Genomic DNA, 72089 nt, shown 5'->3' with positions numbered 1-72089 from the left:
CTAAGAAGGACCCATTCTCCCTCTGTGAGCAAAAGGCAGATCAAGCCACATTTATGAGTCTTGTGACAAAGGAAAGACTTTCTTCAAATAATGAATACAGTATCTCACAACAATCTTCTGCTTTGGTCTGATCAGCTACCCTTATCATGGCTCGCTGCAAAACCTTTGTGCTGTTGTTCACATATGGAGATGTTTTAAGCAACTAGAAGGAAGCCAGAAGAGCTCTTCTACCACTTTATTTTGGAGTTCATTGAAATGGCCCTTGTCATACAATGTAACAGACCACCAACTGCTAGGAAATTCAACCAGAATACAGCATTACAGTGAAAAATTAGCCACCTAAGGAGCAAATTCAGTTCTGTTTGACTGAACAATGTGTTAAGAATATCTCTGAGCATATGGCTCCCCTATGGTCCCCATTTAAAAACAGTCCAAACTGATTGATGAGGGAAATTAAAATGTATAGCTAAGCATTTCCTACAGCTGTTGAAACAGATTATTTATTTATTTTTCCTTTATAGGAATATGGGACTCAAATTTCTATAAGGCCCCCATCTATACCAGCACGTTTCTCAATGTGATCAGCAATAGGGGCGTAAGGCCTGGGTAATGCTTATCCCACAAATGCTCCTTTTAACCACATAGTAGCTTCACTTATGTCTACCACCATCAGATAGCAGAGCCTATCTCTGGAAATGAAACCGTGATGTATTTCAAATTAGCAACGTGTTACTATTTTTGTTACTATTGTATATATCCCTAAGCCATTGAAAAGAATTCCTGGTCTTAGGTTTGGATGCAGAATTGGATCGGATCAAAGTCACCAGCTCAATAAGGGGATGTGCTCATCTTTTTGGATTCGAACAGGTCAGATGCACTATACCGGGGAATACTCACACCAAATTTTTGCTGTTGGTGTCTCCATATTTATATAGTTACCTGGGACCAGGTGATTCCCAGAGACTTCCACCCCACAGACACTGCTGGGGCCAAGATGTGCTGATTCCATGGCCACTACAGATCACCATCATTGTAGCAGAGCTGGTAAAAGCCTTGTAATGTGTTATGGAAAGTTCTTAGAGCAAAGAGGACAATGGGCAGACAAAGAAATAAGCTTTTAGATCACCTCCCCATGAACTTTGTAGGTATTTGTACCTCTTAATGTCCTGCCTCATCATGTTCTCATTAGAAAAGCAGAAAACAGAAGAGACGTGTAGAGGTAGAGACTCTTTGTCTCTGTGTCAGTTCATCTTCAGGATGACAAAAGATCGTTGCATGGAGTTATAATTAAGGAAAGTGGTTTTGTTCAGCTCCAGGTACTGGGATCAAAATTAAGTCTTGAAATAACGCTGATAAAGTCTCCAAAATGTTTTCTTTTTTTTTTTTTTTTTTTCCTGAGGCTGAACTAATATTTAAGAAAATAACAAAGGACTTCTGGCAAAATCAGCTGATAATATGATGTATATAAATAAATCTTTTACTAAAAGCTCAGGGATAAGCTATTCATTTGACTCCTGACCTGTGATCCAAGTGGAATTGGGTAATCCCTTTGGTCTTAGATTCATCCGGGAAGAAAAGGCATCACATGAGCCCAGGTCTAAGGATCTGCCCTGTCTGGAAGGTGAGATAACTGCCATTTCTGAGCCGAACTCAATTTCAGTATTTCGATATGCAATCTACTCAGGCTGGACTTGTGCTTCTTAAAACCTATATTCATCATTAGTGCAACAGCAATGCAAGAGTTTCTGTCTGAAGTTCCCGATAATGCCAAGGATCTGAATTGTCCTTTTGTGGCCTTTTCTTACCTGTGAGTCAGTATTGATACGGTATTTGCCTCTCTGATAATTAACAGTAAAATCTATTCATTTTTATAAATACGAGGAAGCCAAGTCAGTCTTTTAGGGAAATTTTCTGAACTGCTCCAGAACAAAAGAATGCAGCTACTTCGCATTTCTGATGGTGTAAAAGATTCTTTGCCTTCCACACATCAAAACCAAAGCTATAGAGAGGGCAATGGAACAGAAAACCCAGAATAACAGTAACCATAATAAGTTAAACCGTCATAATTCAACGAATCTCAGATCACATGGCTGAGGTAGCTGGATATTATCAAATGTGAGGTATCTGAAGAGAAAAAATGAATCAGGAGGAATGTAACAGTCACCGATGAAACCTGTAAGCTCTTAAGCTAGGATCTTCAGAAGTAGTTTGATGCCCTAATATTAAAGGGAATTGGGAGTAAGCTGTTCCATAGCAAAATGTAAGTTCTACAAAGAAGAGGAAAAGAAGCAGAACTTCTAAAGAGTAATACATAATTCAAAGCCTAGAAGAGATGACTTATAATGAGAAACTTCACATTTGCTCTACTCAACAAAGTGAAGATTGAGAGTCTCTTCTTTGCATTAAAAACATTTTTGCGAGTTACAGGGATAATCAAGTTATCTCTAATCTATTCTACGTTTAGAAAGGGGATAAGTGATCTTATTGGTCTCTTTAGCTGCAAGCCTATGAAAAGACATACAAAGCTTTTTTCTTCTGAGCCTGGTGACTATTCATGACTGTGACAAATGCACAGCTACTTATAAAATCTCCATAGAGAGGTGGTAACACAAGCATTTCATAACACTTCCAGTATTGTCTTTCATCTTCTTTCTTTTCTATTGCCATCCAAGCTGCAATTTCTCCATTCAATGCCTCTCTTCCTTGCACCTCATCTCTTTCTTCACCTCTCTCACCTGACTATGTTTCTCCATCCAAAGGGGACCAAAAGGCAAAGCTTCTGTGTGATTCAGAGCCTGGAGGATGCCTAGATCTATCTTAGCTGACAGATGACCCTAGAAAATCTTTTATTCTAGCTCCTTCAGAGCAAAGCTCAAAGAGTATATTTGCCTCCTTTGCAAGGTGCGCTAGCCTGTGCTGACTCCTTTGTGCTCTTTTGGCTTTTGTGGCCTGAGCAACAGAATGATTTTACTAAGGATGCTGGAAAGGACTAAGGACTGCTGTGCAAAAGAGAACAGCGTACCCCACAAAATGTTTTTTTAGAAGTCACTAGAAGTCAGTGTTCTTAAACCAGAAAATATGTTGCATTGCTTCTCAGTCCAAGCTTGACCTAACGTTGTCCCCACTTCTGTGTATTGGTCAGGGTTGGCATCCTGACTTCCTGATTAATATCAGCAAAAAGGTAAATCTTCATACATATTATAGCATGTAGTGTAAACAACACTGTTTTTATCAAGGTGCCTTTTTTTGCTGGCTTGTGCTAATGATAAATCTGCTTACACGTTGTAATTGATTGTAAGTAGAGCTGACTTGAACCATTCATGCTGTCTGAGTGATTAAAATTCTCCAGATGGATCCTCAAAATACAAAGGTCATATAATTAGTCTCCCTTTAAGTGAGAAATTCTTTCTTCAGGGTCTATCTGCAAAATAGACTGTAGTATATAATATACATAGCTCTGCATAGTGCAGTTTGGAGTGTCGTTATGCTGTAACACTTCTCAGGTTAGGAGAATGGTCCAAATTTAAGAGACAGACACGTTGTACTTATTACTGCACAGAGTTGGTGTATTTTCCTGTCATGCTTATGAACATCATATGAGCAGCAAAGACCTTTATTATGAAGTTGTTAACTAACAAGCTTAACTTTTTATGCCATGTTTTCAATCTCAATTTGTCTGCTCCTCTAAAACCCCCCTAGGTTGCCATGAAGAATTTTGTGGGGTTTTTTGATTTGTATTAACTACAGATGCATTTGGAGCAAGAAAATATGCCTTTAAAAAGATGCCAGATTTTTTTTCCCCTAATTGTAAGTAATGGAAATAAATACTTGTTAAATTATTAAAGTAATCTAGAAAAACTTAGAAAAGTCTTTGGCCCTTCTACTCAAAATGTTCTGTTCTTCCAAAAGCTTTCATTCAGATTAAATCACCAGATGTTGAGTCTAAGTGTAGATCTAAATCATGAGTTTTCTCCTGTATTTTCTGCCACATACTGGCTCTGATGCGTCTAGAGATGGTTGAAATTTTTCTCATACATAGCACAGGTAAAAGCTCTCAAAATAAAACTTAAGTGCAACTTCTCTAGTAAAGCAGAAGTGGATTTTTACTCAGACCAGTAGAGAGGTTTTAGTTGATGCTTTCTGAGTTGCAGAAGGGTTGAGACATATTTAATCTACAAAGCTTCAGGCAGAATTTTGTGAGCATACGTGTAGGAATGCAAATACAGACAAAGTGATTACAAATAAAAGCTTCACCTTTTGAGGTCTCACAAAATGCGTGGAGTAAGGGACTCTTCATTTAGTTATGTACCACCTCAGCATCATCCACCACATTTTTCTTTGTTACCATATTACATTTCACTAGTGTTTCCTTCACCTTGCTGCCTGGCGAGTGACTCTTGCACACCAAATCATGGTGTCTTTAAGTTTTCCCCTAAATGTTTTTTAATTACTTTAAAAATTCTAACTCTACTGGGTTTTAATTTTAATTTTAATTCAATTCTAGATATAGTTAGTCTCCTGTGCTTTGGGGTGGATGTCTTTATTTGGACATTGAGGAATGTCAATGGCAGATGTACAGTGTTTGTTATGCTCTAGCTTTGGAGTCCTTCAGGCAATTTTCCCTGTAGATGCCAGGGTTCTCACTGTGGCCAGACTGGATTATTTTACTCCAGGAAGACTCCATTAGGAACTAAATTCCTTTAAATTATTATATCTTTTTACAGATCTCCAGTTTTACAACATGACTGATTCAATCTCACTTAAATGTAATAGTAATCTCGTTTTAAAACTGAAAACTGTCTTGTGGTTTTAAAGGACCATGTAATTTTTAGCAAGGCTGTCCCATTAATAATTTATTTATACAGTTTTTCTCTTTTCTTTCAGTTATATTCATTTCCTTCTATACTTCCATCTTTTTTTTCTCTCTTTCTCTTTGAGTTATCTGGGTGAAGGAGGAAAAGTTGTGAAGCTATTATTAGACTCCACCTAGAGTTTTCTATCCTGGATAGGTTCAGATATCGAGGTCACCTTTCTAAATTTTGGCCAGTGTGAATTATATAAAGAACAGAGTCACTGTATTTAACGAAGTGCACATCTTTGTACATTTTAAAATGCATATAATGATACTGATGTTTTAAAAGCATTCTAACAATACATATATTCATTAAAAATGCAAATCAAAGAGAAAAGAAAAAGGTCAGATTAATCTTGAGAACTCAACTCCAGTATTTTATCATGGAAAAAAGAACCTAATTTCTTAACCTAACTTCTTGTCACGTTGACCTGTGAGATAATTTACATCCAGATAAAGTAAACGGTGTGAGCCTGCTGAAGAGGATGCCATGAGACAATCCATGATGGACAATTATAGAAGAATTTGTCTTCAGAAAGAGTTCCTTGCCACAGTTGACCAATCAACAGGGAAATGGGGACATTTATGGCAAACCTTTGATCCTCACTAGTTATTCTCATGTCTTTTCTTAAAGAATGCAAGGAAAAGGACAGGATGCTCTTCAGCTGCCATTAATAAGCAAGAAGCTCATCTAGGTGCCACCAAGGATCAACTATCTTCTCTCCTTCCAGATGCAAAACTGAAGATGTGCAGACTGCAGTTATCACCACAGCTAATTCCCCAGTACTGCAGGCGGACTCAAAGCAAAGCTTCTGTGCCAGAGCTGCTCCTCAGAGGCTGATGGGTGATCTTTCTGCCGTTTGGGTGGAAGCATTTGGCTTTCCCCCTTTGTACAATGTGGGAACAGCTTTACACGTAGAATACTGCACATGCACCTCTCTGCTTGGCCCTGGGAAGAAAGCTAAATATTGTTTTCAGCCAGTCATCTGCACTAAATAAACCCTCTGCTGCCATTGAAATATGCTCATAAATTTAAATCAATAGTGAGCCTGGAGTCTCCACTCCCTGATAAGAGCACATTTTTCATGTTGCAAGCATATTGTTGAGACTCTGGAGGCTGAATCCTTGTCTGCCGGCCAACATCTGGGGTATCATTTTTTAACACAAACATTCTAGGTCATTATAAACTGCACTAATCTCCCTTGTTGAAATTTACATTTCTAAACCAAAGAGGGATCATGATGCATTTGTCCTGTCACATGTTATGGCATTTAACCAGGAGGTTAATTCATTGATTGACTTACCGCCTCCCTTCAGCCTGCTTTGCTACTAATCTTCCATACAAATGGGGTTATGGAATATCATTTAGATTTACCAGCATAAACAAAGTGTACAGCCACCTAGCTAGGATGTAAAGCTTAGGGATCTCAGGGGATAAGAAGAGAACAGCATAGTAATAAAATTAACCGTAAAATTCACATGCTGAAAATGGTGAAATATAAAAGGAACAATTTGGGGAAAGGAAAGTTTCTGCTTCCAGCAGCCAGGGCTGGGCACAAAGGCAGAGGGGATGGAGAAGAGAGCAATGTCCCTCGAACCTTGTGGTAAGTTCATGAGCTACCCTGGCTGCAGATCACAGCAGCTTCTCCTTCTTGCAGTGTCTGAAATTAGCGTCCAATGGGTAGGGCTGATGGTTGCCCTCTTCCCCTAGAAGTCCATGGTAGTTTGAAGACCCCCAAAGGACACTGCTGTGATCCTCAAGGTGGCTGTCACTGCTGAGCCGTGTCATGGCAACCGCACTGCCATGGCTGTAATGGGCAGAAATCTGGTCCAGTTGACTTAAAGCACCCAAAATACACAAGCTAAAAGAACGAAAGAAATTAGATAATCTCATTGCTTTGAATGCCTACCAGCAAAAGCCCCCGGTTGAAAGGGCTTGTTTCCCGGAAAAAAAAGGCAAAAAATAGAAATGCTGGGTTTGTTTCTAGCTCAGTTTCTCTGCCCACCTCTCATCCTGCACCAGCACAGAGCAATCCTACCCCTGCAGACTCCGGGGGAGCCATGAAAACCCAGCACCTCTCCACATCAATTCTCTAGTGCTGCTGTTACAGTTTCAGAGCAATTTCTACCCTGAAGGTAGATCCTGTCAGTCTGTCTATCAGCCCAGCCACATGGGAATAACTTCTGATTATTGAAAGTATCATGAGCTCTCCAACTTGGAGACCCAGCAGGCTCCGGGAACTCTCTAACATCAGCCAGCACCAAAGAAAATAGTGACTTTTGTCAAAGTGGCACAGGTTTTTGCAACGTGCAGAAAATACTCCTGTATGTCCACCACCAACCTTGAGCTGCTGTGGTTGTCGCTATCAGCCAGCTGTGCCATGCCATGCCTCAATGAACCTTGCCTCTCCCACGCAGTGGGACCGGGACGCTGAACTGAGACCCGCCAATTTCACTGCGTGCACTCAAAGCAATTCTCAGACTTCTCATGTGTTCACTTTTGACCCCCTAAACGTAATGAAGCTGCAAGGATAAAGCCGAGAAGGTTGTCCCACCACTCATCCAACCACAGGAGCTCTATGGAAATGGCAATGATGGAGCAGGAGGCTGTTTGTGCTGCCATCGTTTGTGTTGACTGATGTTTCGACGTGGTTTGGGAGAAAGGCTGTGATCTTGCTGAAACACATGGTATGAAGGTGTGAATACGTGAGGCAATTATCAGCCACCACCTCAATTAATGAATAAGGGTTAGGCAAAGTATTTTCCACCCTCTGTCTCTGTTTTCTTCTCTCTCCCATCCTCTGGCTAAAATGCTTTAACTATGGAAGTCAGGAGACTTTTCCAATGGGTAAATAAGGGGAAAATGAGTAAATCTCAGGTTCAGAAACACAGGAAGAAATCATTGGGTGAGGAGTTGCAGCTGCCTTTTCGGAAAGTGCTGTGTTGGCACAGCAATCTCCTGCTTTCTCTGGCAATGAAAATCGTCTTCTTAGTATGAAGTGACAAAGACCATTATTGAAAAAGGCTTAGTGAGATGCCAACTTCAATCTACTACCTACAAAGCATTCAGGGATTTTTTTACAAAAAAAAAAAAAAGCAATAGGTGTGCTTTGAATACAAATTGATGAAAGCAAATAGGCAAGAAGGTGAGAAACCTCCTCTGATTTTAGTGTCTTTAGTTGGTTTGTTGTTCTTTAGCCTGGGTGACCTGCCGTCTCAATTGTTCTTTTTTTCAGAAACATGAAAATAAAGTTATTTTTGTCTGTCTGTACATTATATTCTAATAAGAATTCTTTACTGGAATGATAAACTGGCAGAACTTGGTCTGAGGCCCAAAACCCACGCAGCCCACAAGTACACAGTTGCCTTTACAGGCATTGTAACAGTCTTTAAAAAAAGACAGAAAACTGAAAATGCTTTAATGGAAATATCCATTATAAATAAAAATCACATCTTAACTGAAAAAAAAAAGATTATTCAAATGTTTCTATTTTTAGCTAATAAGCGAATATCTAAGACATCTTTAAAAACTATAGAATTTTGATAGAATTGTACAAGACTGATGTTCACTGGCTTTGTAAATTACTTTTTAAAAAATCTGTAGACAATTACTATGTAATGAAAGGTTTTCCCCTTAGTTTAAAAAGAGAGTAAGTCAGGGAGTTATCATGGATTGACTATCACAGTCACTTTCCCTAAGAAACGTTTGTTCAGTCTTTGGCTGCTTTTCATTCTTTGTCTGACTTCAGTCTCACAAAACCAAAACACAGAGTTGAGGGACATTGTTTGGGACTTGGACAAGAAAAATAAATGCAAGAGTGTTTTCTGATCTGCTCTAGTTAGAAATGAAATGGATTGTTCTTTGGTTTTTTATTAGTGTCTGGACGATTTTGACATTTTGGGAAAATACCAAGCCAGAAGTATTCAAAATGTTCCCAAGTTACAACAGGGCAATTGAAGCTGGGTTGTCCTACTTACTGTTCCCTTGGAGGAGCTGGACTTTTCTGGCTGATTGGTCTTTTCTTCTTTGCCATCACCAATAAGTGGTAAAGGATGCATCTGAAATGTGTATAGCCGATCCCAAAAAGCATGTGAATGTAAATATTGGGAGGAGAGAGGGCAGAAATATCACAAGTCCCCAGGAAAATATCACCAGTACATTTGTGGCACATATCTAGAGTCTCAGAAAAGGTAGATAAATTTTGTGTGCAAATGTCACCAAATTCAAACACTGTTGGTGTGGGTGCAGCAACACGGAGAATAAATAACACCCCCAGGACAGACTCAAGGGAAGGAACTTCAATGGAAGCTTTTCTTTCTTTTCTTGAAAAACTCAGTTTGTATTTTAGAAGGTAAAACCATTGTGTCTTCATCACACAATATGTCCAAGGAAGGCAGAGACTTCTTAGGTTAGAAAATGTACTTTGTTTACCCTTGTATTCTCAGGATAAGGATTGCCCTAGATCTCAGTTTGTTGCACTTTCTGCTATACAGACCGGTCCCTTGTGACTTCTTGGGGAATATGTTTTCTGAAACAAGAGGCTTTTTCTTTAAACAAACTGTGACACGACTTTCATCCAGCTGACAAAACAAAACAGTGAGCATTTTCAGTAGTATGTAGGAGTGGTTTTGGGGGCTTCTGTTTACACGCAAGAATTACTTGAGGCAATGAATCAGGTCGCTGGCATCCAGTTTTGTCAGGACCCTGCAATCTCTTTTTCTTTGTATAATAATATTTATTCCCAAATCACCCCCAACTACAGCCTCAAAATGTCAGTGCAATTGATAAATTTCCCACAGAAGTTATAACAGTTACTTCCTTTTTTCCTGTACCCTGAGATAGAGGCTTCTGCTTCAGATTGCTTTCCCTAGTTCTCCTCCTACACTCATTTTTCTCCAGTGCAACTTCCATATAGTTATTCTTCCTATCTATCAGCATGAACAAATGCACACTAGGAGACAGAAATATCATTAAACAATTTTTGCAAATCTCATGCCCAGCATTCAAGTATTAGCAAATTAAATTTCTTCTACAACTCAAGACTGGCCTTCCTCTCAGAATGAAGTGGTGTCATTTCTATTTCTGAATGGATATTTTTGAAAATAGAATACAAATACAACATACATAAATAAGAACAGATTTTTCCAAATTGCAACCATGTCTTGGTAATCACCCACAGTACGTTAATAAAAGACGTTTTGTTGCTTGCAGTCACCGTACGCGTTCCAGCAGTTGTTCCAGTAGCAAAAGCACATCCAGATATGTTCTTTAAGTGAAGTAAAGAAAAACAAACAAGATCAGCCCAGCAGAGAGGTTTCAGTGGCACTCATCAATCTGTATGGCTTTGAATCCTGATTGTTGTTGATTCCCCTAGCTGAGTTGAGGAAATGCACTTGTGCCTTTGTGAAGGTTTTTTCAGGAGAGATTGATGCACTACTCGCAGAGCTCAGGTTTTGTGGATCCAGGTGATGACCTACTGCAAAGCCTTCCTCTGCTTGGCCCCTGCACTCATCACCCAGCAGAAGATGCAACCATCTGTGGAGGAACAAGTCCATGGTGTTACTCAGCATCCTTCTCTCCTTGTGCCGGGGACAAGGATGTGGGTCACCAAGGATATGGGAAAGTTTGGTGGCCCACCTCTTTAAGTTATGAGGTCCTCATGCCATGACTGTGCTGTGTGGTACATGACACGGGTAGTGTGTACTGAATTTGGTGGTGTTAGTACCGCAGTCAGTGACATGTGTCCCATTGACTTCATTTGGATAGGGCTTTCATTTGAAAAGAAGAAAAATTAATCCAATTTTTTGACAACTGAAAAAAAATTATGATTAACCTTAAATGCTAATAAAGAAGATGATTAACCTTAAATGCTAATAAAAATTTACATAAACAAATACCATGTTGAATCCAGGCAAGCTAAGCAAAGTCATTGTGTTGCAACCAAGAAAATATATTCGATGTTATAAATGGTAGAGCCTGTGTTGTTGTTGTTGTTGTTATTATTACTATTGTTATCAATGAAGAAAAGAGAGAACAAAAAGAAGAAAAGATCATATTGTATTTCTTAATGTTCTAATGTCCTGAATGCCAGGTTTTTTTCTTCACAGGTTAGAGCATTAATAAGAGGGTAATATTCTAGTTGGCTATGTGTCAAGAATATAATCTTTATCCCACTTTTTAGAACAATTAACACTTATAAAACTGTGATCACATTATGTGCTAATCCACAGTAACTATTGCAGGAATTCCCAGAGACAATATCCTCAAAACCCCACTGTTCTATGTAACTAACTTAAAATGATACCGTCAATACACCACATACTGAAAAATCAGGCCATTGTGGATCTAGTCCTTGTCTTGAACAGTAGGAATCCCCAGGTACTCTATTTTCCGGTATTTGCCATTTTGTGGTGATTTAAATAAACAATTTCTCAGTAATAAGGACTCAGTCCATAGCACTGTCGGGCACTAAACAGAATGAGATCAGACATTGAAAGTATGTTTCATTGGAAAAGAGATCTCAGTTCAGATTTCAGATCTGAATTTTCCTTTCAAAAAAGGTATCAGTCAGTTTTTGCTCAAGTAATACCACAGAAATCAGTGGAGTTGGTAGTATATTCAACAGGAACACAAACTCTGGTTTCTGTGCTTGTTTTCAGGTGTAAAATGCCAGCTCTGCAAAGACAGTATATACAGAGAGGACCATTTTGAAGAGCATCTCGACAAGCAGTCAGGGCAAAAAGACAGGAGATTTCAGAATGATATATTGAAATGTCATTTCTTCCGATTTTTTCTTTAATATTTGTATTCTTCCTTTAATTTTTAAATTAAACTTTGAAAATTTTAACCAAACATCTGAATTTATTCCTTTTATTCTTCATGTAAATCAACATTTAGAAATGTATATGGTGTGCTACATAGAAACATGTAGGGAAATATATGTGGTGAGATGATATGTACCAGTACAAAGCCAAAAATAAGTATCATGTAATTGACTATGGGAAATGGTGTCAGGAGGGGAGGGGAAGTTGCAACAAAAGGCTGGCATAAACAAAGGAGAATGGGAGGAAAGGAGAAGGGTAAGAGCACAATGATCTGTATTATTTTCTTAAGATATGGGAATGTCCTCAAGCTTTGATGTCTAGATGACATAAATATGTGGATGCACATTGATACCAGCTTAGCAATGTCAATATACATAACTAAGTATTCCCCTCTCGGACTCAGCAAGTCACTCACCACTTCCACCATCCTTCAGGAAATTGCCTTAAGGGACTGGGCCTACGAAAGCAGGCCAAGGGGTTTCTAAAAGTTAAGGTTTGAGGTTTAATGGATTTAAGCTCCCTGGCCTGAGCTGAGAAAACACTTTGCAGGCTTTACTTTGACAATCTGGGGTGCTGGGAAGTTATTTTAAGAGTCTGAGGAAAATCTACCCTATCATTTCAGGATGGCATGCTACAGTCACCTTTGGAGCCTGGAGAAAATTACCTTGTTGAGACCCTCAACCACAGCACAGGGAGTTTTTCCTTGGTGACGTCAACTTTTGTTGGCAAATAACCTGTTCATGCTGAGGGTGGTGAAGAGCTTGCATAGGTTGGAGCGAGACAAAATACAAAGAGACCAGCTCCAGGCTCTGGACCTGTCCTGCACTGTGTTGCAGACCCTGAGCAACAGTAAAGTCATTTGATTTGTGTATTTGTTCCACTTACTCTATCAATGGTTTCCAACATAACGTCATGGCAACTGGAATTGTGACAGTGTCTTCTGTACATTCCACTTCACCTGTACAGCTACCACTCAACTACTGTTTTACAAAATTTGTACCTCTTTCCTTCTAAACTATCAGGATCAGCCTCATTCTGCTTCCTTAAACTTGGCAGAAGTAAAGTTAAAAAGTTCTTGGAATAATGAGACAAAATAATATTATATTTTATAAAGACAGTTCCAGTCTGCCATCCACAAAATGATACTGTTATGTAACTGGGCAAGTCCTGGCTTTTTAATAGAAACCGTAATGAATATATTAAATGAAAACATGTGGTGCTAATTTGTTCAAGGCCTGCTCTATTTTCTTGCATTGGCAGTTCCTCCTCCTTTAGCTCACAGCAGAATTGGTATTTCCTTAGAGTTTCAGGCATAAGAACAAAAAATCCTTTTTTATTTATATGATGTTTATCATGGTAAAAGCATATAAAGGCATTGTTTTAAGGTCAAAAGTATAAGCAGAATTTCATGAGAAAATAGGTAAATGCAAATACTTGACTTCTGGGGAACACTACCTGTCAAGTAACCAATTCACTTGCGGCAATAAAGAGGCCAAACCATGGACTTGTGTTCACTGCGTAGGCTTCCAACGTTTGCCTTGACCTTGGAAGGGGGCTGGAGGTCAGCCAGCCACCCAAAAGCAATGCATACCAAGAACTCAAAGAAGTCAGCCCACGAAGAACAACACTGCACACACCATGCCACTGATGAAAGATTTTATTACAAGTCACCTGGTCATGAATATTTTCTTTAGAGGTCCATCAGCTAAACCTATTTAATGTGTAAGAGTCTCAAATTTCTTTTAAAAAGTTCATTTCTAGCCCACATGGCTGGGAAGGCAAACATGAAAATGAAATAGGAAACCCATGGATAATAGGGCAACGCAAACTTCAGAAAAAGCCCAAATGTTTTATTTTAATTAATCTCACATTTCAAGGGACTGGACTCAAGTTTTTCAATACATGGGACTAGCAGCAGTTCACATGCACTATACAATATTTTTTCTTTTAATTAAACTTGAATTAACTGAGAGTATAGGATTTCTTAGGTGACCAAACGTTTTTTAGAGATTTTTATGGGTTTTTTTCAGATACACCATGCTCCAAGAGTGGAGATCCCTAACTTTATCCAGGAGTGCTCAGTAAAATTGACATCAGAAGTCTGAAGCAGTCCCTTTACAGAATGAGATGTCCTACTGATGCTTTGGCTGAAAAACATCTTTTGTGAAAGTTACGATGCTTTCCTGGATTTTCACACACAAACTCAGGGGAACTATACGGTAGGAAAGACTGCTAGGAGCTGAAGATTAATAAGAGACGTTGGCCTTGCACTTGATAATGTCAATAAACCCCAGTGTGCTGGATGGATGAATTGGATCAGCCTAGTATCAGCAGTCCCAAGTCATCTTTCAAACACACTTTTTAATTTGGACCTGTGTGCCGTCCACTTAGAAGCAGCAAAAAAATTCACATTTGCTTCATCTAGTTAAAATTCCAGTTGGATTTTCTTCCAGAAGCAATGGGTTATACTGGTTTTCCTATCGATCAGTTAGCACGGAGATACATTACGATAAATTGCCCTTGAAAATGTAAGCTCAGGTCTCTTATTAATGGTAATGCTACCCAAAAAAAAAGAACAGATGCAGAACTTGACTCTTTCTTAGCTGAAAAGGCACAGCAGTCAGTAGATTAAAACCAGAACTATTAGAGGAGACAGTCGAATTGACAATATCTCAAGATGCGGAACATGCACAGTTGAGGTGGAAGTTCTCTTGTCCTTCCTTCTTGGAAGACCCAGAAGTTGGCACTGTGCTTACAGCTTGGTTGCACACAGGTGACTTGCAGACCCATTGCTGTTGCAGTTTGACCTCTGAAAAATACTCGTTTGGTATAATAACTAGGTATAATTCCTCCCACTAATGACTAGTACCTTGAGGATGAGACACATAATTATAGTGATGAAAATGATGTTTGGAAATATATAGACTCACAGAATGGTTCAAGTTGGAAGGCACCTTAAAGATCACCTAGTTCCAACTCCTAATACCAAATGATATCAACTGGTGTCAAACAGTACTCAGTCACAATCAAGCTAAAAACAAAGTGGGTCTCAAATAACCTGAGGAGACTTCAGAGTTGAACAGAAACAAGACCAAATCTAAACAAGGCATCTAAATGACTGCCCAGATGCGATCCTATGCAGCCTGCTCTAGGCTCCCTTCCAACCCCTGCCATTCTGTGATTCTGTGATTCTCTAATACTGACCTGGAAAAGGTGCTTCCTTATAAAAGGAAAATGAAAAGCTGGCTGTAACGCTTGTAAAGCATGAGACAGTGACTACTTTCTCTGAACAGTGAGATTTCAGGAGGAATGTATCGCTTGGCTTGAAAGTTTCCCCAGTTCTGAAGACATTTTCATAAACAAACGCTCCATTTGTAGTTTTAGCACAATAGTTTGTATAGCAGCCGATTATAGGATTATAGTTAGTATAACACTTTGAAGCCGAAAAAGTCTGAGAAATGTAGTTTAAATTCAGTAGACCAAATGCCAGAAATAAGCAGAGAGGAAGTGATGGAAAACAAACTTTCAGTGGGACTGAAACAAATATTGACTTCAAATACTTTTGACCAGCAAGCTCACAAATTCAGCGAAACAGTTGGAAAACTGTTGGGATGTTCATTCACTTGGACGTTTCTGATACTTTAAGAAGGGGGGTGGGGTTAGTGGCTGAAAACATCACTCAGTATTTAGGGCTGTGGTATGAGGTTTAGTAAAGAGGAGCCATTCTAATCACCTTGCCATTAAAATAATGCTGATCATATTTCCCTTAAATGGAGGAGATACTAGATATGCTGGTATACCATGCATGCTCTATTATCCAGAAGTTTACAAGAGGAGAGCTCCTACACAAAAGTGATTCAATTCAATAATTTTTAATCTACCATGTAAAAAAGGGTGAGGGAAGGCTTTTGTTACCCTCACCTTTCAGCCCTAAGGTGCTGAGACCCTCAGCTGTGGTATATCCACGTCAGCTGAGCTATACTGCAGAATCAGGAAAGGAGGGATGACTTTGTTTGCCACGGCTATATGTGGCACCCAAATGACCAGTGGGCCAAGCCCATGCTGCTGGCATGGGTATGCTGCTGAGGTGCAGAAACTCCAGCAAGAAATGTATTAACATTGACCACTAATATCAGACCAGAGAAAAGGACAGATATTTTTTATTTTCTTGTCTATATTATATTATATTATATTATATTATATTATATTATATTATATATATGTCTATATTATTATATCTATCTTGTCTAACTCAGAATATTCTGGATCTTGAAAAAGCCTTCGGTCACAGATACTTGTAGCTGACCGTTTCCTCTGTTAAGACATCTCATATTCGGCTGGTGACATCACCATAAAATACTTTTTTGACTACTGGAAGTGCTCTGGTCTCCATGCTGGCTTTATAATTTATCCCACACACCAGGATGAGGTATGCATAGACTATGGGAAGGGGAAGGAGACCATGGGGTGTCTGACCCTCCCTAGGGTATCACTTGTGCTCTGCCTGAAGGACCAGCCACAAGTTCTGCAGAGAGAGTGACCCAAGAAAGGGCATAACACATTTGTCCTCTTACTGCTTGTTTCCATTTCCTTATCCTCCAGCCAGTGTTTGGCCAGACAGAGCTGCCTGCTGGCAGCAATGTTCAGGAAAAAGGTTGAAGTGCCCCACACTTTCCATCAGAAAGCTCTTTTTACTCTGTTGGATCTGTTTGCAGCTTAGGTCTACTCCACCCGTGGGAAACACAGTTGTATATCCTTTTTGGGACATCCTGATCCTCCTCAGCACCTACATGTCTTTGAAAATCCTAGTCAAAGACTCAGAGTTAAATAATTGTTTTAGGAATGGGCCTTGGGTTTCTCAGTCACAAATATCTGAGGCTTCCTTCCGACAAGCCAGCCTGAGCCAGTGGTTTTTTCGTCTCTTCTCACTCCATACAACATCCCTACAAGTCTGAAGGGCTTAGACTGCCAAAGAGTACAGACCACCATTGCTGGCACTGAACAATCCCAACCTACTCACAAGGTAATGGGTATCCAATGCAAATGAATCTCATTCTTATAAAGACATTGCATTCCTGTTAACTTAAACGATTCTGGGTTAGCTCCTGTTAATGTACTGAGGTGTAAGTAACCCTCCATCCACTTGTGCTATGTAAAAGTCTTCTGCAAAGAAACCAGAGGCTGGAGCTGGCCACCAGGCGTCTTCAGGGAAAAATTAACACACCAGGCTTTCTACTGCAATGGGTATGGCATACAGCCTGCTGTCAGCCGAGGTATCCCACTGCCCACGTTTGATTTCCAGGCTCCTAACAGAGGTGACCCAGAAGGGTGCTACAACTCAGGCTCAAGAGCTGAACCAAAAAGGATCCACTTGCCGAGCCAGAAACCCCAGAAGGATCTCCACTCTGAGCCTGTAAATGCCGTTCATCATGGCTCGCTGAGCACAGAGGCAAGTAGCACGCATGCATTTGGCAGCCACCCTCCATTTTAGGGAGGACTTTTGTAAGGGAGGTGAGGTCAATTTTTAGCAGATGGTTTTATTTATTTACATCTCAGCAGCCTCTTCTTGGCTTTATTTGTATTTATTGCAGGGGTTCTGTTTGTGGTTCAGGGGTTGCACCGGAGGTGTGGTGGTGCATGATAATCAGCGCTGACCATTCTGCTTGTCGAAAAAAATGACAACTGGCAGCTTTTGCAGTGTTTCCATTTTGTAAGCACTTACTGCTGCGTCTCTCCGTCAGGAAACACGTATCAGCTCCCAGCAGTGCAGGACCACCTGGAGCACATTAGCATCAGAGTGATTTAACCACCTGATCAGAACCCTTTCAAATGACAAGAGGCACGTGGAGGAAGCTGGGCATGGAAACCTCACGCAGCCTTTCCAAGCAAGCACACTTCCAAGCATTTCCCTGATTTTAGCACTCCATAACTTCCAGGTTCACTGCTGTGCGGGGTACAGTATATCAGAGGCTCTGAAAATTGCCAGGAACTGCAATATTGCTGCCAGAAGTGCAATTGTACCTGTTAAATGCTGTGAAAGCTGAGCCAAGGAGGGGAGCAGCCTCTCACCAATAGATGCTAGGCGTGGGTTATCCAAAGCAGTCAAGGATCTCCTTCTTGTAAAATAAAAACATTTTTTTTGCAGAACTTGCGATGATCTTTTGATCGGGAACTTTATACAACCAGCTGCCAAGGATAATATGGATATAGGGTACCCAAACCCTCTACTGAAACAGCACTGTGATTAAAAAGTCTCAGAAGTTAGCAAATGCCAACATCAGCCCATGTGTGTGCGACTGTGTGTCTGTGTGTGTGTCTCTGTGTAGGCAGGCTGTGGGTCACCCTAAGCAGGGGCTGTCTCTACCACTGTCTGTTAGCACAACAAAAAGCACTGTGGGGCCTAACTCCTCCCCTAGCACCCCTGGCTGTGAATCATGGCAATACACCATAGAGAAAGCAATTTGAATCATTACAAGGACATTTGGGAAGGATGGAAAAGGTTGCATAGGAATTAATGCAGCATTTTAAAGACCCTAGAGTCCTAGCGCAACACCAGCCCAAAGATCTCTTATTCTTTCCTTAAAGACTTGAAAGAAATTTTGTAGTTTTGGAATATGACTTTTTGTACAGCTGGACTAGCAAAAAATCAGCACAAATTTTTGCTTTCTTTTATTTTTCGTGTGAAGGAAAAACATGTTATTTTTCACTAGAGGTGGATGATAAGTACAAAGAGATCAAACCTTCTTTTAGGACTACAGTATTATGACTGATAATAATCTTTTCTTTCCTATATGACAGCTCTCAGTTAAAAAGAGCCCTAGAACAACAAACTTTTCTTTCACCAGTTTTCTTTCATGAGAAGCTGGGAGGGACCACTTCCAAGTCCCACCTCACTTAATGCAAGGTAGCCATATAAATTGATGTTTAGTCCAGAAGGGTCCCTTAAAGCCCATCCGAGGTGGCTTATGTCCCCCAGATTACAACACCTAGTCCAGCCACACACTCAGGAGCTCAGTTCAAAAGTATCCCAGGAAGAGAGAAGGAACAATGTGGGAAATTCCCAGTTACTGTCGTTCCCTGCAAGAACAACAGTATTGCCGTTGGATAAACTCCCAAATGTGTATATAAATTTACATATATTTTAAGTAAGTTCCTGGGGGGTTCGTTCTTCTTTTTTTTTTTTTCCCCTGGGTAAGCAATTTGCGATATTCCAGTCTTTTCTCATTTATGCATCTCGAAATGTTGTGTTTATAAAACACCAAGATCCTAAGGCCATATAAAATTTTGATGAGACATGTTCTCCTGGGGTTGAGAAGATTCAACATTTCACCTGAAAGTGCCTCTTCTGTTAAAACTAGGCCACTTCAGCCTATCGACTCACATGGCTGAGACAACAACCCACGCTTTCTGTTTGGATTTGCTGGCTGGTAAGAACAAGTTTCTGCTGTGAGAAATGCCCCCGCAGCAGCAGCCAAGCGCCTTCCCGCTCACCAGATGGCTCCCAGCAGATGTGTTGGACGCACATCTGTTTGCTCAGGACCTGCTGAGCTGTGACCTTCCCTCGGCGCGTGGTGGGACCACCACTGGGGAACCACCTCCTACAGCTGGGACTTTCTGTTCCTGCAGAGCGCCAAGTCCCCGCAGGCCAAAGGAGCGGGCTTTATGCCACCCCACCCTCGCGCATCTTTTCACCAAAAGAAATACCCGGAGGAGGCTCAGGTCAGAGCTTTGGAGAGCTTCCCAGGAGCTTCTGTTGTTCTCTCCGTGGATGACTTTGGCACTGCCTCACCTTCTCCTGCTGTCCCTGTGCAGCCATCCCGCGTATCCCATGATGCACATCTGGGGTTTATCTCCAGGAGGGATGTCCATGCTGATGGGAAGCAATGCAGCAGCACAGTCTCTTACCCAACACGGGACTTGTGCATATATAACACCAAGGCTGACAATCATGGAGGAATACTGCAGCTCCTGCTCCTGGTCCTGGAAACTCACCCTCTGGCTTTTACCGACCTGCACTCAGAAGGGACAGAGGAGGATTTTATTCCTTTCAGTGGATTGCCAGTAGAATTATTTCCTAAGCAATAAGTACGGGCCAAGAAGATCCATCTCCACACAGTGCATCCCTGTGTGCATAAACACATCAGAGGGTAGAAACAGATCCTGCAGATCCCAGCACTTCACTACCGCTTGTGTCTGTAGGGGTGGCATAGAGAGGAACCTTCTTTTTCCCTATTTTACTGTGACTGTATTGCATCTTTTCATTTCATATTGTGAAGTCTGCAATGTTATTTTGTGTAGCTTTTATTTTCAGAGTGGAACTTCAAGCGGTTGCAGTTGAAGCACTGTCTTGTGATTTTGATTGAATTTTTGTTTAATCCTTAGCCAGTAAGAAATCCTTTGAAGTAACAGAACTATGCTTCTCCGGAGGTTGATCTGGACACCGAATAATCAGAGGCAGATAGCAGGCAAATGTACCGGAGCAGAAATGACAGATTTGCTGCTAGGTCCCTGACAGCTCCGGATAGATATGCTGCTCAGGTGTTGGCTTTAGTTTTGCTTCATCTTTGCTCCAAAGAGAGGAGTAACAGCAAGAGGACCTCACTCCATTAGGTCCCCACTAATACTGGCCTCAGACCAAGCAACCAAATCCTTACTGCAGGGGCTGCCAACCGGCCGAGCTGGTGTTTCGTCTGCACAGAGCCCTGCTCCAAAGCATTTCCACAGCTCGCTGCTGTGGAAAACCTCCTGATAGTCTCCTTCTCTGCAGCAGAGCTCCAGGCTGGGACCCCCAGAGCAAGAACCAGCTCACGTTTAGGCTAGGGAGGGGACAGCTGATGTGGAGCCCCTCAGCTCCACTCAGCCCTCACTGTCCCCAGGTCCCGCTTCTCTCTCCGTCAGTAGGGGTGGTGGGTGACAAGCGTTTAACTGGAGCAGCAAGTGCAAATGGAGAGGAGGAAAATCAACTGAAGGTGGGTAAGTGTCAGCTGTGGCAGCTAATGCGGTTATGATACAAGATGGGATCAACTGGTGGCTTGCTCGGTATCTGCCGCCTCCTGGAAGAGCCTTGAAACCCAACCACCCGTTACACAAATGCCATCAAGCCTGTAGATGCAAAAGCCCGACAAAGAGCTGACGCTTTGAGGAAAAGACACCAGCCAAATGGATTTTCCCTTCGCTGGGAAAAAACGCGTGGCAAAGGGACTGTTTGGATTAGAGGAGCAGCCTAAAAGTAATGCCTCTTCTCTCGTTTCCATCCCTCGCCAAAGAGCACGGTGCCCATCACATGTGGAAGGACGCAAAGCGGTTTTGCGCGTCCTTTGGGCTGCCTTGCACACAAGGTGAAAATTTCCCATATGCAAACCAGGTCGCTGCAACGCAGAGGGGAGTGCAGGGCTTCAGCTCCGCGGTGCAGGGGTGGGTTTCTCCTAATTTTCATGCTGGAACAATCTGAAAACAATTCTTTTCCCAAGTATATTCATTAAATTATAAAAACGGGATAGTAGATGCTGGAAATAAGTGTTGCTGCCCCTTACAGTCCTATTCAAATTGACTTTAAGCGTGTGAAATGATTTTTAAACTGCAGTGAACGTAACTACATGTGCACTTTAGGCAGCTAAGTTTCCTATTGTGACTCACTCAGAGGTGCTTTTCTTCTGTGATATTCTCTGGGCTCGCATCTCAATGTATACATTTTCCTTATCCTAAACATGGAATAACTTCGAAAGACTGTAATTCAGGGAAGAAAATATTTGTACCTTAATATTCTTCCTGATATGCTACAAAGTGCAGGAAAAGACTTTGGCATCAAAACACGCTGTGAGGTAGGAAATCCAGGTCCCCATTCAGGCATCCAGCCTGGCTCTCTTGCAGCCATGCTGGCCCTGTCGGGAGTGTTCACATTGGCCTTTGGGCTCGGTGATCTTGGGTTTGTGTTTAAAGAAAATTTGCACTTTGTTTAGGGGATATTCATTATATTGAAGATTTCTTTAAGTGGCACGTTGAAGACAGACGTAGTGCAAGTATTTGCACCAGCCTGATCTGCAAACCTGAGCCCATGTTACTTGTGCTCTCTGCTCACTAAAACCAGGCTAGTGCGAAAATGCTTCGACCAGGAACCAGCTCAGCTTCTTCTGGAGACTTGTGTGAGCTGCAGAGCAAAAAATCTGCAGCATGTGTCTAGAAATCGGTCGCTCTGGGGAAAAGTAGGACAAACAGGTTAGGGGAACAAGGGCTGAATGGGTGGTAAATCAAAATGTGGTATTTCTTCATGGGAAGACTGACAATACGTTATGAAATCCTCTAGTAAATTAAGAGTTTTTTCTTTTTAAGTACATGGTAGATATTATAACACCATGTCAATTGGGAGGCCTCTCAAAAGACTGCATAATGTGATGCTGAAAACTCCTGTCTCTCTGTGAATATTGCAAAGATGTCACAAAGGAAACTTGAAGTGCTGCACTGGCAACTGATGCTGTTAATCACAGCACTAATGATGCTATCTAAAAGTCTGGAACTAGGTGTTTGCTGTGGAAATGTAAACTGTTTCAGAGCTTTGCATTCTTTATAGATTTCTGGTCTTCTGCACTATTAATACAGAAAATTCTCCTCCTTTTTGCCATAGACCCAGTGTGATAACAGACATTTCTGAAATGCAGTGAGGAACTGGTTTAACTGTTTAGCAGTCAGGAAAAAGAGGGGAGGGAATGGCTATAGGGGAGAAGCATGCAAAATTAGGTTTTCTGAACAATGCACATGTTTCCAAGTACAAGAAAATAATTTTGAAACCCCAATATTGTCTTGGTTCTTGGCTTTAGAGGCAATCAGTTTCTGGCTACCTTCATATAGCTTTGTGAAAAACTCCATGTATTAAAAATCTCAGGATATTCTTCAAGCTACTTATTTTAATCAGTTGCATTCCTCATATTCCCCCTTGTCCTTTTAAAGCAGACAGTCCAGCAAATAGCAGGCTGGTTCCTGGCAGCAGAGGAGTTTCTCCACATGCCTGTACACAAGCCCTGTCCTTCTCTCTTCCCACCTCGAGCTACATGTGGTCTTCTGTGCATCCACAGGCTGGATTTCCTAAGCAGCCTCCTATTTCTCTTCCAGTGCCAGGTTACCTCATGAGACAAGGAACTTTTGGTGATCTTTTCCTTTCAGGCAGAATATTAGTGTAGGCATAATGCAAGCCAATGTGGCTGGTTTGCTAGGCTTGAGGGCAGGTAAGGTCTCCTCTTAGAGACTTCCTCGAGATCTGATGGGGGTCTGGGGAAGACAGTGTGGTGGGTTGACCCTGGCTGGATGCCAGGTGTCCACCCCAGCCGCTCTATCACTCCCCTCCTCAGCTGGACAGGGGAGAGAAAATTCAACAAAAGGCTCGTGGGTCAAGTTAAAGACAGGGAGAGATCACTCAGCAATTACCGTCATGGGCGAAACAGACTCGACTAGGGGAGATCGCTTTAATTTATTACCAATCAAATCAGAATAGGAAAAATGGGAAACAAAAACACCTTCCCCCCACCTTTCCCTTCTTCCCAGGCTCAACTTCACTCCCAATTTCTCTCCCTCCTCCCGGTGAACAGCGCAGAGGGACGGGGAATGGGGGTTGCAGTCAGTTCATCACACATTGTCTCTGCCACTTCTTCCTCCTCAGGGGGAGGCCTCCTCACAGTCTTCCCCTGCTCCAGCGTGGGGTCCCTCTCACGGGAGGCAGTTCTCCAAGAACTTCTCCAATGTGAGTCCTTATCATGGGCTCCAGTCCTTCACGAACTGCTCGAGCATGGGTCCCTTCCACGGGGTCACAACTCCTGCCAGCAAACCTGCCCCAGTGCAGGCTCCTCTCTCCATGGGGCCACAGGTCCTGCCAGGAGCCTCCTCCAGCGCAGGCTTCCCACGGGGTCACAGCCCCCTTCGGGCACATCCACCTGCTCCAGCGTGGGGTCCTCCATGGGGTATAGGCAAATATCTGCTCCACCATGGACCCCCATGGGCTGCAAGGGGACAGCCTGCCTCACCATGGTCTTCTCCATGGGCTGCAGGGGAATTTCTTCTCCGGCACCCAAAGCACCTCCTCCTTCTCTTTCTTCACTGACCTTGGTGTCTGCAGAGCTGTTTCTTTCACATATTCTCACTCCTCTCTCTGGCTGAAGCTGCTATTGCACTGGTTTTTTCCCCCTTCTTAAATCTCTAACGTCTCAAGAGTGTTAACACTGTCACTGATGGGCTCGACCTTGGCCAGTGGTGGGTCCATCTTGGAGCCGGATGGTGTTGGCTCCATCAGACATGGGGGAAGGTTCTAGCAGCTTCTCACAAAAGCCACCCCAGCAGCATACCCCCCATCAAAACCTTGCCACACAAAAGCAATGCACATAGTCATTAAAATCTTCTGAGGCCTAAGGAAGGGCACTAGCTGCAAGATCATCTTCCTTTCCTTTAGGTTTGACAACTACAACCATGAGATGGGTATTTTATTGCCTTGGGCAAATCCTTGATACAGCATTCTTGAAAGTAAAGAAAAAGTGAACATCAAAGAATACTCAGCTCTTAAAAAAAGTGGTCCTAAGAGCAGCGACAGATTTTTAAACACCCACAACTGAGGGCACTTCAAATTTTAAAGATTTAGAATCTGACATATCTTAGACCCCTGCCAAGACAACAGTGAAGCGTGAACACTTCTCACTAGTTGGTTCCCTTTACAGCTAGAGGACCAAATCACTCTGGCACAAGCCACGGTTTCTCTAAAATAAATCAACTTACCTGCACCCCTGCTAGGGCTGAACTTGAAGCCTTTCATCTCTCTCTACCCTGACTTCTCCAGTTCTCCAGAAATTTAGTTCCTGAACTTCAGTTCCTGAACTTCAGTGTTAAAATTCCCAATTTCCTGGCTCTGCCAGTAGTTAACTTTAGCAAATCCCGCCTCCTGCAGTGCTGGACATCTACAGCTTCTGCCTCCTGAGGTTTTATCATACTCATGCTAGTACATTTATGCTAGTCCAAGTGCTTTGAACCTTCTGGCTTCAGAAGCTCAGGATTTTGATTGTTTGCCAAATTGTTCTGTTTCAAATACCTGGTTTAGCTCATGCTGTGCTGCTTTCAGCCCCCCAGCCTTTAATTACACAGCAACATATACCTACCAGGGTGTTCATTAAGTAATATATACTTCTGTAGTACATATAGAAAAAAGGAAAATTATTGAAAATCAGCTTAATGTAAATATATAAATTCAGTACTTCTCAAAAACAGTATCACAAAAGCTCAGCCAGTTAGGAGGACAGGACTGCTCTGCAGCACCACCTGCTGAAATGAAATACACTTTGTAATCCAGCTTCAGAAAGGCACATACTCTTGAATCAGGCCAGATATCATGCACACTTAGCTTTGAGCTGGGAAAAAATGTTCCAGGATTCACCGTGGGCCGTTTGGCACAACACAGTCAAGGACTGACTCATATGTGCCTGTTAGGAAAGTGTTATTTAAACATAGTGGGTTTTTTTTCATTCTAAGAAACTTTTTCATGTTTTGTTAGTACTACTGAAGCAAAAGATGCTTCAACACTCAATTTGGTAACACCACAGTGAGGCAACACAGAACTTAGCAAATATTGTTTAATGATGCAATAAACACTGACCTGACAACTTAGTGTGCAAGTCTCACAGAAGGATTTTTCAGTGGGGGTGAATTGTTCATATGTCCTTTTCTTGATATACCATGCTACAGGATAACTAAACAATGCACTGAAATAATAAATGCAAAGAAGTTGGGCTTATGTTTGCCCATTGCAATGAGGAAGTAGGATTTTCATTTGATACCTTCAAAATCCATACTAGTTGCATTGAGATTTAAGAAGGCATTTGTATTTGGCAGCATGGATCAGAATGAATTTGAAGGTGTGGGGCTAACCCAGCCCTGGCAGGCTCATGCAGGAGACAGAAGGGGGATTGTAATGCCAATGGCTCTACGTGAATAGCATCGATGCCATGATGCGTGTAAATTGTCCTGCTGGGCATGTTTCGGTCCTTTTGCCTAATTCTCCCAGTGCTCTTTGTGTTATGTTGAGTTATGTTGAGTTATGTGTGAGTTATGTGTGAGTTATGTTGAGTTATATATATATATATATATATATGATTATATTGAGTTATGTTGAGTTATGCTGACTTATGCATGCGTTTGTGTTACGTAGCATGAGAACTGCTTTCCCTCCACCACTCAGTGAGGTTCTGGGGAAATCTCTGATAAAAGCTTTTTGTGGGTGGACTTCTGGTAGGCTGTGAGCCAGGGCAGCAGGCTTTGCCCACCTGGCTGCAGTCACCATCAGACAGGTCCCTCCTTTCCCCCTGGGTTTCTTTTGCCACCTCCCTTCGCTGTGGCTGTGCTGCAGGGCAGCGGAGCTGGGTCTGGCCATCACCCACTGGCCTTTCCAGCTGCAGCTGAATTTCCAGACATGCCCTGCCCTCTTCTGGTGTCCTGCTGGCCTAATCACGCCTCATTTCTTGTTGGTTTTACACCCCTAGAAAATAAATGCCGGGTGACCCCTCAAAACTGCAGCTGGAGGGGAGGAGGTGGCAATGTGCAAACATGCTGCAAGCAGCCGGGTTTCAGCAGGCATCGTGCTGCACCCCCACCTCTCTGCTCCTGCCCCACATTGCCTCTGTCAGCAGCATCACACCCCACAACCACCAACGTGCTTTTCCCACAAATGGAGCCTAAAATAAAAGGCATATTGTATTTTTGCTGTCTGTTATACACCCTCTGGACTGGAGTCCTGCCCTTGGATGGGTCCTCCCATCCAGAGCCTATGATGAGGGATGGAGAGTACCTGAGAAATCTCCCAATGCCAACCCTTTTCCCTTCTTAGCTATAAATGAGGCATTTAGCATCTCTTTCAGACTTTTAATCCAGTCAGGTAACTCCTGGTCTTATTTTAGCCCTTCCCCCTCAATAATTGCTCCATTCCCTTTAATCTAGTTTTCTCCTTCCCAAGCCTAAATGAAGCATTGGAGCCTGTTGTACGAGCCAGGCAGAGGGAGGTGAGGAATTCACATTCTGTGGATCCCATCCCCATTCCTCCTGACTTCAGGGTTAGACGTCCCAGCGCAACATGCAACAAAAGCCAAGTCTCCAGTGGGCCCAGCTGATACCTTTCCAGTAAAGCAAACATAGTTTCCCCGGGTTGTACCATTATTTTCCTTTCTTAAGCCTTTTCAGATGTTCAAAAACAATCCATCTTTTCACCTCACAGCTGTACATATCCTTCTGTTTATTTCTCCATCTGAGTTTTGGCTACCTTGCTTGGGTTTACTTTCTTCTGTATAATATTGCCCTATCAATGTGTCTCACTGATGCAGAATTTCATTGACTCAACTGCAAGATTTCTTTCTTATTTTCCCCCTTCCTCCATCCCTTTCTGTAGCTGTTGTATTGCAGCCTTTGCCTCCTCACCCTGCTGTAGGGCCACACTGCCCCGGGTGTCCCTCTTCTGTCAACGGGCAGCCCTTTTCATTGCTTTCCATCTCTTATTTCAACATGGTAGAGGAGAAGTAGTTAACACGTAGACCCAATTAACCACCCAGGTAACTGGGGACACCCGGGCAGGACAGCACAGGGGCAACCTTGGCTTCTTCCAGGCCTGGGATAGTTTGGCTAAGATACTTGGGTGTATTTCTGTTTAATGCCTACTTAAGAGCAGCAGGACTGTTCCCCATGTGCAGCGTTGATGATCGCTCTTCTCATAGAAGACCTGAGAAAACCACAGTCACTTGAATGAAGTCAAGTTAGGCTCAGAGTAGTACGTATAAATAAATATACACACACCATGTGTCACCACGAGGGCTGAGCTGGGAAGAGAGAAAAGCTGTGAATGATCTAAATTATATTGTGCACTTGTCTGACTTATGGATGTGTTAAGTCTATGAATCAAGAAAAATAAACACCGAAGGGTTTAACTTTTGTTATTATTTACATCTTGAGTTTTGTAAACACAATTTTTTCTTTTTTATGATCACTTTTTTTCAAAATAAGACAGAGTTTGGCTGGCTAAACTGTGAGCAGCCACCGATGAATGACATCTTGCTGTATGTGTGATGCAGACGGCCCCAGATCTTTGGTCTCTGGGAAACTCAAAATGTTCTATAATCAGGATGCACTGGTTTCATCTTCATCAAAAGCTAGTCCCCATGTGATTTGCAAGTCATCTATGGCTTGTGCACCTGTAGCCTAAAATAAACTAAGTTTTGGGAGCTGCTCTGAGGCTGTTCTTCCACTGCAATACTCTGAGTACCAGCACAACCCTTCCTTTTCCTCATTCCCGTTTTGTAGGAAGAGATCATCTTGTAATTGTGTGGGACACACCCAGACTGAGGAAATAACTGTGAATTACTCTGCCTCCCTTTTGGTAGGAAATGGCGGCACTTGCCCATGTTGTCCTTGGGGAAGATGTCCTGTGCAGCAGCTTTGCAGTGCCACCGCTGCCATGCAGTAAGTTGTCACCTCAGCAACTGCTACTTCAGTAACTAATCAGCAATTTTAAAGCTCTTAGAGTTGTATTTTCAGCCATTTTTCCTCTATATCTTGCCTGTGACCCATAGCCTAAGGAGAGCGAGCGGGTAGGAAGGCAGGGAATGGGGAGCATTGCAGTGTGGGGGATCCTTCTGCTGGGTTGGGGATTCAAACTGAAGATGAAGGGCATGACTCTTCCGGAGGTATGGAGCCAGGTACCAGACACACACATATCGCCTCTTGGGGCTTGTTTTTCCAGGGATTGGAAATGATAAACCAGTCATATCATGAGCTTGGGACTTCTCACCCCTGCGAACATCACAGGAGCCAAAACACAGCCACAGATGTGCACGTGAGCCTCCCCTGCCTCTTCCAGCAACCATCATTTGGTGGGTGATACCAGGAGAAGGCAGGTGGACACCTAGGGAGTCCCAGTGCCCTGTCACAGCCTGGGGGGTGTGAGCAGCCCCTGCCAGCCCAGCTGTGGAGGCACCGACACACCTACACCTGCTTGAAGGGGCAGCTTTTTCAGTGAGCAAACGGATGCTCAGAAGAGTGAGGGACAGAAAGTGTGTCTTTCTCTGAAATGTGATATTTTGATTACTACTTGTGCCTCTTCCAAACCTTATTTTCTGCTAATTGTGTCTTGATACGTACACAGCAGGCCTCTAATTTTCAATGGCAGCTTTCAGCCTGGCAGTCCATTAAGCCCCTGCCACGCTGGCAATCATTTTAAGGGCCTTTCTATTGATTGAGGCAGCGCAGGGAGCTGGCAGAGTTTTCACAGGAGCTGTGACTTAAAAGCAGGTGTCCCCAGCAGGACACCACCGAAATCAGCAGAGGTGAGCATCCCCCTGGCCTCAGCCACTGAGGACATCTTTCCCCTGATGCAAGCAGAGTGCCGGTAGGGACAGAAGGGCGGATGAAAAGCCCTTAGCAGCACTTCTGCAAACTGGGATTCCCAGGCCACCGCCCAACAGCCGTTTGGCAGCTGTGCTGCGCTGACAACTGACTAATAACTAGAAGTACTACTAGAATAACACGACCCAACAAATTCCCTCAGTACAGAGGTAAGTGCTGCACGATGGCCCGCACTGGTGCTGGCAAATCCCTGTGGGGATACTGCAGCGTACGCAGGACCCTGCCGCATCTCCCCAGGAGGGACAGCAAGGATGAGGTTGTGGGGAGGTGGGTGTCGGTCCCGCTTGCCAAGTAACAAGTGATAAGACAAGAGGAAACAGCCTCAAGTTGCACCAGGGGAGGTTTAGATTGGATATTAGGCAAAAAACGTCTTCACCGAAAGGGTTGTCAAGCACTGGGACAGGCTGCCCAGGGAAGTGGTGGAATGACCATCCCTGGAGGTGTTTAAGACACATAAACGTGGCACTTAGGGACAGGGTTCAGTGGTGGACTTGGCAGTGTTGGGTTAACGGTTGGACTCGATGATCTTAAAGGCCTTTTCCAACCTAAATGATTCTACAATGCTGGCGTTGTGCGGCGTCAGTGCTTCTCCAGAGGGACCACAGCTCCTGGCCTGCATTGTGAATTTTATTCCTGTGGCCATCTGAAAAGAAGTGGAAATTGTTTTGTTTTGTTTTTTTCTTTTTGCACCTGCCTTTTCTTTTTTCAATGGAGAAAAAAAAATGCACGCGTGTCCATGGCACAAAGTATTGCCCGTGTTGACCACAAGATGGTACTGCAACACAAGCATTTTTCTTAGAAAAGAGCAGCTGATGAAATGCCTCGTTTAAGGCGCCTGTGTTAGGGGCAGCTAGCAGGAGTAACTTTTTGTGACGCTGTTGTGCCTCGTCTTTAATAAAAGAGCGTTTGGCTTGGGAGACGGATTAATTTCTTGGCAGAAAGATAAATTCAGAACTGTGACAACTTCACTGTTTATCTTCAGTTTATTAAGCTGAAGCACACAAGCCTGTGCACTGGACTCAACAGATAACAACACACCATTTTCTGTGTAAGCCAGTGCCTGTTTTTCTTAGCAGGAGATCCTTTGTTTTTACTGTGCTTCTTTCAGCCAGCCAAGATGCTTGGCCCAAACACACAAGGTCTTACAGAAAACACATTTCACATTCTTCTGCAGTAGCAGTGAGAATATTTGGAAATGATCCTTTCCTCAGTGCTTTTGCACTCAGGAAAGCTGCATCTTTCCCTGATTACTTTTGTTCAGCACAGATAAGAGTAAAACCACAGTATGAGACCCACATTTTCTGAGGTCTTTGCAAAAAGCCACTGCTACGATTTGGCAAACTTGAAAATATATCGTCTTGATTGTAAGTCCAATTTCTTCACAAATTACTGTTCTGGAGATTTAGGTCAGCACAGTGCTACAGTGAATAATAACAATAATATTGAATTCTTTCACAGCTAGAATTGTCAGCAGAAAGGTAAAGGGAACTGGAAGAACTTGGGGTGAGCCTTAGCCGATGTAGAGATTTGCTGTGAGGCTGGAGTGAAGCCACTGAATGGCAGTGGTACACTGTCTGCTCTGTGACTGAAGAAGAAGGGTCTGACACCCAGCACTGCCACATCACTCAAGAAAAATCAAATGCTATTTTATTTTATTCTGAGTCACCAGATCAATACTATTTTTACAATCTGGACTAGAGAGCAACATCCTTACCTCCAAGATGCCCTCCTGACAGTTAATTTGCTATTTTTTGATACTGAAGTCATGCCACAACCCAACAGGGTAAGGTTGCAAAGTGTTAAATCAAGAGATCATGTTTTGGAGTTCATGAAAGAGATGGAGACATAAAAGCAGCCTCATCAGAGACTTCAGAAGGACCACGGGCTCCTAACAGACCGTCTATAGCCATAGCCCCTTCCCGATGGGTTACTGCGCTACACACAACATGACACTCAGTGCACCACCTGCTCTCTCTTGATCTTATCCACGCTTGGGCACACGTGGGCACCGCTGTCCACCATCACACAGGGAACCTTCAACTTTCTCCTTCCTCTGAGTCAGAACGAGGCAAGACCTCGATCTAGCAGGGCGCTGCGCATGCGTCAGCCTACAGCAGAAATTTTGACCATGAAACATGTCTTGATTTAGATTGTACACACAGGCAAAGGGCAGAGAGAATCTCTCCGATCACTGGCAGACTGCATGTGTCTGCAGGCAGGAATTAGAGTTCACACCATACGTCAGCGTGATACAAACGAGCGTGTGTGATTTGTTTGTGGAATTAACGCACGCGCTAAAAGATAATGCATACACACTCGTTAGCTTGTAGGGCTGGTAAGATAATATCATTAGATAGTGGTGGTTGCTGACAACTTAAAGGAAATATTTGACCATGGCAGATCATGTTAGCGAACATTCTCTATGGAGTTATCCCAGCAGCGTTGACTTTAATTCAGAGCACAGATGGCAGAAATCTTTAGCGTAAATACATTGTTGACTGAAAATTTTACATTTGCAAACAGTGGTGAATTCGTTCTGATTTTCTGATTTATGCTACCATGATCCTTTTTTTTGTACTGATAACGTAGCCCATTCTCGCTTCTCTAACCATTTTTGGCCTGTAAGCATTTCTGAACCAGAACTAATCCATTCTGGTTGTCTAGAACTGCTAAATTACTTATTTTAGGCTTTCCAAACACCAGACTGAATACTTTTTAAGCAGCACATTACCGGTTGGCAAAGAACCTAGATACGGACTCCTGTTACAAAAAATTTCACGTGTCATCGATCATATTCATGTGTGAAATGTTCAGGATTCATGAAGTTTTCCGCATTGATTCTCAATTTAGAAACACAGGAGGTGAATAACACGTCCCCATAGAGGAGCATACTGAATAGTCACCCTTATTATTTGTAAATGTCCTTGTGAATCTGTCAGCAAGCTGTACTGTGGGGTCCAACACAACAGTCAAAAGGGCACATGAAGCCAACTACACGCAATTCTTTGGGCTTTCGATACCGGCTAGCGGAATACTAGCTTCGTTTGACCCACTCAACATGCATTCAGGAAATTATCAACAGCAAGCACTTTCATTTGTGTCTTAAAAAAGTCCCTAGCTTAGGTAAGCTATGCTGACCAGTTCAACCTGCAGGAAGACTGCAGACTGTAGCTGACAGTGATGCTAACCAGGTGTATTTGAAATCAAATATTGAATTACTCCACATTTATATAAAAAATTGGCCATTTTAGTCAAATAAAAACTTTCAGATAGTCCAAAGTTTCTCCATAGCTTTCAAAAAGTTTTTTTTTTCTCAAGTCTATCTCTCAACTTTTTAAACCAAATGTAGACATCTTTCCTGAAGAGGGAAACACATAATGCACAACTAATTCATTAGTTAACATATGCTTTCTAAAAAGATACAAGCTACTGTGCATCCTGTCCATTTATGCACTTAATAACAACATTTCATAATGATTTTTTTGCAATGGAGAAGAGTAATTGTGTAGGACCTAGAAGAAAACTCCATAAAAGCTCTCCGTGGCCCAGCAAGCCCATTAGTGGTTTCCTGGAAAAATGTGTGAGTGATACGAACAGATGATACGTATTTCCATTTACATGGACAAAATATGCAAGACACTGGATTTGTTATGCTAAACACTGGATGTGGCCTGTTGTTTAGATTTCAGCCATCCATTCTTACCTGGGATATAAAATTTTCTTTTGTAAGCAGTGTGGCTAGGAAGGTCCATTTGTCTTGAAGATATTAATTAGACTTGGAAATTTATGTAAATGTAATTATCCTTTATCTTTGTTTCAGAATTAAGGAAACATAAAAACCTCAGTGCAAGTGAAGACCATTTGTGAATATGCTGACAAAAAGAAACAAAATTTTAGATTGAATTCAATTAAAAATTTTAATGACTAAATGACATCAATAGTTTGAAAAAATGAATGAATAGCATATACTGAAAATGAGATTATAAGCATAATTGCAGGAAACTGATGCTAGTTCTGTGTTGCAGCATCTTAGAGAAGGTTAAACTTCAACAGCCCCGTGGAGAGTGTAAGACATCACCTTTGTGCTAATGCTTTTCCACTCTACTCTTGCCGGGGTAAAAGAAGTTGCAATAAACTGACAAGCAAGATGCTTTACATTCTCACAAGGAAAATGTGGTATAACTGTCGTGAAGTGTGCTGACTGAAGGTGAGAGTCTCAGCTCATCAATCGGCTTCTCTTTGGAATGGGAAAAATGTAAATATCCACGCACAAAAATAGAATTTAAAAAAATAAAAACTCCTTTAAGCACTGTATTTGTGGCACTAAATTTACATATTATGTCCTCTTCCATAAAAAAGCATCATCAAAAAGAACTTGTGCCAGTTTTGTATTAAAAGGCCTATAGAAATCTCTTAAAATTGCCTTTGTTGTTGGTAGCATCGGTCCCAGACTTCTGTCTTCAGGTCGTCTAGTGTTTGATGCAGGACTCTTTGTAATCAGAGCTTCTTGTTTCTCACTTAGAGGTCCTGTGGAAAAATTGAATATTATCTTAAAATATTTCACCCAAAATGCTCATGCTAAAGAAGACATATGACTAAATCAGAAGGTTTGCCAGGGGGAAGACAAATGGAATTTGTGTTAGCAGCGATGATGCTTCAGAATATTGAATAGAAGCTGAGATCAGTAAAAGAAAACACTGTTAGCAAATACGGAAATAATATGTTTTCCTTTCACATTAATTAATCATCTCTACAAGCAGCACAAACACTTTCTGGAGGAAAAAAATTGTTTTCAGAAAAAAACTTGACATTGGATACATCCTGTCCATTTTGGAGCTGCAGTTATTTTATACTGTCGTTTAATTTTATAATGTGAGTTGCCTAATACCTGGTAGAAACTCCACAAGCTTCACTCATGTAAGCCCTTTTTTTGTTTGTTTTGGAGGCTGGCAGTGGGATCAAAGTGGTACACAGGTACAGTGATGCCCCTATTCCGGGAATAAATGTAAGCCCTTGACAATGTACTTCAGCAAGATAAAAACCCACAGGCTTTTCCAACACAAACCATATTCAAGAAGAAGATGCCAAGCTCTTCATCTGTTCAATCTGCTGCATTCAAACTTCCTCATCATCTAGACCAGTGTTTGGACCAGCCAGACTATTTTGCAGCCACATTTTCATCCTCTTGCTACTGTCAAATCAACATTGGGCAACATTTTGTCTGTCAGCGTTTCTCCGAGGATTAGCAACAGATGTCTCAATCAACACAGCAAAAACACAATTTCCCCCTTCTCCTCAGCTAGAAACGCAACTTTCATGGTACTCAGATTTAGACTCTGGATTGGCTGCATGCACCAAGCTGGCAACAGCATGCACACCACCACAGCACTCCCATTTCTTTCAGTGGCATGGGATAGCTCTTACACCCATGTAAGCCCGTGACAAACAAGCACTAACTGCCTTCAGAAGCAGGACTGCCTTCCATATGGTTAGACATATCCCTACATTCTGAATGGGTTTGATATTTCTTTCTTGCTATAGTCTCATTAAGATCTTCTAACACCAACCTTTCTATGGGAATTTGGGAATTGCAATTTTTCTTGACTCCAGGCAACAAGATTAATGCATCCTTCAAGACAGATTCCCATGACTCTGTTTTGTCTCTTAATAAAGCAAAAATTATATAGAAGAAGGATAATAATGATTTTTTGCACTTATCTCAAAACAGCCAGAAGACACCTACCCAGATCCAGAAACTGGAACACCATGTGCATGGTGTATTTCACATTTGATGCGTGGTCCTCCAAGCGAAGAACAAGTATCTGATCTTTGTTAAAAACTGTCAGCCAGTCCAAAAGATACACAACATAAAGCCCAACCTGTAACCTTACCTGTAAGCACAAAAAAACCAAAACAAATAAAAATTAATTCATCTTACAACCTTCTAGCAGTAACAAACCAACACTCACCTCTGTCTTCTGGGCAAAAATCCCAAATATGTGCTGTTAAGGAACCATAAAAGGACAGTATCTGAACATTTTTTAAATCTTCCTCTTGTCTTCAGTGCAGCTTAAGGAAATCTTTGTAAATGGCATTTTTACTGGTTAGAGGTGTCATTTCACTAAGGGCTTGGCTGTGCACTTGCTGCTTCAGCCACAGGTCTCTGTAAAAGCACTGCACAGAGACAACCATACGCAGAAGGATGCTCGGCCACCTCACCTTCACTCTCCTCCATGCTTGGGATGACCCAGCCTTCATGGAGACAATGAGGGCTTTCAGCCCCTGGATGAAGAGCAACGGAAGAGAAGATGCTTAGTCCTGCTGCCTTCGCTAGGCCCTAATATTCTGATTCAGTATCAGGAATTAGACGTGGGTGTATTTGCTTGTATCCCCTGATTGCAATAATTAGATTTAGACCTAAGCTGCAGTAGCAGTGGCGGTAGACAGTGTTAATGGTGCATTGTCTGAGTATGCAACGAGCGCGCCAGACTATGTGAGACCAGAGACGTGAAAAGGCAGTTCATCAGCCTGTCTTTACCTAATCTCTGTTTTTCTTCCCTCCTCAATTTTACATAACAAGTTGAAACATAAAAAGGGTAGTCTGGTGTTCTTAAAAGTCTAACCTCCAACTGTGCTTATAAATATTTTTCTAAATCCCTTCAGGCTCAGAAGAGAGAAACATGAATCCCAAGTCATAAGCATCTTTCATAAAAGAGACTTAACATCTTCAAGTCGCATTACTGCAGAACCAAGGAGGTCAGATAACAATAGTCTTTTTCGCTTCTTACACTGACTCATGTGATACCTAAATTCCAGTAAAATAAGCCCTATTTTGAATTATTGCTAAGTCATTATTATCATAATGTGAGACTCTGATGTGTGTCCTTGGCTGCTTGTAACAATAATCTCCATATTTAGCAGACTTCTTTATGTATGTGCTACATAAGAATTTGAAACATCTTATTAGATTAAAAACACCAGCCTAACATGTAATCATACTGGCAGGTCAGCACTTCAGCCCTCAGTTAATACCCCATTTCGCTGAACTCTAGGGAAAACATGTGGCCCACTGGTGGGTTTTGCTTTTCTTTCTCCTGGGAGATGGAGGTGAGTGAAAGGCAAGCATGGGCTGCATGGTATAGTTTGGGATTGCAGCGCTTCCCGCCACAGGCTTAGAATCTTTTTTAAAGCTTTTCGCCAGAAAGAGGGATTTTAATTAACATGTCCCCGTAATTTTCAGTTTTCTTGGGATCTTGATTTTCTTCTCTATAAAGTGTGTTGTACTGACTTCCTTTTCATTGCTGTTGTTCTGAACCAGACTGTCTCCTCCAGTGCTTCCCCCTACACATCAAAGACATCAGTAGAGTTTCCTGAGCCATCCTCCCCTCCATAATATCTATTTCTGCACTTTCAGTTTCATCACTGTGGCTCAGCGTGCCTTTCTCCGGGTAATATGCTTTTCACTGACTACGTGAGGATAAGCTGACAAACACTCCTTTCTTTACAGGTTAGACATCGTCGCTGCTGATTGATGCTACGACACCTCTCTCATTTCAGGAATACATTAACAAACAGCAAAACAAAATTCTTCTGGTGTAGTTGCACAATTAGCAATCTAATGAGCTCACCGGGGAAAATATCCCTGCTTTTTCAACGTACAGCAAACCAAGCGCGCAACAGACTTCAGCAACTTGGCTGAAGGCGCAGCTAAAAAAGCCCATTGAGGAGCACAGTTAGCATTTGTGTTTTATGACAAACACCTGCTTGTGACTCCCTGGAACGAGGCATCCTCTGTGCATTTCCAAAAGTATCTTCTCCAGAGAGCTGCCTAAGACAACAAATGAAGATTGGTTCTGCACCCTGAGGACAAAGAGAGGAGGAAAATCTTTCGTTCTTGTTCTGTCTCTGCCTTTCACTCCTCACACTGGAAGAAATGCATTTGTGCAAGCAGATGGCTGGAAAGTACTGTGATACTGCCCGGCAGCAGCTCGTGTCTGTGGAGGTCCTGGAGGCTATCATCAAAGACGAGCAGCTCCAGTCTACCTGCCAAGGTAAGTAAGAGGGATGTCCTGCTTGCCCTACTGCTGCGGGGCTCAAGGCTGTTCAATACACTCCTTTATGGTTATTTTATCGAGTGGAGAAGGCAATAACTTCACCCTGGAGACAAAGGAGGTAAGCATTCCCTCTGAGTCCTTTATGGCCTGAGCAAATAAAATAGGATTGAATGGCAACTGGCCAGACATGATACTTTAAGTCAATGTCTTCCATACTATTCTCCCCCCTCAAGCAAAATCTGAAGCCAGTTCTACAATAAAAATGTGAATTTTGGAATACCGAGCCTGTAATACTTATCCATTCTCCTGCCAGCAGTTTCTGTATTTCCTTTTATCATTTTCTGATGTGCACAATTTGGAAAAAAAAAAAAAAAGAAAAAAAAAAAAAAAGAAAGGTTTTATCTAGTTATTGGTAACCTTTTCTTGAGAAAGAAGACATAGTTTATTCTGATTTTGAGGCAATTTCATACCACCAAGATCCTTGCCAGGGCTACTTTTTGGAGAGATCTGCAAAAAGCTTACACATTAAACAGTATTCTTCACTAAATGTGCTCCCCATATGCTTGCACAATAGAAAGACTGTATTATTACTGTTGGCATTCACCAGGGAACAGACTGAGGAGACAGCTGAGCCAGTACATCAGCTTTTATATGCTTACATATATATTTATGTCACCCGCTTTACAAATGAAAAGGGAGAAAGCTTTATTTCTCGATGCTTATTTGCACAGTATTTTAGTATTTTAATAACCTTGACCCAATGTACCATTAAAGCAGCAAGGAATCAAATGTTCTTGGAAATACATACGGGCATGGCATTGTTCAGGGTGTTGTTGTAGACACAGGCTCTCAATGAGTAATCCAGCATGCAATTTTCAAACAGCTGCAGCGATTCTGCCACTTTTTCATGAAAATCTTCCACAGATTTATTAGCACTTGCAAAGTACAGATAATCGGAGTACAATCTGCGAATGAGACGTGTAAGTAAATGACAGAGGAAATAAAAGAAGATTTATTTACATGACAGTGGCAATCAGCTACGTGAATCGAGGGAAAGGGTACGTGTGTGTAGCACTGCCCCACTGACAGCTTGTTCAGCCAGTTCTATTCATTTTGATGGGTTTTGGCTCAGAGCAGCATCCACTCCAGGGAGTTGCTAAACATCATCCCCCCCCTTTCAAGGTCAGTATCCCTCGAGAACCTGACCCTAGTAATTGTACAAGCCAATATTTTCTCCTGAAGGCAAATTTTTCAGATGTATGTACTTTAAATTTGTAGTATCCATGAACAGTAGAACTGATCTCAGCTGACACGGTACCCCTCTATGTTTGGTGCTCCACACTGCCACGGACAGAAACAGTCCTCGTCTCAAAAGCTTAAGGTTGATTTCAAAACCAACAGAGGAATGGGATGGGTTAGAAAGTGATTTTAAAATGATTATCAAGCTGGCTACCATCAAGAGTAGGAGAGTACGAAAGAGTCCAGATTTCCTAGTTTTTTGCAGAAAACTCCACCTCCAATCCTGTACTGACTTTCCATCAAAACCTGCTGATTTACAGCATTCCACCTCTTGGGTTTTTTAAGCTGAAATACTACAACTAGGTAAATGGCTCACATTTATGCTACAGTCTGTAGTGCCGCATTCCCCAAGCAGTCCCACCCCTACTTTGAGGACAGCAGGATGTGGACCCACGCATGTTTGCAGCTTGCAGGCAAGCAGAGCCCTTGCATCTGCTGCTGCTGGGAGCAAAAGCCACCAGCAATAGGGTTTTCCACAAGTTGCAGCAGAGGAATATCCCCTCATTGCACATTTTTAGCACAAGTTTTACAATTGCTTAATATCACTTTAAAAAGATTATCTAAATTCACATCCCTTTGGGGGGTGGGGGTGGTGAAACAACCCAAAACCTACAGGCAAGTAAAATACCTACTTTAGCCTTAAGCCCTGAAACCTTGATTAAACTTTTCCAAGAGAAACATGATTCAAGGAGGTATAGGAAATACTCTGACATGGCATAAATATTAGAGCTGCTGAACATGGTATTTTAACTTTCTTTCATATTTAGGCATAGAAACTATGACCAGAACCCCAACAATACCACAGGGCTTTGGAGACAATTTTATAACACTTGAGAAGTCACTTCCCCAAGTGTGTTCGCAGCACAAATATTATGCCTCCATAGCACCCACCTCTCAAAACATTCCAGAAATCCTAGATACCTTTCAGCCTCTTTCAAAAAACACAGGTGTCTAAGAAATGACCAAAAAAAATCAGTTTATTTAGGTCTCATTCTATTGCTGCTTTATTGTATTGCACTTACTTTATTTATTTTTTAACTTCCCTTGATTTCCACAGGTACTTAAAAATTCGTCATTTAATTTAGAAAGTTTAGGCCCTAATCCAGCAAAGCACTTAAGCACAGGAGTAGCCCCTTTGCACTCATTATTTATGTTAGTGTTCTGCAAGAATGGGATTTTAATTCCCATATGCAACAAATGAAGACTCTCTGTTCATTTAAAAAGAAAGAAAAGGGATGTATTTGTTGCAGGATGCTTTTAATTCCATTTTTACACACTTTTTGAAAGAAAAATCACAGCAAACTATAGAAGATGAGGCAGAGGCACCCAGTACTATCTATACAAAGACTCTGATTTTTGTCCACTTCTTCCCAGTCCGGCAAATGCACTTCAGACAATTTTCTTTAAATGAAAAAAACCTCCATCTCAGAGCAGAGGGATGGTAGCAGGTTTGGACCAGACTGGTCAGGCAGCCTGTTTCAAAGTGATGCCCACCAGTGCTTGAGGACCACAACCGCAGCACCACGTGTTGTCCTCTCCCTCTGCAGCGGCAGACCTTGGGTCCCTCACGCTGCACCCACCAAAGAGCCACACCACCAGTGCAGGGTTATGAGGATGAGCTGGGGAGAAGCTAAAGGACAAAACCAGCCAACTTCAACTAAATTAGGCACACAACAGTATCTCCTGCTTGCAGAAAAGTGCTACATCAACAAGACTCGGGCTTGTCCCAGAGATGGCAGGGCTGACTGCTCCTGGCAGAGCAGGTAAAAAGGTTCTTGCTGGGGGAAATCAGCCAGCAGGCATCACATACAGCATGGGCCTGGCTGTGGTTTTATTTGAAAGGTTTAATATGACTGCTTAGTATTTCTAATCATCCATTAAAATAAACGCATCATTTTAAAGACTTGCTGACATCTTATGGAAAACTGCTTTCTTGAAGACAAGTTGTCTCTCCACAGGGCCGTCGAGATTTTCTATGTTTCTTTCCATCTGTTTTTAATTCTAGGGACATCTGCCTGGAAATTAAACCTTTGCTGATTAGGATTTCAGCTCTTCCGGCTACTTGAAGTCACTACCCTCAGTCAGCACCCATTACAATGAAACAATTACACCACTGACACCCACCATCACAAACCTTGACGTCCTCCCCATATCCCCCGTTGGGGGACAGACCAGACCCTGTGCAGGTTAGATCAGACCCTGTCGCAGACCCTGTGCGGCACCCACGTCCTTCTGGCTGCTGCAAGGCAGCTGCCCCGCTGCCCTGCATCGCTGCTGGAGCTGCCTGGGCTGCCCCTTCTGCTCTGGCTGCTCCTGCTCCTGCAGTTTCCATGAGCTATCAGCAACAAGAGCACAGGGAATCATAAACAAAAAGAAACCAATTTATCATAAATGCAGAAAGGGAGATGAAGCTGGCTTTTTATCTCACCCTTATTAAAGCTGGCAAAGAGCTACACCCACGTTACAGAGGGTGGTTAAAGCAATCAGGGAATTTGTCGGTAATTTACATGAGGAAGCCACTTCAGCCAGCTCTCTCGCATAAAATTACCATCTGTTAAATCCTGAGGTCAGGGCATGCCATTAAAAGTTGAGAGCTGTATTTCCTGACCCAGGAGAGGGGAAGCACTCTCACTGTTCTGCCTCTCACCAGTAGCCATGTCCCACCATCGGGGGAAGCTCGTCAAGGACCACCCGTCCCTTCCCGCTGGCAAGTCGCTGCGGGCAGCTGGGCAGCTGCTGGGCAGCGGTTATGGGCTGCCTGCACAAGTGCCCCACGCCTGTCCTGCTCCCAGTGCCCGAGCTCACACCAGAGCCTGGTCCCCATCATCATCTGCACGCCTTCGGGTGTTCCTGGGGCTTTGCCCTTGCGCTGTAACCGAGCCCTAAGTGTCCCGAATATCCCTATGGAGGTACAGAGAGAAGGAATTCACACTCCCTTGGACTCTGCCTCCATCCCCTCCACCCTCCCCATTAACGTCATCATTATCATGCTCCTTCAGAGGACACAGCGGAAAAAAATAACCCAGAAATCTGGAGGAAGACTGGGGAGAAAAAGTGAAATGCAAATGGAAAGAAGAGCATTCCTGGCTAACGCAACGGAGAACCACTCAAGAACAGCCCACACCTTTGCAAAAGCAGAGCCCTTCCACTGCCAAGTCAGAAAGACCAAGGATGAACTCGAAAGTAGCTGTTGGCTGTGCAAGATAAAATCGCCTAGTGAAGCTTTATGAGGGTTACACCAAGCATTTTAAGATTAAAAAAAAAAAAAAAATTGTATTATTTGCTGACTCTGCTGCTATTTGCTGTCTTTTAATAATTTTGAACAGTACGCCCTTTGAAGACACAAATCATATTATTTAACATGAAGCACTTCCCAGGACCGCTTATGCTGGGACCTGTAAATTCAGTGCCATACTCAGTCCAGTGAGCCCTGCTGAGAGCCAGGACATATTAGCTCGTTTATGGAGTTATATTGCATTTGGTAACATATAAATTCTTTTTTTCAAGGTAGCTCAGGTGTGCATGCATGGCACTCACTGGGGCATTTACACTCACATGGCCCTCTTTAAAACACTATCACAATTACATATGCCAAAATATGCAGAATAACACCCCTTGGCAGCTCGTATCATAAACCAAGTAACTCTGCCAAATATCGTGTGAACATTTATTTGCCTCCAAGAGAGCGAGAGCGAATAAAATTGTTACAGTAAGACAATTTTCTCACTTCTTTTAGCAACGTGATCCTTGCTCACCTTTCAACAGGGTCTCTCAGCATGACGATAAGTTTGGCATTCGGTTGGAAGGCATGGATAAAATCCTGGATTAAGAAGGGAGGTTCTCCTTCAGTACCGTTGTCGTAGAAGAAAATCCAAGCGTTGTTGTCCCACATCGTCGAGGCACTGGCCTCCCCTGGAAATTAAAAGCATCTCTGCTAGTAACTCCTTTCATTCTTTGTGCTGGAGCGGAAAATGGCTGAATTTTGAACTGGTGTAGACTGATTAAAATTGACTCGATTAATTTCAGCATACCTTGGTTCTTGCAAATTGATCTGGGCGATGCTCCCCAGAGGCAGAGCAGTCACACTGCCTTCTACCTCTGTGAGTACAGTGACGGCTAAGGCAGCTTTTATGTAGCTCCACCTGAAATATTACTGTCCACTAACCACACTGCTTCCTGCTAGAGGTTAACATATGTAAATATATTCGATCTGGGCTGGAATGGATTGCTCAGGGTTTTGGCCCACCCTCCAGCAAGGAAGCAGGAGCTTGTCGCTGCCGAAGACCTGCCGTGTTCTCTGTAGCACCCCAACGGTTGGGTTTAATTCTCCTGATCTCAGAGTAGTAACTTGCTAACCAATTGTACAATTTGACACAAACTAAGGAAAAAACCAGAAACCACCCCTCCGGCGGATCAATAATGTTTAGAACATAAACAGGGGAGTCGCTGAGCACATGGGAAATATTAAAAAAACGTGCACTAACCGGCTGAGTTATGTCACTGTGGTTTGAAATATCCCTTTTTGAGAATTAGCCATTATCAGAGCTTTTTCATAGAACTACAGTTATTCATGTAGGTTAAGTCAAATATAACTATTTACTATTAGACAAAAGGTCTATAGAACAAGCAACACATTTGGTTAAACGCCAGATTCTGACATCCTTAGTTCCTGAAGAAGCTTACTCTGTAATGCTTCAGGGAGAAACACAATCAGCAACGTTTCTGCCAGAACAAGGTATATGATGCTTCAGCTGCTAAATAAATGATCTGATACGATGTTTTGAATTGTGCAATCTTCCCCACCTTTTTAAGTAATACTGGCATTTATATGGCACGCTACTGTTTAATAAAACATATACAGAAGCTTTTTGGAAACTTCCACTCTTTGACAGCCTAATGAGAGCTAATTCTTGTTCATGAGGTTTTTTGAATCAAAAAGAACGAGATGAAAAAAGCAATAATGTTGTAGGCTTATAGACCTGCACATAATTTCTCTTTATTTTTTTTATCCTCTCCTAGGAAAGCCCAAGAAAGATTTTAAAAGATGGCCAAAACACAACATGAAAAAGGTACTGGTTCCAAACTTCAGCTTAACATAAAGTGATTCATTAATAAAGTCTGGGAGTTGTTAGAAAACACATTAATCTTCTGTCATGTTCATTTTGCCTCTTTTTAGGAGGAGGAGATCAGGTCCATGGGCTAAAGCTTTCCCATTCTAAATTAATTAGCCAAAGCACTGCCTAATCATCGGTAGGCTTTGACTTGTCAATTAAAACTCAATTAGCCCAGCTCCCACGCCGGGTGAAGCAGAAACACAAAAGACTAAATATAGGACAAGAGCTGAGATAGCTGTACCACGAAAACATCATGCAGCTATTTCTGCGCTATCAGAAGACGGTACAATGCAAATGGGTACAAGCACTGGCGTACACGGATTTCCAGAACAGCGCCCTCCAGGGATGAGAGTGACCTTGGAAAGTCACAGCTACATCTCCATGACAGGAACGGCTAGGCTTAAACTGCTCCCTCAAAAATGTTGGCCTAAATCATGCCAAAGATTAAAGTCTATGACCTCAGCGAGCCATCCAGTCCTTACTAGAACCGATTTTCTGATCTTCCCTCATGCTTCTCCGCTCTGTAGACCTCTGAACATATTTGGATTTATTCCAATTATTTCATATACAGTGACCAAACTTAAGAACATCTGTTCGCACCCGTGCCATCTGAACTAAATAAAATCAATGCATTCGCACATAAACGGGCAGATTCTCTTCACATCACAGACCGGACCACTCCACAGAAATTGTTTCAGCTGGATGAGCTGCCACCACCAAAAATTGGCAGGCAGGGAAGAGCACAGGCACGCAACCAGATCATGGTAAAGCATTAACAGGGACTCAAGGTGCTGCTCTAATGCAGTCAGTCGAGGGTAGCCTGGGCACAAGAAGGCAAATCCTCCCAAATCAAGATGACTGTCAAGAATTAAGGGGGGGTGGGGAGGGGTGTTAAAAAAAAAAATCATTCTGGTCTCTGCTGACTCTTTAATTTTAATTTCCTGAAGCAGCCAAAAATACTCCTGACATTTTGGCAGTGTTCCTTTCTGTTTTATAATACAGATTTAATATCTGCAAAGAGAACAAGCCATACTAAACATGAGATAGCTTAATCACTGCTATAGTAACTATGTCAAGTTACTGCAGTGCAACCCAAAATATATTATTTTTTCCTATGGACCTAAAGAACATACGAATTACTAAATGGCTTAAAGAATGGATGTATAACCTCTTTATTCAGTCATTAATGGATTAACATCATGCTGTGTTTTCACAAGACATTCCTCTGAATTTATCATATTAATGATCATGAACAAACAAGTCCTGCTCAGAATGCCTCAGGCTAGATCAGCACTGTCCTCTTTGGTTCATCTCTAAGCAGATGTTGATTTTGGGGGGAAAATGCAATTATTATACACTAAGTATAACATCCAAAGAAGCTTAACTTTTCAAACTAACGTAACATGACAAACTGAAATGTTTATAGTTTTTAATTCGATTTTTCTTTCTAGTCATCTGAAGTAAGAAAACAGAGGATTCCAAGCAAACCTGATATTCATACAGATTCATTTTAGACTAGCTTGCTTTGTTTTGTTTTTTACCAAGGTCATAAAAGACTGACTTAATTAATGTAATCATTCAGGACTTTTCCTGTAAACTTAATAAGAAAAGCGAACAGAACCTTAATGAAACAAGAAATGAGACTACAGGAAAAAGAAACACAAAGTGAACTCTAGCAAAAGCCGTAACAGGAGGCAAGTAATCAAAGATGTACGTTGCCAATTAGATTAGTGAATTTAATTAGTATAAGCACTTCACCCATGAAAGGACAGAAGATATTATTGTAAGTAGGTGGAAATTCTGCAGATGTCCTTGATGGCAGCATTTCTTAAGACCCCATCTTGAAAATTGTGCTCAATTTTGAATATTTAATAAAGCAAATGACAGACTTTTAAATGGAGGCTGAGGAAGAATTGAGCAAATGTGACTATAGGCAAGTCTCTGGTCTAAACAATGTATCGTCACCACTCCATCCGGCCAACAATAGGTTAATTTTTGTTGTTAGACTGAGACCAAAAAAAATTATTCTGAGGGCATTCCCTCTGAGGGCAGGTAGCAAAAATCTTGTCTCTCTTTTCTGTAGAATAATGAATTTAGAAATTTCTGCTGACATTCCTCATGGGCACTGTAAACCGATGGCAGCACAGACCACAGTGGATGGGCACGTTGGATCGACCACTGCATGTCATGGAAAACAACCCAGGGATCCCTCCCTAGATCCCAGTCCTAACCACCGTCTTCCGTAAGGTACAACACACCAACATTACTCAACCATTTTTCATGTTAATCAGATAATTTAATAGCAACAGAAACTGTAAGATTATCTTCAAATAGTATCCTGTCCTGTGCCTCTAGGTTCCACGGCTGAAAAGAAATACAGCGCAGGACAGCTTCAACTTGACACTCTGTATTCCTGCTCTTGAAACTTGCACTAGCTTTGCTGTTAACAAAACAGATCAGAGTTTGATCATATTTATTTCAGTCCGCCATAGGCTACATAGGGATGATGACACAAAAATTGGTCATCCTTCTTCCTGCATGTATCTCATGTTGGAGCTTGAGGTGTGTTGTTATCATGGAAACTGTCTCCAGTCAGCTACAGGATCCCAGCACTTATTGGATGTCATAATACCACAATTAGTGTGTCATCCCAGGCACCTTGCTGCAGCATTTGGACCTGAAGCTACAGTCCCATCAGTACAGGCAAACCCCTCGTAATGAAAACAAAATGAAAGTAAGACTTGAAGGAGTCAACAAGGTCATCCTCACTCTTTTTTTTAAAAAAAACATTTAATTAAATGCTGATGTTCATCAGACATTCACTGCTCGCTCAGGCATTTTCTAAAGATAATCTCAACTTTTTATCAAAGTGAATAACCACCCTCCAGGAAAAGGCAAGAGCTTCTGCGCTATTCACACACACCGGAGAAAACCAACGTCAGGGGCTCCGTGCCATGAACCATTCACAACTGGGAAAATGCCCCTCTCATGCCTCAGCTACGAATGCTGCCAACCTGGAGCTGCAGAGACATAGTTCAGAGGCTGTATTTGCCCTACCAATTACGATGTTGTTCATCTTGCCGCGCTCTTTTGCCGCTTCGCTCTGCAGCACACCCTGAATCTGATGGGCTGCTAAGTCAAACAGATCAAGGTAATCTTCCACCGGGTAGCGATCATGAAATCCATCCCTCAGACGAATGATTCCTAAAAACAGTGAAGAAAAGAAGTTTATTTTTAAAAAAGTAATTAAAAGAAAATAGCAGGGCAAGATTAGCCACTGGTGTAAATCAAGAAAGCTTCATCGACACGGCTGGCACTGAGCCAGCTAGTGTCAGCACAAAATTAGACCAATGAAGTGCAACTTTCAGATAAAAGTGCCAATAATGAATTAGCTGAGATTCAAGATACTATACGATTAAGCCATAAATTCGCAGTGATAAGAAATACCTTAAATGTTCTGCTTTATAGTGCCTGCATGAATAGCTTGCATTTATTTTCTTCTAAATTTAGCTTCTGGAATTAACATAAAAGACCAGATTCTGCTATCATTTGAACCAATATAAACTGAAGTAATATTGGACTCCCACTAGATTTACTGTATTGAGATTGAGAACGGGCTCTGATGCCAAATATGCAAATCAACATGTGCTTATCAAAATCAGAAAACTGGGAAATCATTCATGTTTTTGTCTTTCACAAGTATGAAAACAAGCTCCACCATAGTGTCTTATTTTTCTCCTCCCCTTCCCTACACTCCAGTGTGTGCTCAGTACCACCTTCTCTCTGCATTTCTCAGCGTCTTGAGCCACATCTGTGATTTTTATACTTTTTTTCTCACTCTTCTTTCCAAATCTAGTCTCACTTCTCCACTTTCTGTACATGCTCTCCATGCCTGTCTTTGCATTCTTGCTTCTTACCATACCACAAGAGAGTTTTTCAAAGGGGCAGTAGTCAGGGACAGTATTGGGAAGGCAACAGAGTATGGGCAAAGCTGAAAGTATAGAGCAGGACTTCTCAGCTCTCCCTTTCTTGTTCCTGCAAGGCCAATAATTATCAATTATGTGAGGGGAAAGCTCAGCAAGGGAGTTCTTTTGTCTATTCCTTCAGATTTTCCCCTTTAGGAAAGTGGGATTTAATGAGGGTAGAAGAAAGCTTAGCAGTGTATTTTGACTTGTTTTGACGGGAAAAAGAAGTACAAGCATGGTGCTGCAGACTGCCTTGGTTTGTTGCCACCCCACTCCTGGGAATAGAAATTGTGGCTGAGAGCCAGGAAAAAGAGACAGTCAAGCTGGGACAAAGTCCCGTAGAGCATCCACCATCCCAGCAGAACGGGAAAGCAGTGATTTGCGAAATGGGGCCTCCCCAGGAGGGCTGTTTAGCTTCAGCTGAAATTAGTCAGTCTCATAAAAATCCACTGAATGAGAGGATGCCTTAGAACAAAAGACTTTCTTGTCCAGATAACTGTTACAAACTAAACCAAGTAAATAGCCAGTAGCATCGGAGTCGTATCCACCAGCTGGCTTATAAAGAGGGCTGTCTCAGCTTCACTTGTTGGTCTATTTGTCATATTCTCTTTTTTTCCTTTGTGGTGTCTTTGGTTGGTTTGTTGGTTTGGTTTGGGGGGTTTTTGTGTGTGTTTTTTTTTCTTTTTTTTTTTTAATAGCAACCATTAGTTAATATACTGTTGAGGCAGAATGAAAGGACTGAGTCACCAGGAGCAAATCTAATCTTTCATTCTTAATGGCAGACAGCCTGAGATGATCAGAAGGTCATCTGTACAGATCTCCCTCCCATGAGAGCGCAAGCTATGCAATCTTTCCTCATTCTTCAGCTGTACAAAATAACTTCAAAAAATCTGATTATGCAAAGAATGTTCTCTTCAAGGATCTGCACTTGGTCCCCAGTGACTGACCACAAGACCGTTCAAGTGGAGGGTTTGTGAATGCCAGCACAGAGATAGGAATTCATCCTTGTTCTCAAATTATATGCACTCCGGCCTGATTTCTTACATTCTTCTGCCTGTTTGGTAGGTCTAGTTCTGACCTTTAGTGAGTTCAGTATTGCTTTAGTGAGGTTGGATGCACTGCCTCCTCCAACACTAATTCCAAACTTTTATGTTGAGTCTAATGTAGGTGTAGAGAAATATTTAGTATTAAGGGCTTTAGCTTAACACATCCGTTCACTTCAGGCTTCTCTGCCAGCACTCTCATGGAAGACATGATCTTCCACAGATGGTTTTGCTGACAGTCCCTGCATCTGCACACCCAGAGACAAGCAGCACAGCATTCATACTGGAAAACATCCAAGTCTAAAAGCCCCTTTTTTCACTAAGTTGACTTTTCACCTTCAGGTCAGGAGATAACTCTTATCATTTGTCTACAGTCAGCCACTGACTGTGATGAACGAGTGCCTTCTCATGGGGCTTCAGGGGGCCCCACGATGCTTCTCTTGTTGAACGCCTCAATTCACACTGGTACCTCCCACGTCTCCTAAACAACAAATTATCTCAAAAGCAAATCTGTATTTTTGTCATATTGCTTTAACTCTTAGTTTATTACAAATGTTTAGAAAATGTCTGAAATACTTATTTTAGACAATTTCTTGTGGCATTTGTAAAGAAAGAAAATACATACTCTGAGAAAACAACAAAATCATGATATCCCAGCTCTGTGCCTGAGCCCTCATCCTCACCAAGCATCAGAGAACAAAGGCCCACCAGCAGGAGCTCAGAGGTTCTTCTGGGCTCCAGGACACACAGAAGGGAGATGGAAATGGCAACACCACATGCAGGAGAAATAAAGAACTGAAGGTATGAGCCCAAAATAAAGAACAGAAGCATCACTGCAGGTGTCCTGGTCCCTCAGAAAGTGTCCTTCCTTGCCTTTAGCCATGGCAGTTCATTAGAAGAGACAGTTTCCCATATTAAGGAAACTTAGAAAAGCACCAAAAGAAAGTAGTGATCTAAAGACCTCATCCAACGATCTACCCCACAGTGCTAAGTTTTCCCTTGTTCCAATGGCAGTGCCTGTAGTAAAGCAACAGCAAATGAGGAACAGAAGATGTCACCGTAAAATAACCAGTATCTTCCTCTTGGAAATAGTAATCTCACCGAAAAGCCTGTGATCTTTGATATTAAAGTCATACAAAGTGAGGGCATCCCAGCACTTAACAAGAGCGGGAAAATCCAGAGCCTGGGTGGAATACAGCCAGCATCATATGCATCCGCCTTTACATGAAAGCACTAAGCACACAGCAGTCCGGAATTGAAAATGGGTCTTCTGCATCTCTAACCATAAGATTGACCTTCCTTGGCACCCAAGGAAAAGAGAACAAGAAGGACGAACACTTCAGATGGACAAAACGATGTGCTCAGCCCCACCGCCCTCAGACACTCTTTGACGCTGCAATCAGGAGGAGTGGATGCGTTTTGCTCCAGCAGGCCATAACCTCAACTATTCAAGTCTGCCTTCAGAGACGAAGGGTCACTTCATGAAATATTGATGTCAGCCCGGAAAAAAGCATCCAAAATATGTGCAGGCTCCTCGGTGTGAGCGAACTTTCTCATGCAGAGCATCTCTGCTGTTCAGTGCTTGACTAGAGCTGCGACACTAACGAAGCTCCTACCACAAAGCACAGTTGTATTTATTGAACCAGAAGGACTGAAGCCACCCACATTTCAAATGCTGACCCATCACTTATTCATGTAAGAAACGCTTTACAGAATTTTGCAATACAAAACTATCACTGCTATTCTTTAGATCTCCCATCACAACCTAGTAGCTCCTCTTCCCGCTTTTACAAATTCATAGTGTTGGTTTTATCTATTGTTTTTATTTTTTTCCTAGATTTTCCAAACCACTGCAAATAAACCAAACGAAATGTGGATCATCTTGAAAAGTTTAACCCGAAACATCATTAAACAAAAGTAGGCTGGAATCTCCTGAGCACCCATCACCTGGATTTTTCAAAACTATTAATTGCAGTGGTTTCAAGGTAAGTCAACATGGAGCAAATCCATAAATTTCATCCCAAAAATATACAAGTCATGTCCAAGATCAGTAGAGACAAATCGCTTGGATACCAGAGGACATGTTTACTCACCAAATCGTTTTCTTGTCCACCAGTGTGGCTCTTTGATTGCTGAGAACCGAACATCAGGGTGCAGCCTGAGCCGGTCGTACAAGTCCGTTGTCCCACACTTGGGCTGGCCAATGATGTAGAAATGGGGGAGACAGCGCAGGCGGTAGTGTTTGTCCTTATAATGGTACAAGTGGTTCCAAAATACCTTCCTGAGGTAATCAAATATGGTTCGAAAGCGCTTTGAATACAGTGCATAAGAGTTTGTTGCATAAGGATCTGTGGTTGTGTTTCCTCTGTACTCTTCATACCAACAAGGATTCTTGCTATTTGGAAGGAATTTATTAGGAATTACTGAGAACATCTGCAACATAAAGAACAACAATTTCAGTCAAGGCAGCAAACAATTGACAGTTATACTTTTCTAACTTATCACAATAAGAGAACACAACAGAAACACTACGTGGACATTTTTAACCTTTATTTTTTTTAACTACACGAGTGACCTAACTTATTTCTTCTCATGACACTGGAACCAAATTCTAACAAACAGTTGGACTGGGACAGGAGTACATTCAGAAATCCTTTGATTTTAAGGCTAGAAAGGACTTCAATAATCCCCCAACTCCCCTGCAACCCTAGGAATTCATTTTTAAAGTCAAACGTAATATTCAGATCAAATTAACTTCCAGGTTTTAACTCTGAAATACAAGATTTGCAATGACTGGATTTTCAGGAAGGCACACTGGTAATCATCTATTAGAAAGGCTCTTATTTATCATTTAAGGTGACTGGCAAATCTAAGTCAGAATGATTTTGCATGAGACAAGGTTAAATTTCAATGAGGTTGTACAGCTATGGGAAGACTGCCTGATTTTTTGTTTCAGGTGTCAAAACCATTTATATAACCCATCTACTTTGTCCATGACGCAGAAGGACATGACCTACAATATCATCTATTCAGCTGGTGTAAATCAGGAGGCTCCAGATGATGTAAATCACTATATGAACACCTGAGCAGTTGCACTTTTTTTTATGTCAGTGAAAGGTTGACCCAAAAGTCTTGAAATAAGCAAGTATATGGTGGTTTAAGAAACACTTTAACTGATACTTACATGTGGCTCCTGTTTCCTCAGATCTTCCAAATCAGGGCGCTGTCTCGTTATAAACTCTATCTTTGAAGTAATAGTGTCAATAATTAATTTAACGCTTGGATAATCCTTTACATATGAAATATTCATTTTAGAAGGCTGGTAATGGTCTTTCACGTCACTAAAGCTTTCATTGTCCATTAAGCTTGGATTGCTAGTAAAAGGTCCATAATGGAAGGGAGATGGTATTAACAACAGGCCATGTTTGGCTCCAGTCAGTATGTAGGATGCCATCACTAGAGTCATTATAATCAACCCAAATATTAAGCTGCATAACTTCCCCTTCCTCAAGCAAAAAAATCCATTCCAGCTTTCCCTGTGATCAGTCCTTACTTCCAAAACTGCAAGCAACTTCATCTGCTTGCTATCGGTGTACAAAGGGATCTTATTTTCTCCTTTGCAAACAGGACACTTCTGGTTATTATGATTAGGTCCACGACATCTGAAACACTGTCTGTGCAAGTCATTTGGTAACAAATGTATGCAACAATTAATGCAATATCTCATATTACTACTGCTAAACTCCTGTATTAATGAGCCAAGCACAGCCATAAAAATGTTTCTGAAGCGTATGAGTCATCTTCTCTAAGTCTGAAATTATTTAATTCCTTGAGTGATTCTACAACTATTCAGCCATGCAAAACGACAGGTTCAAACCAGAATAGGTAAAAGCACTCAAAAAGTGACATATGTCACATAAAGAAAAAAAAAAAAAAAAAACACAATAAAAAACAACCAAAGCACAAAAATAGATGTACTGTGGACACAGTTTCCAAGAATTTGGCACAGTAAGAGGAATGTGGCGAAGTAAGAATCAGCTACACAACTGGCTCAAGTTTTTCCCATTGAACAAAATGAGGAGGAAGAAAAATTGTTAAGTAGTGTGAAAATATGCAAAAGATAAAAATAACTCATCGTCCTCTGATTTACACTGGAATAGGCAAAAATGGGTAGAAATTCCCAGGTATTCTTAAAACAAGCGGGTTCCAAACCAGACTGCTGCTACTGGAAGCTTCATCCTCCCAGAGATGGTTTCAAAGATTCGTGTTGTACAACCTAAAGAAACAAAAACATATCTATAGGTACACACAGAACAGCAGACGTAATATCTACATTCACCTTCACTCAAAGTCATAGCAAAGTACAATTTCACAATTCGATTTGAAAGGTATCTTCTATTTGCCAGGTATATTAATTACAGCACTCACGATATTAAACCCAGGAAACATTTGGCTTCAAGCTCACAGTGAGCTGCCCTTTCTTTTCAGCCACTCATCTGATCACATCAAGCAACAGCTGCCTCCACAGGTAACACTACACGGCTTCCCTCGGCTGCTCACTAACCTAACAGATCTTAATCTGCTCTTTAAATATGGAAGCATTTTTGGACAGTGTCCACTAAGACAGGCTTACATGTTTACACTCTGTACATGGGGACCTTAAATCAACTGTCCTGAAGTGGGGTAGGACTTTAGTTAAGAGAACAAGACAGGGATAAGACAACAGTCTCCTTTCAAGAACATGACAGAAAAAGCCAAACAAAAAACTCAAAGCCACAAATAAAACATTCAACAAATTGAAGGGATTAAATAATAGACACAAGCAAAGGCTTATGCCAGGATCTCTGGTTTCTGGACCAAATGATTCTGGCAACCACCCACGATGCACTACGAAGTCACCAAGATACTTTCAGCACTTCTAGCCAGACCTGTTTTGAAAATGTAGTACTTGCTAAAAAATCGCAAGATGTGTTACTTAAACGAAATGTACCATCAGTACTGCAACTTCAAGGCAAGACCCTGGATCCAGCAAATCATCTTAATTTTGTGCAGTTTGGTACCGGAGAGGTCATGCAGAAGCCACAGGAGTGGATGACCCTTTGTTACAAGGCAGTCACCACAGGCAGGGTCTTAAGCCCTCATGAGTTCCATGAAGGTCTCTTTGTCATCATGACCACATAGACCAGGGGCTGAAGCACCCTGTGGCACACGGTACGTGTAATCCTCCTTTAAACACTTCAACACCACGGCTGCTTACAGGCAAAAAGTGACCAGAGCTCTTTCAAGCATTTATGTCAAGCTCTGGTCTTGGTTTGAGCACATCCATGTTTGGCTTTCCAGGCAGCGTTCAGAGCAGAAAGTCATAAACAAGTCATCAGCTTAAGGATGGTCATAATTAAAACATATTTATGCATAGTTTCCCTAGAATTCATGGTTTCAAGGTTTATTAAATAACTTACTGGAACTATCCACATTTTAAAGTCAAAATTAACTGTATTTTGAGAAGCCAGATTATCAAATACAAAAGTTCACAGATAATATACTTTCTTCTGTGTGCTAGAAAATATTTTTGTTTTCTAGAATTACTCTTCTGGAGGAACTAAAGACAGGAAATATTTCAAAATAATCTTGAAAAGTCAGAAGCAAAACAGTAAACTGGCATAAGATGAAAAGGAAAAGATGGGGAAAACCTAAGGGATGGTAGTAACGTATCGCTCTGACAGGTAACTTCTATTTTGGCCTTTTGTCACCTAATAAAGACAGAACTTCCCTTTAGCCCCTGGGAATGAAGACACCTTAAGGCTCCAGTGCTGTGATGCTCCTTGTCCATCCTGATGTGGATACTCATGACAGCAGTGACCCAGTTCCCCCCTCAACACCTCCATTTCCTCAGCATCATCCCGGATCTGCTCTGCCACAGCCCACTTTTCAGACAACTCCGGTATTAACCTGAGTAATTACCCTGAAGGTTCAATACAAACAGTTTTAACCATATTGTGACTAAGAGGCTCAATACTGCCTCTGAAGAGCAGAAAAAGGACTGACCCTGCCATGCGAGGCCAATGAAGGGCGTACGGCCTCCACGCATAAAATACGACACTACATCGCAGATAAAAGCAGCAGCTGAAGGAGCTGGAAGAATTCACAAGCATGACAGCTTCACCTGAACAGAACACTACCTTTTGCCCAGAAGACTATGAATGATGAAATGCCAATTAATTAAAATTACTTTTCAAATGAAGTTAATCTGTGTTATAATTAACTTCACTAGACCAGAGAACCAGCTCATTACTTTATGGGATATCTAAAGGTCCAACATTTGCCTTTACTACTTAAATGAAAATACATTTTCCAAGTCACCTTAATCAAAATAGGAAATAGAAGAGATGTTTGACAATTCACATGCACAAAAAAAAGTTCATTTCCTTAATGAGTTTATTCTACAAGTCAGATGAGGCAGACAGAAACAGTAGCATAGCCATTACTGACTATATTTAAATCAAAGGGAAAGAAATCAGTGTAAGATTTCCCAAAGAAACTAGTCTTAAAAACTTCTCTAAAGAAATGGACCCGGGATGATTTTGACAGAAGTTTGAATGACTAGAGAGACTAAATCAGATTCACATGTGCAATATTAAACGCAGAAAGTTTATTTTTTCTTATACATAAAATATCCCCCACACAGTCCCTCAAATGAATGTCCAAAAGAAAAAGAGAAGCTATGGAAAGGAGACAAGATTTAAAGCAGGAAAGAGCCTGAGGTTGTCCAAACACCACCGATGCTCCTAAAGGCTGGAGAGAAGGAGGACAAGAAAGGGGGGTCCTGACAAGAAGCGAAAAGTTTCCACTTTGCAAGTAAACATTTCGGGCAGCAATAAGACACTTGAGCAAAGATTTTCAAAGAGGAAGCAAAGGAGGCAGGAGACAGAAGGACTGTCAGGGCAGCTTCAGACATCATCCACAAAGGAAATGGAGGAAATCGTGAAAACAGAGACAGTTCCAAAAAAAAAAAAAAACCCTGTAGAAAAAGAGAGGATGGAGATGAGGGCCCTCATAACAAAAGAAAAGGGAGGTGAGAAAAGCATCTCTTAAAAAAGATGCACAAAGAAGAGACTACAGGGTACAGCGGTAGCTATAAAAAGATCTGGTAACCAGAAGATACTCTACAGCATGACTTCCATTAAATTTATCATGTACTAGACATTTGTTTTCCTGTAATCCTTCCACCCTGAACTCCTTCACTTTGACACCCAATGAGTATCTCAATATTCTCCCAGACCTCTGCTCTCCAGCTCCTTGCAGTTTATTTTCAGAGGGACCAGTTACTATGCACTGCCTATTTTGAAAGAAAAAAAAAAAATAATCCAATTGATTTTCCAGTTGTCTTCTAACAGGGATCTGAAACTTGCTCAGTGATACGGATTGAACAGATTTATCTGAGACAGTCTTACAGAAGCAATTCAAGACTTGTGTTTTTGACATTAATTCTCAAATTTTTAAAAAGAGCCATCAGAGATACATTAATGAATACATAGTGTAGGATCTTAGAAAAACCTCATCAGGTTCTCTGTCCTGTCTTATGTCCATTTGTATGTTAATAAAATGGACTGCAATTTATTGACTGCTTGCCAGGGGCAAACACTTCCAAGGAAACTGTTACAAATATTACATACTCAAGGAAAAACCATGTTAACTACATCTTTGACAGCTGAGGAAAATGCTTTGTTGGGAAGCTGATATAAGGAAAAAAAAAATGCTTAGGCTACAGTAAAACTGAGATCTTCATCACACCAGTCTTGAGGGAAAATTTAAAGTTCCACCAGCAACCATCAATGCCAACTTACACATACTCACTACAACAGGCTGCTTAATTAGATAATCAGTTTGACGACCTACCACACGACAATACGACATTTTACTCGGCTAACAGAATAGAGACATTGATTTTACTTTCTCACTAACTGCTAGTTGCAGACACAGCATTTCACATGATTTTCCACTGTCGTGTTCACGTATTAAATAAAACCCCAATTGTAAGAAACACACGAAAGTCAGGATATAATTCCCTACTGCCACTCCCTTCTTTTTACCAAGAAGTTTTTAATAAAAGCTCATTCCCCAACCTTTCACTATGCAAGGAAGGATGACCACCAGAAGGCCAGGATCTTTCCCCAGCATAAGCAGCCCTCGTTTTTCTCAATCAAGACATCTTCAAGACATCTACAGCATCCTTTTTTTTCGTTTCTTCCATTCAACATTTCCAGTAGTCTAACCACAGCCACAGCCACACTTCATCTTTTTTTATATTTCACTACTGAAAGCAGAGGGATACGAATTGCAGGCAGAAGAAAGGTTACGAGATTTGAGTTGGTAATAAACCATTTATGTCCTTTTATATTTTAGTTGCAAAACTGCTGTCGGTTCACTGGCAGAATATTACCCTCTTTACACAACAAGCAGTGTCTTTGTATATTGTTGAATAATGTAGCATATAATTTCCTCTTGTTGAAGTGAATGGTGAATTATTTACGATCACGTCTATACGGTATTTGTTTGTTGTACATAAATGTGTACCAGTTCTAACCACAAAGCAGAAATTTTGTAAAAGCTCCTCGGCCAAACGCAATCCTCCTCATCAACATGACGGTCTTTTGGAATCTCCTAAGTAGGAAACATGGACGTAAGAGATGACACACAGTAGAATGGGAAAAAAAATTAACAGCTATCTTCAATTTCAACGTACTCCCACTGAAGCCAAGGGAACCTGCAGCACTGTTTCAAACTGAAGCAGACTCGAGCAAACAAATATATTTATATGCAACAGGGAACTTAATAGCAATCAGGTGAGACCTTTTACTTGGTAGATTCCCTGTGCAATTCCTTCATGGTAGAAGAGGAGGAACCGTTGGGTGCACAGGCTGCAGGACGCAGGAGAGAAGGCAGGTAACGCTTGCAGGTACCACAAAAGCAAAGAGCATAAGGCAGAGCTGCCTGCCAGAGCCTTGCAATAAACTACTGAAAATGCAGTATCCACCGTGTCCTACTCATTGCCACATGGGAAGCTAAATAGGGTAAAAAGATAAGTTCCACCAAAAATAAAACATGCGACATTTTTCATCATTCACCTATTTTTGTTCACTATATAGAAAATACTTGAAATTCTTGGTTTATTTCTATTAAATAAACATTTCATAAAATTCCTCCCCTTTCTCTTAAAGGATTGTAAGGGAAGATTGTAATCAAAACGGCTATAAAAAGAAATTACTTTCATATGCTCAGTCACATAACTATAATTCTCCTCCTCTATGAATAAGATAAAACAGATGGAATAGATTTTACATGCACACACATCTTCTGGACATCTAAGTGTATGACCTATTTTTCAGGTCACCAGCCTTAATATTTAATGTGCTTTCCATTTTTTTCATAATTCTTTAAAATAAAGATAAAACAAACTTTTGCTAGTACTCTTAAGGCTAAATTTTATACACGACTTATTATTTTTAATCATATTCAGCTTCTGCTAGTACCACATGAGAGAGTGGCATGCTGTTAACCTATTATAAACACACTTCAAGTACACCAGTAACACATTTCTCAGCTTGATGTACAACTGTTTCCCTGTTTGATGTCAATGGAGCTACAGCACTTTGTTTCCTCTCTTCACACAATACAATTAAAATGTGGAACTCACTGAGGCCAAAAGTATGAACGCATTTGAAAGACATTAGACAATTAATGGAGAATACATCTATCAACGGTTGCTATCCTCAATTCCCAGAAGCTACAAGGGGATGGGGCCTGGAGAAAACTATTAATACCTGTTCGTACACACTTTCACTGAGCATTTATTACCAGCTATGGCCAGAGGCAGGAGAGAAGGAGAGAGGTATCTGTGCCAGTTGAAGATATGAGCTAAGATTGTCCTGTTGGGCAGGTCAGAGCCTCAAATACGGATTTCTAAGACCAGTTATAAAATAATCCACCAACTGTCAGGTTAGACAGGATGAAGCCCAGCCAAAGCATGCCCCTCAGCTACAGCTCCCACAGACAGGCTTTGCAGCCTCACAAAACACACTTTCTTTTTTCTCTCTGTCCATTTTCCTATCGCCACTCACGTCAGGCATCACATCAAGGATTTGTATGTTGATGTGCTTATTAGAGCTGAGAAAAATGGGTTCTTTTTCCCAAGGAATCTTATTACTTCTCAGCAAAAGTAAAAAACTAGAACTATTACTGTGTGGAAACACAAAACACTTCATGTTTTTGCTCTGTTGCCTCCTTGTTACGGGAAGACCTTCAGCTGCTGTGATGTTTGTTATTTCTCCACGTGATGAGAAGCACCACAAGAAGATACTTCAGCATCACCCAAAGCAGACATGTGGAACACGTCCTCTGCACCAAGTAGCCCTTGCCCCCCTTCTTTTTTTAAATGAAAGCTACAGATCTTTTAAAAATAAGGGTAAGCACCTTTAGCAAAGATAAAAACAAAGGATTAGGCAAAAGATAATAATGCTGGATCTCATCTGGTCAGTAGCTTCTGAAGGAGCACATGGCTCCTAATTTAATAAAATCTAACACCATTCTTTGAGTAACGGCTATGCTGTTTTATCCATAGTCCCCAAATTTTTTTTACTAATCTGGATAAATATCCTTACTGCTTAAGTGCCTTCCCTGCCGAATCAGGAAGCTTTGTTTAATTCAAGTTCTCAGCTTGCACAGCTGATGTTTTTTGAAATCTCAGAGCAAAGCTCATCCCACACCCTCCACAAACACTCCAGAAATGAAGTCCCCTTTGGTAATATTTCACTTTCAAGAGCTCCTGTGAAGGCAGGGCTGTCATTAGTCACAAAAAGATGTAGGTCTTTAAGTGAAACGCTGCCCACAACCGTACCACGATAAACTTTCCATGACTCACATGATGAGGAATGGAAACATGAAAGGGCAGAGGGAGGCTGGTAGAGTAAAACCTTCACAAAATTTTTATATCAAAAAAGAAAAAAAGGAATTATTTCGTAACAGTGCAGCACAACCACGTCATTCCTCTCCCATTCCTCTGTCACCCATTGCAACAAGGCCCACCGCAGCAGGGATCAGCCTTTTCCCTGTACAACAGCAACTCTTCAGCCTACGCAAGATACGCTTATGACTCCGGACACACAAATAACCTGCAAAACTTTACCATTAGGGACACTTTTTAGCTATCAAGCTCACTGGAAGGGATAAGGTTTGAGCCAGACTACAGGCTGCACTATGACTTTGCTCTCAGACACGGTCTCTTCAGAACAAACCAAAGTGTTTGTACAAGTGTAGTGAAGTATTTGTACAGCGTGAGGAAGTTCATCCTGTCAGTGGGCAGGTTGTACCGTCTTAATAAATAAACAGTACAAGTAATAAAATCCTGACCTATTTAAAAAAAAAAAAAAAAGAAAATGAGCTCAGGAAAGGAGAGGAATAATCATAGATTTTCTCTAGGCTGCTTCTTGTACACATTTGGCTCCTCAAGTTAACATTTTTGGAAATAAAACTTTGCTTGAACTCACATCTATTTACCTCAAAGAAATCAACAAGCTGCCAGAAAGAAGATATGTCAATAAAAGGAGAATCATGAATCCCTGACCTCTGCAACATCCTTGCCAAAAAGAGGAAAAAAAAAATAAAGGCAAAAAGGAAAAGCTATTGCAGTGGTTTAGAAAAGCAGCAGGAGAGTCATTACAAAGCTCAGCAACCTCCTGCAGACCAAAGTTATGTCAAGCTCCACTATTTGCTTAAAAAAACCTAATTAAAAAAAAAAAATAGTCAATATATGCAACTCCCAAGAAAATATATGAATCCACTACAAACATTTTTAGGGCAATCACTTGAAAACCAGACACATTTTAAAAGCTAGAATATGTGGTCATAATCTATGATTATACAGTCAACCTGCTGAACAACTGCTGAACACTTGTTCAAGCATAAAATATTCTTTAACAATCCAGTTCTGAAGACTTTTAAAGCCAAAGAAAACCTCCTGAATCACCACTGAATCAGCAGTCTCGCCTAAATAACAACTTATTCCATAACCCAGCTGGTTTCTTTCTCAAGATCTAACCCAAACACACTCTGCTCCTTCCTCATCAATATACTTCCAAAGAAAATGTGAGAATGGAACAAATGAAACGCTCCGTTTGCAAAAAAAAAAAATCAGCAAACTCCCCTAAAATCAGCGTAACCATAATAATTTCAGTCAAATAAGGAACCATTCTTATTATTTGTGCTGCAGTGCTCAGGAAATAGTTACTGAGCTTGAATCACCACTCAATTAGGGCACAAACACTGCCTGAATAAACAGATTATTGGAAGTAATGAAAAATAGGGTGGGAGCGGGAAGGGGAGCAGGAGACTGTCCTGGATCAGCTACAGCATGGTCATGCCTTCCTCCAGAAACCTGTTATTACACTTGAAGTCTTCTTCAGGTTCCTAGAAATTACCAAGGTCCGGCTTCTTGCGCTCCTAACATGCCACGTCCGCATGTTCTGATGTGTTATTGTTTGATTTGCCTTGAAAATGTGAAAACAATAGTTAAGCTTTATGTTACTCATTGTTAATTTGAACTATTTTTCAACAGAAAAAATATCATTACAAAAATTTAACTACTTCTGTGTTGTTTCTTCTTTCTATTTCACCTGATTTAAATCAGTCGAAAATCAGACCCACCATTTATTTTTGGGCTACTTGCAGACAGGCAGGAAAATAAAACAGAGCCAAAGCCAGCCAACCTCTGGCCTACTGATAAAACTCCAAACTATATTATGGTCTCCCAATTAGATCTAAACTAGCATACAGGTTCAGAAGATAACGGACTGGCTCCTCCACATTTAAGGCAGGGATGAAATCTCGCCAACAATTCCTCCGCAGTAACAACACCTGCCTCGGATCCACACCAGGTCATTTTCCAAAAGCTACTCCCACGCAAGATTTATACTGAAGGTTTTATGAGAGCTGAAGTGTAGGGCTTTGGGGCATCAGCACTGTAATGATTTCTCCAGAAATGCAGATCCAAAAGCCTTGGAAGAAAAAAATCACCACTGCCTGCTGCCCAACCAGTGGTACCACGGGTCCCAAGCACTGGGAATCCATCACCCTGTGTCACGGTAGAGCTCACACCAAGGTATTTACATCCTTCCTCTTGTACAAACATGGAGCAAAAGTTTGTTCTCATGCATTTATAAGGCTGCTCAGAGCAGAGTTTTGCCTACGGTACACGCTGGCTTCTCAACTCTTGATCAAAACTTGCTGCCTGTGATGTGCAACATCTCCAGCAATTCATCTTCTCACTTTGCTTAGTTGGTATTCGTCTCACATACCGTCTTGCTACAGAAACACTGACAGATTTATATTGAATATGAAAAAATTGCACACTGTAGAAAAACTTTGTCTTTACATAAATTACTCCAGTGCATGTCTTCTCACAGAAAATCCATTTTAAGCCAGTTTCAGAAATCATTATGCACGCTCAAAGTTTCGTATGTTTTCTTTTTTTTTTTTTTAATTCTCATAGTAATTGCGAGCAACCTCCCAATGTATCCTACACAGTCCTTGAGGCTGTCCCATGAAAACAGAGATAAACCAATGCATCCATCCTGTGGGGATCACAGATTCCTTTCCCAAAAATCTCGAACCAGATTTAAAAGTTCTAGTATTCAGAATAAAACCAGAAATCATATCTATTTAACAAGAAGCCAGACAGTCCCTCATTAAAATTATTAAATCACTAAGAGCCAGGACAGATATAAATTACTGATACTAATGGGAGTTAACTTTTACCCCTTGCTAAAAAAAAGTGTATTTTCTTAAATCTACAGAAAGAAACCCAATGTCAAAATAAGATAGAAAACCACATAAGGTTAAATTTACACTTATTCAGTCATTTAATATCAGTGAGAATTCTTCGAGCTGAATTTGCCATATTTATTTTCTTCTGTTATGCAGAAAAAGGAAAATAACCAAAGAGCTCACAGTAAAGTTAAAGGGATCACCTGAAATACAGCTTCAGGTGCAGAGACTGGACACGATAAGGCTGGTCTTGCCACAAATGTTTTTATCAAATTTTCAGTAAGACCAAACAGCCGTTGAAATTTCATTCCCAGCGCGGGATATGACATTACTTTACAATAATAGAAGTTCTTACCTACATGCTCTTTCAAGGAATAAATCACACTATCATCCCCCAAAACAGCCAAATTCCTGTTATAAGTACTAATGCAACAGGGAAACACGAAGCGCGAAGGCTGAATCTTTCATGAAGCTCTTCCACTCCAGATATTTTTATCAAACAAATCCAGGGGGTTTGGGGGTTGGCAATGGGAAAAAAATACCATACCTAAATACAGCTCCCATATGCCCTGCAGTCAGGCTGTAATCAAATATAAATAAGTACTTATCTTCAGAAAACTCCAGAGGCAAAGAATTGGTCTAGTATTGACAGAGTTCACTTATCAAATGCAGGCTATTTTTTGCTCCGCATTTCTTTCTGACAGCTGCCCGTCCTGCTTTATTTTCAGGCTTCCAAGCCTGCTTCATTGTTTGAGTCTCTGAACAGATATTGCTGTAATTTACTCAAACAGCTCTTCTGGAGCAACTTGCTCAAGAGAGATACGGGTTTTCCCTTCATTCAAAGCTCAGTTAGGTGAGGACAGCACGCTCATTTTCATCACCTTATCGAACACGAGGAAATGGCTCTGGACACCCAATTTCTCTGTGTCGGCTGCAACCTGAGGTTCGAGTGACCGCCTCAGATTTAGGCATCTGCCACCCACACCTCTAAGGTTAGGGGAGATGAACACCAAAGCCTCATCGTGCTAAAGAAAAATAAAGCTTCACGTTCAGAGCACCAGCTGACCCTTATTTGAGGAAGAGACGGAGAGGTAGTGTAGCACAGTTGAACTTGCAGGAAGAGATCTTTCAGTGCTGAAGATTTAAGCACGGGTCTTTGTCTCTTGCATTGATGACTGGTCCAGAACCAGCACGTGGGAGAAAAAGGTTCTGAGAGTATTTCCAACGGTCCTGCCAAGCATTTTTATCCTCGGCATTCTGCAAAATAGTGGGCATTCACAGCTATGTTACTCTAATTACCATCTTGTTCTTTTTACACGTTTGATTTTACTTGATTTTAGCAGCTGCTACCTCAAGTTGATTTAAAGTGAGAAACATATTCTTTCCACCATCTGAAATCTAATACTTACTGCCACTTTCCAAATGGTATACAATATAAATTGCTAAATCTTGTGGGTTGTGAGAGATCAGCTGCTAATTTAAGGCCGCTTTTGAGGGATGAATAACATTATATGGAATAAATAGCATATGCATAACGTAATGCCTTCAGTGCCTGTTTATCTCATGGTGTGGTAAAATGTGTTCGCATGCAATAAAGCAACCAAATGGTATCTACTAGAATTAATTTGCTATACCTTCACGCTTCATAAATAAGCAGTCTTTCTGAAGTGGATTGGTCTATGTGATACTTAGCATTGCTTTAAACACAATATTGTGACAACTCTAGAGCAATGTATGTGCTAACAGCAGCTCATTTGATTTTTAGTGACCGAGATGGGATTTTCCTCCACCTCCAAACTGAATTTTCTCCGTAAACTTTTTTACTATCTTAACACAGTCATCTGGAATTTTTTGTTATGACTCATATATGGTACCTTCTCCATGAGACATACAATAAAATGGATGGAAAAACATATGTCATCTGTACATAAGTACTGTGTAAGTACTTTTTCTTGAATAAGGCATTTCATCTTTCATCTAGTGCTGAGTGGGTGAAAGGAAACATACACAGCTGCATCCTGGAAAGACAAACTCAGTGTTAGAGTCTGTCGTTAAAGTTGCTTGTAAATTCAAACAAAAATTAGTCAACAAAAACTATTAATTGATGCCAAATCACAACTGTGGCTTTGTTTCAATACTTAAAAAAAAAAAAATAATCCTGTGTCCTAAGCTTAGTAGCAACTTTTATAAATGTTCAACAACTTTAATTCTTTAAGCAACAACACAGCAGACAAATCTCAGCCCATTAAAGTACAGAGAAACTATACACTTGTTCCAAAGCGAAGTAGGTTCAAAGTCCATGTGGAGAGACCCCGAAAGGTCGAAGTATTCTCAAGAAATTGCTAATTAGTTATCCCTATAAGAGTCACACAGTATCACCAGAGGAAATTCCCGTAGGTGACCTCTGTCTACAGTTAATTAAGCAAAACCTTTCTGATGGAATATATTATATTGCTTTCAGCATCTTAGAAAAGTGTTTATTCTGCATAATTCAAGCAACATTTACTCTCAAAGTCTCCTACCACTATTCATAAGTGTTTCACTGAAGGCTTAGACTCCACCACTCATCCATACTATGTGCTTTTTAACTACACAAAAGTGCAATAAATTTTTACTAACCACCTTACAAGATACCATCATTCTGAAGACATTTCTGCAGGGATATACTCTGGGTTTTGTTGCTAACAAGATCTATCTTTATAGGCAGAGCACATACTTGATGTGGAACCTAATGCCATTTGGTAACGGCTTAAACACTCATTACTGTCCTCTCATATCTTTAGATCATCACAGCTAAAGAACGACACTTCTATCACAAACTCCAAAGAAATTCAAGTATCTTCTTTTACTGATTTCCACTATTATGAGAAAGAGAACGTATTGCATTCTTTCACCAGCCTCTTAAAAAAAAAAAAAATCACAGCTCTATATACCATTTTCATAACATGGTAAACTCTAGCCCAGTAATCTTGAAACTGCACAAAGCCCCCTGTTTGCAACACTAATAACAAAGAGAAAAAAGCCATGCTATGTATGGGGCCCAGTAAGTAAAGACTGTAATATCCAGACCGTTAATAAAACAAATCTCCTCCTCAGCCACCGAGTTGCTGACTCCCTTGTCTTGGCGCTGTATTCCTGCTGGTTTCGCCCGTGTTTGGCTTCAGCATACTTGTTTTCGACTTGGAAAGAACACAACCACAAATACCTTTTCATGTTTTCGTTGCACTTAGCTGGACTGCAGATTGTAAACAAACAAGATAAAAATCTGAGAACTTTCTTTACTGAATTTCCATGAAAAGAAACCAGGAAAAAACCCCAAACCAAAACCCCGACTCTGAGTAACAATGAATGTACCTAGAAAAAAGTGACACGCCCTCCCTCATACCCTGCTCTTCTGCAACATTTTCTGCAACATAAAGGTGACATTTAGCCGAGCAAACTGGATGGTCTTTATTCGTGGTGCAGAGGCAACCCAGGGCAAGCTCTCTAAGAGACTTTTTTCCCAATGGAGATGTTAATTACTTAACTTCTCTTGCAGGGACACTCAAACTAACCTTCCACTCCTCCTCTGCTTAAACTGCAGATGGGTCAAAATTATTAAAGTCTTGCATTGAAAAAATTGAAAAAAAAAAATCCCACCCTTGATGGAGCTCCCAGACAGCACAAGTGCCTGATTCACAGGGTGGTCCTTGCTGATCCCTGCCTGAACATGACCTGGGTGCTACGCAGGGATGCCTGGGCTCAGGATGCTCCTCTCCCTTGCTCTGTGGGACAGACCATCTCCCGAGATGGCCCAGAGGGACGCAGTTTTAAGGAGAAAGGGAGAACAACTGTTCCCAGTTCTCAAAAGCTCTGCTCCAGCCAGAAAGCTCTCACTCTGCTGAAAAATCCCTGTGTCCCTGGGGGCAGCAGGGCACAGCTCAAAAGTGAACAGTGGGAGGTAAAACGAGGTTTTATTTTTAAACAGCAGTGCTTGTTGATATATTTGGCTCTAGACAAATAGAGGAGGACATGGAGTCACTTTTAGGACTTTGCAGCTGAAATCAGATCGCCACTGGTTCTGGAGCTTGGGTTCCTCTTCTTGAAAAAAACTCTTTACTGAAGGAATTCATAGAAGAAATCTAAAATTAAATAAATTCCATCAACTGCAGCTGGCAGCCAGCTTTGCAAGAACAGAGGCATGACTGTTAATGATAACCCAAAAGGCTTAGTTTCTAATGCAGAAAAATTGAGATAGAGCATTAACATTACAAAACTCTGCAGAGAACTAGACGCATCTCAAAAAAAGCCCCACAAAATCTGTTGCAAGGACCTACAAACCCCAACTTTAGCAGAATTAACATATCTAATAAAAAAACATCTCCAGCAAAAAAAAATTCCCAAGTATTGAAATGCATTTCCATCTGTTAAATTTCTCTGTTGACAATAATGTTTACTCTACCTTGAGTCAAAGACATGAATCCTTGATTTCATGAGATTAATGTAATAACTCGGTTTAGGCTGTTAATGCATTCAAAGCTTTCAGACACGCAGGAGACTAAGATGGCATCAAGAGCATACAGATGCATTTGGAGGGGATATTTTTTATGTGAAATAAATTAGAAATTCCTTAATATGTGTCTGCAGCAAGGACTACACTGAAATAAATGCTTACTAGGGTGTCTTAGGGTTGGAAGAGATGGCTTCCAAGCCCATTTATTGTTTCTAAGCACTACTATATAATATAAATAATAATACCAAGGAAAATCCCTAAAACCCTATCAAATAAATGACAACACAAGGATTCTAGGAAAGCAGTGTTCATTTCTCGCAAGTGAGACCCAGCCACCACAGAACAATGATAAATAAAATATGTACATTATATGCAGACAACGGTATAGAAATATGCTGTATTTGTCAGCAGAAGAGCTCAGTCCAACTGATGCATCAAACTGCAGCTCCAGAGACAATGGCTCTTTTAGTGCCTCAGATCCAGAGAAGTGTGAAAAATGGGTCTACATTGACCTGTTCTATCAATAGTTATTGAGTCACACCTCTTTTTTTAGTGGTCACCAAAAGGAGCTGTATGTTTCAGAAATAAGGCACTGTAGAAGTTGGCTCGTGCTCAGTTTCCTTTAACACTTTCCACCCTCAAGAACGGTGTTAACAAAACACAGTGGTTGCTGCAAAAAGCCGTATCAATCACTGCCTTCTACAAAGATCACTCCACGCCCACATCTAAAGACAGCAACATGCCATAAAGTGCCACAAAATGCCACGTCTTCCATCAAAGCCTCAAGAAGGCAACTCAGATGCCTGCAGGAGTCATTTTGGATACTGCAACGCCTCCACCCTGCGTCATGTCTTCTAGAGCAGAGGTCCCAGCAAAGCAAAGCTGCCCCCTACCCCACCGGCTCTATCTTACCCCGGCTTCAACAGAAACAGCTCCAACATTCAGCAGCCTGGTCACCCAGATGGGAGAGCCTCCATGAGTCTGGTCAATGAGGCTGTCAGCCAAATTGGTTGTTTTGGTTGGGGTTTTTAATCATGAATTGCTGTGGTGCTCTCCCCACGAAAACCCTCCACCTTTTGGCAGCATAATTGTTTGGTGAGTTCATCTCTTCTCCTGTGCTGGCATCTCTACTGGGACAATCCCCTTCTGCATCTCCAATGTGCTTTAGTAGGCCAAGTCCCACTTGGCACGACTGGAGCAGAGCTTCCAACCAGACAGAGTCAATAAGGGAAGGTACCCAGGGATCAGCTCTCTGGCCCTGATGAACAAACTCTGGGGGACAAAACTGAGTCAGTCCTGCTGCTTTTAGAGCAGTTACTTCACCAGTATGTGGAGAAATTAGGCATGCTAGAAAACCACTCATCCTAGGTGTGTAAGAGAAATGATAGTCTCGCCACTGACCATTTGACTTAATTTATGATTTTCTTGCATGTTTAAACCCTGAAAAATGCCTTTGGCATCCAAAACATTTATCATCAAAGTAAGTGACTTCAGAAGTTCGGAATAATCTATAAACTCAGAAAATTCCACAGCTGTTCTCATTAAGTGAAAAAACAAATTATATGCAGTTTCTTTACTGCATGGCTCAGTGTTATAAATTAGACTTTGATAATAATAGTAAATCAGAACAAAACCTCACCATTATATGCTTTTTTCTTCCTTTACATGTGAAAACTTGACTTTGAAGTCATTCTCACTTTTCCTCCTAAAGTTTCTTGTACAGGGCTATGCTATGCAAATAAAACTGAACTGGAATGGATGAAATGTATTCTCCAACATGAACATTTAACTACAACCTATGTATTATGTCATTAATGTTTTTATGTAGAAGCTTCTGTCCAACCTAAAAAACTAATCAAGTGAATAAAGGCAGTAGTTTCATTGCAAACATTCATGCCATACAGAGCGGACTCAGGGGGATGCTAGAGCGCACTCATGTATCTCAGAGTTCAGTTAACGTCCATGTGCATCAGACCCTTGGGGCACTGACAGTATTGACTTTCTTGAAGTAACTCCCAACGGCAGATCTCAGAGTGCTTTTCAAAGGTGCTTTTCCACTTGTAGATGACAAGATGACAGAGTCCTGATGTGCGTTACCTATACTACCATATGGCATAAATGGTAGAAGTCCAAGAAAAATCTAGATCTCCTAACTCACCATCCAGAATCCCATTTCATGGGGATTGAGGGACTCTGAACAAAACTCGGACGTGTGTTGAACAACAAAGAAAGTCACGAGCAGTCCCATTTCTAAATAAACTATCTAAGGCAGACAGCGCTGCATCTGAATTTCCCCCAGTAACCATATTAAATGGGGCAAATTCAAATTTCAGTCTTTCCCTAAGTTCAAACGAGAGAGAAGGTAATTTTTCCAACCTTCTGAAGCTGCAACCACACTCCCCATCCCAGGGCCGTGCCGGGACCCCGCTGCACGACGGCGGCAGCGAGCACTTTTCAGGGCCAAAGCTGGCAGGTGGCGTTTTCGAGAGCAATGGTGCAAGACCTGCAGCTAAGAAGTGAAACCCTCGGCCTCATAAATAACTCTCAGTTAAGACACTGGAGCCCTCATTAATATAATTGGTTTCACACTAGCTGCTAAAACACTAATTCACTGCATGTAGAAGGCAACGCCATTTCTGTTAGTTAAGGTGTTCTTTGCTCACCTCTGGTTTTGCCTAAGCATAGAAGAAAAGGTGGGGGGAAAGTCTGTGTCATATACTCTGCCTGCAGTTAGTGAATGCCATGCTAGAGTACATTTTTCACCTCAAATGAAATATGACAGTAGGTAGTGTTTCAAAACAGCTGCTCTGGAGGACTCAAAAGGAAAATAATTTGGAGAGCAACCCCCACATCCTTCACTCAGAGCACTGGATTTATGTCCTCTAACCTGCATGAGATCCACAGAGCGAGTACGACTCCATCCCAAACTGAAACCTGAGGTAGAAGACACATTCAAAACATAAAAACAAACTACAGTACTACACTGGAAAAAAACCAACCCACTAATCATTACCTTTCAGCAAACCACTCAATTTTCAGTCTTTCTGCTTCAAGTCCAGAAAATTAAATTTCCCCTTTCTAATGGCGCTGCCTCTGAGTGCAGACCAAGAAATAAATGAGCACGAGGCTTATGTGACCGCGGAGCAGGAAGAGGGTCTGCACCTGTCAGTTTAGCATCTCTGCTAATGGGAGGAAGAAAACCACTGCCGAACACCACGACCCAGATCATGAGCCCTTTGCTTGCTCTCGCTGGTGAGCAATTAGTCATCTCATCCTGCTCACTGATACTGTTCATGCTCACCGGGGTCAGAAAACCAGCTTTGTATTGGGTACCCGGTGCTCCTTTTCCACTTTAGGGACATAACCCCCTCTATCTCTCTTTATTTACGCTTTTCTTTGAAGCCTTTAAGCCCTGAGGATGAATTGCATTGTTCTGTAGGTGGATGCTGTTCGATCTACTCGTACTTCCACCTTGCTTTCAGCCCTGCATGACTTTAAGACTCATCTCACTACTTTTAACTTGGCTGAAGATGGATATATATTTAAGCCACTGGCTAAAGTGTCTTTAATAATAGTACAGTTCATAATAATAAAACTCTCCTTTCCATAAAATGTACTTTCGAAAATTTAGTAAGCCTATTAATTATTTTCCTAAAGACTGGATTTTGAAATGTCACTGCTAACATTTAAGGCTCATAAAAAACACAAGTCTATCTTACCTGGGAGAAATGAGTCTATACAATCTATTTTAAGATGAAAATATTTATCAAGGAAGACAATTGTTAATACAAACAGAAACAAAGCCACTTATAGTAACTTGCTCTTTTTTTTTTCTTTTACATACCAAGGGCATATTTCTCCCTAGCACAGAGGCATGCAAAATAAGTGACATCTGGTGGCTATATGCTGTAATACAATAAGGCAACTCATTTCAACGCTGTAAACGAACTCAATTTTTAAGTTTAGTGCTTTTTAGTAAAGCTTTTTAGATGTTTTATTTATTTATTGTGACACAGATACTTCTGAGACCCCTAGGCTTCACAATCCCTATGCATGGTGACAACTGCTGTTCTGTAATTAACATGGGATTGTCACATTCACATCAGGAAAAACATGACTCCAAAAAGGAATTAGCAAGGTGTGGCAAAACAGCACTGAGATTCAGCTGGGCAACACCAGTGAGAATCGTACAGAGCCAGGCTGTAAGAAAAGGCTGCACAGGATTTTGCAAAGGAAATCCTTCCAGTGCTCAAAGTAATTAATATCAACTCAAGTTTCTCTGAATTGTTTTTCATTAGGTTTTAATTAAACAAAAAAGAAACAGCTGCAGTTTTCATTCTGAGCTCAGCAGCATCCTGGTGAAAAGCTAAAACTTTTTACAATTTTGCAACAGCCTTTCCACTTTTCATACCTTCTTGATCCTCAGCGATGGTCGCATCTAATCCAACCAAGCTTTCTACACCTAAACCTGCACTCCAGACATAAAGCAGTTACAGCTCCCCTTCTAACTCCTACAGCCCCTTTCTTTTAGAAAGCTATAAGCCTCTCTTGGATAATTAATAAATACACTGTCAGTCAGCCACAGTTAAAATTACAAAATTGCTAGCGCTGCAATTTCAAGGCTTGTAACACCAATTTCTTCAGTAATAAGTATTTATGGAAAAAAAAAAATCTGTAAGCACTATCTATCTAACAGAAATTAGATGGAAATATAAACAGACTCTAAATATTTATCAGCAGAGGAAGTTCAAAAATATCCCTGCAAAACTAAAGCGGATGGCAGGCTAAATCCAGAGCCATTGAGCGTTCTTCGAAGGATGTGCCAGGAGGAACTTCATTTTCAGTTTGACATCGCTAAATCAAATTAATTCCTTCCTCCTATTCAATTGCTACATAAAAATCCTTGATGCCAAAAGGACAAAGCTAAAAATGTCCCTAAAACCATGCCTGAATGCTGCACTTGATGCAAAAGACTGCCCAAACTCCTACCCACGCAAGGCAGTAACACAATACTTCAAATAAAGAGTTTGGCTTCGGGTCTTTCCATCCCTTTTAAGGCCTAAATATCCTTAACAGGAACGTCCACCTGCACGGTCAGCTTCCCTTAGCACTGAAATGGGCGCACATCTGCAGTACCCCAATAAAGGGGGACCTCTAGGACAACACAACTACTGATAGATTGTTTCAAAGAGAAATATTATTTCCTTTTCACATA

General features: G+C 41.4%; 1 protein-coding gene across 1 annotated transcript; it reads right to left on the bottom strand.

Annotated features, from left to right (window-relative positions):
* Positions 1 to 33425: 33425 nt before the first annotated feature.
* CHST15 (carbohydrate sulfotransferase 15) lies at positions 33426 to 52336 on the bottom strand. Its single transcript, XM_009955469.2, has 7 exons — positions 51749 to 52336; positions 50658 to 50997; positions 46614 to 46760; positions 42198 to 42354; positions 37952 to 38108; positions 34833 to 34980; positions 33426 to 33616 (listed from the first exon to the last, which is right to left on the bottom strand). Exons 1-7 carry the CDS (start codon positions 52334 to 52336, stop codon positions 33426 to 33428), a joined length of 1728 nt encoding a protein of 575 aa, XP_009953771.1.
* Positions 52337 to 72089: the final 19753 nt, after the last annotated feature.

Source organism: Leptosomus discolor, chromosome 6, assembly GCF_034619465.1.
Source record: "Leptosomus discolor isolate bLepDis1 chromosome 6, bLepDis1.hap2, whole genome shotgun sequence".
Taxonomy (NCBI): Eukaryota; Metazoa; Chordata; class Aves; order Leptosomiformes; family Leptosomidae; genus Leptosomus; species Leptosomus discolor.
Note: the sequence above shows the minus strand (reverse complement) of the source record. Positions and strands in the feature narration are given on the sequence as shown.

Bases quoted from the DNA above. Each gene is read 5' to 3' on its own strand.
- CHST15 (XM_009955469.2), bottom strand. From the start codon at position 52,336: ATGGCTGTGCTTGGCTCATTAATACAGGAGTTTAGCAGTAGTAATATG. The intron at 42,355-46,613 runs GTAGGGCAAATA...TTTAATTTCCAG, and splicing joins GATGAACAACATCGTAATTG to GGGAGGCCAGTGCCTCGACG. The intron at 34,981-37,951 runs GTATGTATTTCC...TTGTGCTTACAG, and splicing joins CCCTGAACAATGCCATGCCC to GTAAGGTTACAGGTTGGGCT.